The sequence below is a fragment of the Oncorhynchus clarkii genome, chromosome 25 (genome assembly GCF_045791955.1).
Source record: "Oncorhynchus clarkii lewisi isolate Uvic-CL-2024 chromosome 25, UVic_Ocla_1.0, whole genome shotgun sequence".
NCBI lineage: Eukaryota > Metazoa > Chordata > Actinopteri > Salmoniformes > Salmonidae > Oncorhynchus > Oncorhynchus clarkii.
The window spans coordinates 23,903,512-23,962,897 of NC_092171.1; the positions used below are offsets into that span (position 1 = coordinate 23,903,512).

Here is a 59,386-nt window from a genome sequence, read left to right on the forward strand (position 1 = left end):
ATTCTTCTTACCAAACCACATTACCTTTGTTTTGGAGGTGTTCAGAGTATTCAGACCCTTTACTCAGTACTTTGTTGAATCACCTTTGGCAACGATTTCAGCCTTGAGTCTTCTTTGAAGAGCGGCTCTACACCATTAGAGCGAGACCAGCTGCGCTTGGCCCGCGACTGGAAAATGCTAGCTGACATTGGCCGACAACTTGTGTTTCCTCCGGAGATCGCAACCACCACCCTAAGATCTGACATGGTGCTCTGGTCCCGTTCGCTCCAGAAGGTCTTCATCATTGAGCTCACAGTACCCTGGGAGGACTCAGTAGATGAGGCTTATGAGCGAAAACATCTGCTCTATGCCAATCTAGCTGCCGAAGCACGGCATCATGGCTGGAATACAGAAGTCCGACCAGTGGAGGTGGGCTGCAGAGGTTTTGTGGCAACATCTACAACCAGACTGCTTAGAGACCTGGGAATTAAGGTCCAGAGCCAGTGTTCGGCAATCAAAGCTGTATCGGAGGCAGCAGAAGGCAGCAGTCAGTGGCTCTGGATGAAGTTTCTCCCATTCTCCTCTGTAGATGGCTCTGGTTGGGCCACCCAACTCACGTCCTGACCATACTAAAACAAAAGACAAAACAAAGGAACTAAGGTCAGAACTTGACAGCATCATGGCAAAAACTGACAGATTGGCCAATAGCTTCTACCACCAGGCTGCCGAATAGCCACCATTAGGCTCCCCCTCTTGCCCCCCAGTCATTCTACCCCCCAATGGACATTTACCCTTCCCCCACTCCGCAATGGACATGTATCATTGTTACAGTTGTAAATATGTATACATTATTATAATTTGTATTATAGTTTCATTCACTTCTCTTTGACCTGCACTGTTGGAGCTCGGCGCTTAAGAATTTCACTGCACGCTGCAAATACATCTGAGACCCTGTGCATGTGGCTAATGACATCATCTATCTATACTGAACAAAAATATAAACGCATCATGCAACAATTTCAAAGATTTTACTGGGTTACAGTTCATTTAAGGAAAATGATTGCGGCTGGGTACAGCCATCGGTGGGCCTGGGAGGGCATAGGCCCACCCACTTGGCAGCTAGGCCCAGCCAATCAGAATGAGTTTTTCCTCAAAAAAAGGCTTTATTACAGACCAAAATACTCCTTGTGTTGTGTGACAAAATTGCACATTTTAAAGTGGTCTTTTATTGCCCCCAGCACAAGGTGAACCTGTGTAATGATCATGCTGTTTTATCAGCTTCTTGATATGCCACACCTGTCAGGTGGATTGATAATATTGGCAAAGGAGAAATGCTCACTAATAGGGATGTAAACAAATTTGTGCACAAAATTTGAGAGGAATAAGATTTTGCTACGCATTTTGCTACACTCGCATTAACATCTGCTAACCATGTGTGTGTGACCAATAAAATTTGATTTGATTTGAAGTAGAGGAAGATGGGTCAAGGGGGAGGGATCCTGAGAGGAGTGGTGAGTAGTAGATCTTTACCAGTACAGAGGATTGGATTTTTAGCATTTATACCAATGGTTATCAACTGTACTGCAGGGATGGAACATAAGTTGCAGAAAATTAAGGTTGTGGTGACAGCTGCAGAGAGGTATTTGGGTGTACAAGACTTTAAGTCAGAAAAGTTACAGGGTGTGTTGACTGGTGGTGTCCCCTCCTTTCAGGCTGTTGGCCTGAGGTAGGACTAGATATATTTAAATAGTGGAGTAGGGTGGTGTGTTTTTAGTGAGTGTAGGGTTAGATGGTATACATTTGTATTATTTTATTGTGTTTATTGTTTCAAGAAAAGTATAAGCGAGTTATACTCCAGTCTAGTAGGTGGCGGTAATGCAATATTTATTGGATGCCAACCCCCGTTAAACATAATCGAAGAAGTGATTAACACACAGTCTATTTCATTACAGTAACATCGTTAGGCAGGCCTGAAATAAAAAATGTTACTGAATGAACCTCTTGTGGGTAGTGGCGTTCAGCTCGTCTTTTTATACCCTGGAACAGCACTCTTATCTCGTGATTCATGATGCTGCGCAAGTGATGTTATTTTTGAAATATATTCGCGCAAGTATGAGTAGGCCTGCTTTATCTAATGTAAATTCTCAAAACAGGTAATGTGATGTGACCACTACAGATTGTATTTGTGTTTTGTTTTACGACTCACAGCTCTCTGCCCTCAGCACAGCGAACAATGAATACTACAGGGTAAGTTCTTGACACATTTATGCATGTTTTTTATTTTACTTTATAGGCAGCCATGGTAACAAAATATAAAGTTACTAGATTCGTTAGGCTACGTTTCGTTCAAATCAATTTGGCTGCAATAAAGAAAAAAATTGTAAAAAAATACCAACCCCAAACTGAATTAGCTAAAATCTGTGATCTATCGTTGTAAACTACTGTATTTCCGGTAAAAGCATTATGCCCTTGTAGCTAAGCCTAGTTAGCTACATTTGCCATTTTTGTTTTTTGGCCCCCTTGGCTTTATCGCAACAACACACCTGGCCCATGTCATCATGCATGAATGACAAAGTATCTCCTAAATGGGGACATTGTCATTGTGCACACTGTGGTGAAGGATATGACAATTCTACACAGCAGAATACATTGTGTGTTTTCTCCTTCACTGTACACACCAGTTTCAGAAAATCCTGTTCCTGGAAAGCTGTAGGCCAGGGTATGCAGGCTGTTGTAAAACATCTGGTTCTTGATTTGCCAGTTGAATAAGGGGGGTACATTTTTTTTTTTATAAAGTAAAGAAAATGACAGACACATTAGCCTGTCTTTGAAAAGATGTCATTATATCAATAGAAAAGAAATGTGCTTGTATCTTCTAGTCCAGGCTATGTTGTTTTACAGATGTATAAACTATATGTAAACGTATAGTAGTTTATGAACTACTTTATAAGTCTACCTTTCAGCCCAATAATATATAAATGATAGGCCTCTCCCATCACTAGGGCCTAGGCTACACAGTTCACACTATAGAATGAACTAAAGTAGCCTACCAAAAAAAACATTAACTGGGAAATCAAGGAACGCATGAAGGATACTCTATTGTTGAGCTTTAATACAGCACACACTCAGCCGAGGGCATATACTGGCCTGTCTTGCTAGCTGTTTTGGCATCTCACAAGGGCGTGTGGGCGTGTGAGTGAGTAACCTCAGAGTAGTTGTGATATCTGAGTTGAGTGGCGCATAAAGGAAATGCCACGGTAAAAATTATTTTTCACTTTAAAATGTATGTCAAACAAAAACCAATGATTGCAAAGTTAAACAAACCATAAAACTATGCACAAGGACTACGTTTAACAATTTGTATGGTTTGTTTAACTTTGCAATCATTGGTTTTTGTTTTACAGGCATTTTAAAGTGAAAAATCTGAGTCGGTGTCACTGTGTTACCGTGGACTTGCCCGTAAACATAGTTCTTCTTTTCTCTGCAACTACATTCAGTTCCTCTTAGTGACAATTATTTTCGCAAGGATCATGAAGGTTTTGTTTACACATAGCGGAACAACATTCAAATAGAACATTTATATTATTCTGTGTTGATAAGATCTAGCATACAATGCTGTAGTATCTTGATGGTTTCACTTGTGCTTTTTCTGACCTGTGGGTTAGCAGCCTGTCAACCAATGTCTTGTTGGTAGTATAGTATTATTTTAGTCAACAAAGTAAAAGGACTAGAGTCCTTTTGAACTAGAAGTTATTGCCCTTTAAAAACAGGCCTGAGAAAGGGGTTGTGAGTATTGCCTAAAACAATTAGTCATAGCTCTGTCACTTAATCACTGCTTATCTCATGGACTATTGCCTACTATCTGTCCTACTTTCTCACTTTCTCCACAAGGTCACTACTTTTGAAACCTTTCTGATTACTGTTTTGTATTTGTTTCAGAAAAACAGCACTGTAAGCAGCCCTAAGGCAACAGAAGACCAGGTCTGGCCACCCAGGCCCAGGGAGGGTGCAGGGTTCTGGGTGTAGGGTGCCCTGGCCACTGGGCCTATGGAGCAGATCCACTGGGTGAGACGCCGCTGGCAGCAGCTGGTTGCCGCAGATTCAGGTCGAGGCCAGTACTCTGCCCCTGCCGCCCTACCCACCAAGAGTTCCCCAGTGCTCCACAACACACAGCTGCTCACTGGCAAACGGAGGACAGTCATCGCCCGGCACGGACGCCACCAGCAAGAGTACCACAGCATCTCCAAGGGATGCCAGGGCAACAGCATCCGCACCACCAAGTACAGCCTTCTGAGCTTCATTCCCATGAACCTGTTCCAGCAATTCCACAGGTGAGCGGAATACCTAACCTCATGCTGATTTACACAGGGGATGGGCTAGACCATACCTGATTACAATCAGGCAATCATGTTTGTTGATGTTGGGAAATTACTTTAACTCGAGCAGGTGTGCATAGGAGTCACTTGATTGTAATCATGGAATTAGGTTTGTTGTGAATTAACTCAAAACAAGCAGATGCCAAATGGAGACTGCAGAGCGCCCATAAGTGTACAGGTAGCCTTAGGGGCTGGGGGTCGATGTGGGATTTATCAAGCCCCTCCTCCTCAGGGTGGCCAACCTGTACTTCCTGTTCCTGGTGATGCTGAACTGGATCCCAGTGGTGGAGGCCTTTCAGAAGGAGATCACCATGATTCCCCTGGTAGTAGTGCTCATCGTCATCGCCATCAAGGATGCCCTGGAGGACTACCGCCGCTACCGCTTTGACCAGAAGGTCAACAACAACATCGTTACAGTGTACAGTGGGTGAGTGGGCCGGCTGGACAACAATGCTCAGGGTTTATCCTTCATACGGGGAATAGATCAACAACAGTCACCGTGTTGTTACATACTACTTCATACATAGTTATGGAGTTGAGTGTTTTTTGTTATTACACAATACACAAGCGGAGTAAGTTATGGTAATTATTACTATTGTGTAACATTGTTCTAATAAAATATCATTTGTTACCAGATGCATTACGACATAGGTATATTGATTTTATGATGGCTAGTATTCAAACTGAAGGTCTTAAAACATCTTGAACACAAACTTCATATCCCACAGTCCTCTGTGTTAATCAACACCAAAGCACCATGACCTTTTCGCAATTGAATTTGCTCAACTCCTGCGTCCTCCCTCTGTCTCGCCTCCATTTGAAAAAGGTCAAGGGTTATCGAGGAGCGGCAGCGAGAAGAGGAAACGTGAACGAAAATGTGCTTGTATGAAATTAGACTCTCCTTCTCATCTTGTGCGTCATCAGGCAAATGACGTTTACAGGGGTGGATCCCAAAATAAATGTGTAACGTGATCAAAACAAATGAAGACATTTTATAGATAAAACATGTGGGCATGCTTTTCTCCACTGACAAAACAAAATATGATTCAGGGGGGGTGTGACAGATTTTGTAGGACTCCGGTAGGATACACATGACTATCCTCAATGAAAGGTGGTTATCAAGGAGGGGAGGACACTCTTTCGTTTGCCTACTAACAAATTGACATCTCCTCAACCACTTATCGGTTTCTGAGTAACAAAGGAGAAGAGAAGGTGGAGGATGGACTTTTGCCCAAATGAGAAAAGACCCATGAATTGCATACGGGGACTTCCTGTAACAGTAGGATCAAAGGTGAAGTAGAAATTTACATGATACAGTCTACAGTACTGTATTACAATTAGCATACCAAATATGAACATATTTTCTAGAGAGAGCCTGATGCTGAGAACCGGTGATCCTTACACTGGATTAAATGTTGGTTATTGTAGATTCAGTTGTCTGTGTGACTGTATGTGGTATAAAGAGCACCATATATACAGCACAGATAATCTATGGGCTTGCTCATTTACCCATTCCTTTGTGATGTCAAGGGTTTCTCAATCCTATTTCATAGAAAGTCATAAAAGTTCAACTTTGAGTTGTTTGTTTATGACATGGAGGAGTGGCTCTATTGGTCTCTAAGGCAGCGAGGTGTAGTGTTAGTGAAGTGCCGGAGAGATACTCTCCACCATGACAGAAACGAAGCTCTCCCCGGCAAAGTAGCTGTCTTTCTATCTAAACTTCACCCTGGCGACTCAACATCCTGGATCATGATAGACGATGACAGTAAAACAGAGTGGGCATTTGAATCTAGATGCAGAGCTCGGTCGGTCACGAGTGGCTGGAAATACCGGAGAGAGATATAAGGGTTGACCAATAAGTAAACCCTCTGGATTTTAACTGGTGGAGTCTTTCACTGGGCTTAGGAGTCATGTACAGCTTGGAGCGGCCGGTCCAAGGACAAAGTTCCTGTCCGAAGGACCGACTGGGGAGGAAGAGGAGGACGGTGGTATCCTCCCTCACAGAGGATGAAGAGCTGACGGAAATCCTCAAGTCATACAGCAGCAACAAGGTGACCACCACCAAGTACTCCTTCCTCTCATTTATCCCCAAGAACCTGTTCGAACAACTCCACCGCTTTGCCAATATCTATTTCATATTCCTGGCAGCTCTGAACTTTGTTCCAGTGGTCAATGCCTTCCAGCCCGAAATCAGCATTATTCCCATTCTCCTGGTGCTGGCAGTGACGGCAGTAAAGGATCTTTGGGAAGACTACAGGAAACACAAGTCGGACAAGTTCATCAACGGACTGGTCTGTGAGATTTACAGCAGGTAAATACACTCAGCGTAAATTTTAGTAGAACATAGGGTTGTTTGTTATCTCTGAATGGGAGCAAATGGAATTAGTACTGCTTATATGGGGTAAACTGACTGAAAAATGGGGTGAAATGTTCTGGCTTGTGCACGAGATCCGTTTACAGGTTAACATTCTGATAGCTATATAGCATAATGTGACAGCTACTTTTACAGGTAAACAAAATGTACAGACCTGTAGTGCTGCAGCTTCTTCTTTATACTTACAAGGGTTGTATATGGTGCCATCAAACTGACAAACATGCTAACTAGATCAGGTACAGTGCCTTCGGAAAGTATTCAGAACCATTCACTTTATCCACATTTTGTTATGTTGCAGCCTTATTCTAAAATGGATTAAATACATTTTTTTTACTCATCAATTTCAACACAATATCCCATAATGACAAAGCGAAAACAGGTTTTTCTATATTTTTTTGCTAATGTATTCAAAACAGAAATACCTTATTTACATAACAATTAAGACCCTTTGATATGAGACTCGAAGTTGAGCTCAGGTGCATCCTGTTTCCTTTGATCATCCTTGATGTTTCTACAACGATTAGAGTACACCTGGGGTAAATTCATTGATTGATTGGACATGATTTAGAAAGGCACACACCTGTCTATATAAGGTCCGACAGTGCACGTCAGAGCAAAATCCAAGCCATGAGGTCGAAGGAATTGTCCGTAGACCTCCAAGACAAGATTAAGTCACGGCGAGGATCTGGGGAAGGGTACCAAAAAATGTCTGCAGCATTGAACGTTCCTTGCCTCTATCATTCTTAAATAAACAAAGTTTGGAACCACCAAGACTCTTCCTAGAGCTGGCCGCCCGGCCAAACTGATCAATAGGGGGAGAAGGGCCTTGGTCAGGTAGGTGACCAAGAACCCGATGGTCACTCTGAAAGAGCTCCAGAGTTCCTCTGTGGAGATGGTTTTCCATCTGGGAAGGTTCTCCCATCTCTGCAGCACTCCACCAATCTGGCATTTATGGTAGAGTGGTAAGACAGAAGCCACTCCTCTGTAAAAGGCACATGACAGCCCGCTTGGAGTTTGCCAAAAGGCACCTAAAGACTCTCAGACCATGAAAAACAAGATTCTCTGGTCTGAAGAAACCAAGATTGAACTATTTGGCCTGAATACCAAGCGTCACGTCTGGAGGAAACCTGGCACCATCCCTACGGTGAAACAGGTCTCTGAATGTCCTTGAGTGGCCCAGCCAGAGCCCTGATTAAAAATCTTTGGAGTGACCTGAAAGAACTTGAGAGGATCTATAGAGAAGAATGGGAGAAACTCCCCAAATACAGGTGTGCCAAGCTTGTAGTGTCATACCCAAGAAGACTCTGGGCTGTAATCACTGCCAAAGGTGCTTCAGCAAAGTACTGAGTAAAGGGTCTGAATAGTTATGTTAATGTGATATTTCATTTTTTTTTTAAACATTTATAAAAAATAAAAAAAATGTGCAAACATTTCGAAAAACCTATTTTTAGATGGGGTATTGTGTGTAGATTGATGAATACAATTTCATCCATTTTAGAATAAGGCTGTAACGTAACAAAATTTGAAAAGTCAAGGGTTCTCAATACTTCTTAAATGCACTGTATATGCTGAACTGAAAGTAGGACAAGTTGACAATCTCTAATTACAAGGGGCTAAATTATACCATCTGTGGTTGTAAAACATAATTGTTGTGCCATGTGAGAGATGGACACACACACACACACATTTCACTCAATTCCTCTCATGTCTCTCTGCACATAAGGCCTTGACAAGAGAAATTCATTGTTCAATGGCTGTGTCCTCACTTGTTGAGGTATCTTTATCATAATCTATTTTGCTCAGGATGGGGTTGCTAACCCCATATCAAATCTATCCCCTTTTCCGGAGACTAGGAGTGAGTGGTCGAGGTAGCCTATTGGTTCTTCCTCCCAGGTCTACATGTCCCACCATGCAATCGTTCATAGCCTCAGGCTTACTGAGGGCAGGAGTAGATTCTCCCGCGTGACCATTTGTGTTGTATAATCATTTGTACACTGCAAATTGACCACAACTAAGCCCAAAAAGAGGCTGTATTTTGAAAATAATAATTTTGTACCTTGATTACATTGAGACACAATCATGTCTCTTTTTTTATTTGTGGGAATAGATTTTCTAAATTAAACTCATCATTTTTAGCTGAATTCCTGGTGATTTGAGTCTTTTTTTTGACCAAAAAACAAAAACTTTAGGGGGCCAACAAAAATCACTCGCGGGCTGATTTTGGACCACTGTTGCCGACCCCTTTCCTAGGGCCTATCCATACTTTCCTAGGGCCCATCAACTATCTTTAACATATATTTTATATTGGGTGAATAACAAACCACAGTATTACAGTAATTTGTTTCTCAGTAATTTGTTTCTCAGTCTCTTTCCTGCCAGGAAAGGGTGGTAGTGGTGGACAGTAAAATAAATGATTAACCTTGAGGTGTGTTCACACACTGTGGCTCATAGCTGCCTTGGTTGAACATTGTGTGTTCACTCACTACCTCTGATTGACTTGAAGACTTGTTTCTTAACACTCACCCTACCTTACAGTTGGCATGGTTCCATCTTGAGCATATTGCTGTGTACCCAAACACAGGTCACTGACCAAAATGCAGACAAAAAAAGTGCAGGGTGAATGGTCTTTCCTGGAGTTTTTACAATGTAAAATACGTAACCATGTCTGTGTTTAGGAGCGTTTCATGGTTGTTTGCTTGTGTGAATACTGCTCATATGTGTGAAACTGTTATTTTGTTGTCTTTTTGTGGTATTGTTAGTAGAGGTCGACCGATTAATTAGGGCCGATTTCAAGTTTTCCTAACAATCTGTAATCTGCATTTTTGGACACCGATTGTGGACAATTATTATTATTATTATTTATTTATTTTTGTACCTTTTATTTAACTAGGCAAGTCCGTTAAGAACACATTCTTATTTTCAATGACTACCTAGGAACGGTGGGTTAACGGCCTTATTCAGGGGCAGAACAACAGATTTTTACCTTATTAGCTCGGGGATTCGATCTTGCAACCTTCCGGTTACTAGTCCAATGCTCTAACCACCTGCCTTACATTGCACTCCACGAGGAGTCTGCGTGGCAGGCTGACTACCTGTTACGCGAGTGCACCAAGAAGCCAAGGTAAGTTGCTAGCTAGCATTAAACTTATCTTATAAAAAACGATCAACCTTAACATAATCACTAGTTAACTACACATGGTTGATATTACTAGTTTATCTAGTGTGTCCTGCGTTGCATATAATCGATGCGGTGCCTTTTCATTTCTCATTGAATCATAGCCTACTTCTCCAAACGGGTGATGATTTAACAAGCGCATTCGCGAAAAAAGCACTGTCGTTGCACCAATGTGTACCTAACCATAAACATCAGTGCCTTTCTTTAAAAGCAATACAAAGTATATATTTTTAAACCTGCATATTTAGTTAATATTGCCTGCTAACATGAGTTTCTTATAACTAGGGAAATTGTGTCACTTCTCTTGCATTCCGTGCAAGCAGTCAGGGTTATATGCAGCAGTTTGGACCGCCTGGCTCGTTTTTATTTTACCTTTATTTTACTAGGCAAGTCAGTTAAGAACAAATTTCTATTATCAATGATGGCCTAGGAACAGTGGGTTAACTGCCTGTTCAGGGGCAGAACGACAGATTCTGTACCTTGTCAGCTCGGGGATTTGAACTTGCAACCTTTCGGTTACTAGTCCAATGCTCTAACCACTAGGCTACCCTGCCGCCCCGTTGCGAACTGTGTGAAGACCATTTATTCCTAACAAAGACCGTAACATAACATTGAAGGTTGTGCAATGTAATAGCAATATTTAGACTTAGGGATGCCACCCGTTAGATAAAATCCTGAGCGGTTCCGTATTTCACTGAAAGACTTCTACTTTTTTAAATAAATTTATTAAAATAAGTGTTAATTCAGTATTGTTGTAATTGTCATTATTACAAATAAATAAATAAATAACAATTGGTCGATTTTAATCGGTATTGGCTTTTTTTGGTCCTCCAATAATCGGTATCGGCGTTGAAAAATCATAATCGGTCGACCTCTAATTGTTAGCAACCTTTTAACAACAGTGGGGGACTTCAGGCCTTCATCATATTTGATAGTACGCACATTGCCCCACTCTCATTGCCCTCAAGCAGTTAACAGGTTATCTGGTGGTCTTTTTTACCATAGGAAACGGCAGATGTATGTGGACCAGCGTTGGCAGGACGTCCATGTGGGGGACTTTGTCCGTCTGTCCTGTAATGAGATCATCCCTGCAGACATGCTGCTGCTGTACTCCTCTGACCCCCACGGCGTCTGCTACATCGAGACGGCCAACCTGGACGGGGAGACCAACCTCAAACAGAGACAAGTGGTCAGAGATCTGCCACGACAGGTATGTGGCTCTCATTGGTTATTGCTGTTATCATTAAATCATCATGATGGCACTTCAGTGTTTGAAGTACTTGAGGCTTAAGTCTCTTAAAGCAAGCGTGCAAGAGACAGGGCGGCTCGCCCTGCCTAAACAAAACACTGCCGTTTATTGTACAGCTAAAGGTGGATTGGTACAATAATCAATAAAAAGCTTGATAAAACATGACACAATAAGCTGTAATTTACCTGCATTACGCAACTGCACTGTTTATCTGTGTAAAAAGCTGTACGTATCCCGTAAAAGTATGGTGTAAGGAAGAAGAACATCAATAGGGATTAGGTCAAATATTGTCCTTGGGTCTAGTGGGAAAATGACTACAGAAATATTTAGTGTGTATGTCATGTGTTTCAGGGTTCTGAGTTGACTCCAGAGAACTTCCACAGCCGCATTGAATGTGAGAACCCCAACAACGACCTCAGCCGGTTCCGAGGTTTCATGTGAGTCTGGTTTTATTGACTACAGACACTGTATGAAGACAGACGTCATTTTATAAACTTTTGAAAGGAAAGGTAACTTCATTATTTCTTCTTATTTGTTTCCTACAGGGAGTACCCCAGTAAGGCTCGTGTGGGCTTACACAACAACAACCTCCTTCTGCGAAGCTGCACCATCCGCAACACGGAGACCGTCATAGGCATTGTGGTCTATGCAGGTAAGAGGGTGAAACAATCCTCTTTCCGCAGGTCTAGCTCTTGCTAGGGTTTGGAGTATCCCATTATCCAATCCGGGTGTCCACAGCTGGTTTTCATCGTATTTCAAGTTATACCTGGACAACCAGCAGGACTGTGGCAGTTTAGCACCTTTGAAAAGCGTTAAAAGACGGGCAAAGTGCTGTTTTTTAGACCGATTTGCCTCATGATTTGTCAACTCTTGCACAATTTTTGTCCTTCACATCATAGTGCTGCTTCAGGCTCTGTGTGTCTTCACCAATCGGATTCACGGAAATCACTGGTCACGCGGGCCGTGTACAACGCACAAAGTGCGCTCACAACTATCCTCCGGTACTTATTTAGCAAGCGTGATACCCCAGACAGACACAAGCAAAAACTCTTAAACTTTTTTTTTAATTAGCAGCCTATACACCTAAACATTAGCAATCTGACATGCAGTATTGCATGGAAACTAGACAATCTGATCAACTGTAGGCTGCATAATCTGACCTACTATGCACCCTGTCCCTCTGGCCAGGGTAAACAGAGCGGTAATATTGTGTATTTATAGCCCATTTCTTTGTCAGAAAATGTGAATGGGATCAAATGTGGTTTATAATCAAACCTTTGCTGACTAGGCAACCTAGCTAATCCAAAATGATTAACTGGAATTAATCAATAAACACAATAGCTGACGTAGACTGTGAGTTAATTTTAAATTAGGCCTACAGTTGCATAGGGCAGGACTACGTGATGCAAACCTGTATAAAGCATGCTCAGCCCTGTGAGTTTTATTGCTAAATCATGTTGCTTTCTGTGTGTCTGTAGAGGAAAATTCCTAGTCCTTCTTTTAAAATATAATTCATATGATCAAGTACAAGGTTTCTGCAGTTTTACAGGGTTTTCATCCTCCCCAAGGCCATTTGTTTTTTTTAAACCATGTGACGTGATTAGAAAAACTCTGATCCCATGATAGCCCATGTTAAATATTTTTACAACCGATTAATCTAGTCATACCGTATAAGGTCTGGAGTTTTATCTGGTTAGGTTACCAGATCAGGAAAGGGCCCCAGAATTGTTTTTACACCACACCACTCTGGGACCTCTGGTGCCACCTCTGGTAACAGACTATGCTGGTGAGAGATTAATCTGCCTCTCGTGTACTCAATAACACTGAACCTGAATCTTCTGTCATAAAGCCTATATAATACTGGCCTTATGGAAAAATGGCTGTTGAGAGAACTACCACATTGTCCTGCCCCCATAATCAGTTGGCTGCTAGGAATGTAGCCTGCCCCCATTAAACATAGTCAGGCAGGGCTGACTACAACACTGCAGGCTAAACCAGTCTGTCTGCTCAGGCACATAAGGTTTCTGCTCCCATTATTTTACTACAAAATCCATACAGGTATACAGTTACAGTACATCAGCTCTGGTACAATCAATGGCTTTCTGTCTCTCTCTATATGTATATATATATATTTTTTAAAACTTTATTTAACTAGGCAAGTCAGTTAAGAACAAATTCTTATTTTCAATGACAGCCTAGGAACAGTGGGTTTAACTGCCTGTTCAGGGGCAGAACGACAGATTTGTACCTTGTCAGCTCGTGGATTTAAACTTGCAACCTTCCGGTTACTAGTCCAATGCTCTAACCACTAGGCTACCCTGCCGCCGCCGATATGACATTCATCTAGTTTTCTTTCATTTTTCAGCAGCAAAAATTAAGGCTTTTGACGTCTTGTGCGCTGCATTTCAATACTTATGCAATTTTATTGTAAAGAATGTCTCTGTTGTAGAATTGTATGTAGAGTTATGCCGTAAGGGTACTATCCCCTCTGCATGTTTATTCGTCACCCACAAACAAATACGCTATTTTGATCCAGGTCTGCTGAAGTGGTGGAAAAAGTACCCAACTGTCATACTTGAGTAAAAGTATAAATGCCTCAATAGAAAGTTACTCAAGTAAACGTGAAATTCAGCCAGTAAAATACTACTTCAGTAAAAGTCAAAAAATATTTGGTTTTAAGTATCAAAGGTTAACATAATTGCTAAAATATACTTAACTATGAAAAGTAAAAGTATAAATCACTTAAAATTCCTAATATTAAGCAAAGCAGACGGCACCATTTTCTTGTTTTTAAATGAACGGACAGGCAGTAGGGATGACCATGTGTTCTCTTGATAAGTGTGTGAATTTGACTATTTTCCCTTCCTACTAAGTATTCAAAATGTAATGAGTACTTTTGGTTGTCAGGGAAAATGTATGGAGTAAAAAGTACAATATTTTCTTTAGGAATGTTGTGAAGTAAAACTTGTCAAATATAAATAGTAGAGTACAGATAACCCAATATACTACTTAAGTAGTATTTTAAAGTATTTTTACTTCAGTACTTTGCACTACTGGTCTGCTGTAAAAGCACACATACATGTACATTTACATGTATATAGCCATGGTTGTGTTGTGTGATCTTGAACGCAGGTCACGAGACCAAAGCCATGAAGAACAACAATGGACCGAGGTATAAACGCAGTAAATTGGAGCGCAGGCTGAACGTGGACGTGCTGTGGAGCGTTGTCCTGCTGGTCATCATGTGTCTGACTGCAGCTATAGGTCCGTACTGATCAATATAACTGACCACATCTATATGAAAACATGTGTCCGACCACAGCTATACAGTAGGTCTGTATTGCTCTCAATTTAACTGACCACAGCTGTATGTGTTTGCTGGCCAAATCTATATGAACACACTACATATCTTGTCCTACCACACAGTTCTTGGTCTTTGCTGTTTTACCACAGCTACAGTTGAAGTCGGAAGTTTACATACACTTAGGTTGGAGTCAATAAAACTTGTTTTTCCACCACTCCTCAAATTTCTTGATAACAAACTACAGTTTTGGCAAGTCGGTTAGGACATCTACTTTGTGCATGCCACAAGTAATTTTTCCAACAATTGTTTACAGACAGATTAATTCACTTATAATTCACTGTATTACAATTCCAGTGGGTCAGAAGTTCACATACACTAAGTTGACTGTGCCTTTAAACAGCTAGGAAAACTCCAGAAAATGACATCATGGCTTTAGAAGCTTCTGATAGGCTAATTGACATAATATGAGTCAATTGGAGGTGTGCCTGTGGATATATTTCAAGGCCTACCTTCAAACTCAGGGCCTCTTTGCTTGACATCATTGGAAAATCAAAATAAATCAGCCAAGACCTCAGAAATAAATTGTAGACCTCCACAAGTCTGGTTCATCCTTGGGAGCAATTTCTAAATGCCTGAAGGTACCACATTCATCTGTACAAACAATAGTATGCAAGTATAAAAACCATGGGACCAAGCAGCCGTCATACCGCTCAGGAAGGAGGCGCGTTCTGTCTCCTAGAAATGAACGTACTTTTGTGCCGAAAAGTGCAAATCAATCCCAGTACAACAGCAAAGGACCTTGTGAAGATGCTGGAGGAAACAGGTACAAAAGTATCTATATCCACAGTAAACGAGTCCTATATCGACATAACCTGAAAGGCCGTTCAACAAGGAAGAAGCCACTGCTCCAAAACCGCCATAAAAAAGCCAGACTACGGTTTGCAACTGCACATGGGGACAGAGATCATACTTTTTGCAGAAATGTCCTCTGGTCTGATGAAACAAAAATAGAACTATTTGGCCATAATGACCATCGTTATGTTTGGAGGAAAAAGGGGGAGGCTTGCAAGCCGAAGAACACCATCCCAACCGTGAAGCTCGGGGGTAGCAGCATCATGTTGTGGGGGTGCTTTGCTGTAGGAGGTACTGGTGCACTTCACAAAATAGATGGCATCATGAGGTAGAAAAATTATGTGGATATATTGAAGAAACATCTCAAGAAATCAGTCAGGAAGTTAAAGCTTTGTCGCAAATGGGTCTTTCAAATGGACAATGACCCCAACCATACTTCCAAAGTTGTGGCAAAATGGCTTAAGGACAACAAAGTCAAGGTATTGGAGTTGTCATCACACAGCCCTGACCTCAATCCCATAGAACATTTGTGGGCAGAACTGAAAAGGCGTGTGCGAGCAAGGAGGCCTACAAACCTGACCCAGTTACACCAGCCCTGTCAGGAGGAATGGACCAAAATGAATTCAACTGCTTGTGGAAGGCTACCAAATACTAATTTAGTGTATGTAAACTTCTGACCCACTGGGAATGTGATGAAAGAAATAGAAGCTGAAATAAATCATTCTCTACTATTATTCTGACATTTCACATTCTTAAAAAAATGTGGTGATCCTGAATTACCTAAAACAGGGAATTTTTATTAGGATTAAATGACAGGAATTGTGAAACTGAGTTTTTGCCTAAGGTGTATGTAAACTTCCGACTTCAACTGTATAGCGCTGCTGTAAACAAGTCTTTTGACCACATCCGTATCATTCTTTGTGTCCCCCAGGCCATGGTCTCTGGCTCAGGAACCTGAAGGACACTTCCTTTCTGATCCCTGATACCACGTCTCCTGCCCTGTCTGGCTTCTACCTGTTCTGGACCATGATCATAGTTTTACAGGTAGGTAGCAAACTAAATTTCTTAAAACTTTGTGTTAATATGCTAAATTCATGATGCAAAATTATTTTCCATTCTCTCCTCGGCAGGTGCTCATCCCCATCTCCCTGTATGTGTCCATCGAGATCGTCAAACTGTGTCAAATCTTCTTCATCCAGAACGACGTGGACTTCTATAATGATTATATGGACTCCAGGATCCAGTGTCGGGCCCTGAACATCACAGAGGACCTGGGTCAGATTCAGTATGTGTTTTCAGACAAGACTGGCACGCTGACAGAAAACAAGATGGTGTTCAGGCGCTGCACCATTGCTGGGGTGGAGTACCCCCACGAGGAAAATGGTGAGAAGTCAAAGTACATTTTTTTCTACACAACACAACATTTTCCATCAGGGGTACTCATGATTAGGGTTCCAAAGGGAGGGTATATTACTGGAAACGTTCAAAGTTTACCAGTAAAATATCTCAATTTTAGTATCTTTAGGGATTTTAGACATCTAGTGACCCTTTTGGGTACTTCAGATTATCACAGGTGTATGTAATCATCTCTGGCCCTCTAAAATATTGGATTCTTTTTATATACAGTACCAGTCAAGTTTGGACACGCCTACTCATTCAAGGGTATGTCTTTTATTTGGACTATTTTCTACATTGTAGAATAATAGCGAAGACATCACAACTATGAAATAACACATATGGATTCACTTAGTAACCAAAAAAGTGTTAACTTCTTGGTGACAGGGGGGCAGGATGAATAAGGTGCCCAGAGTAAACTGCCTGCTACTCTGTCCCAGAAGCTAATATATGCATAGTATTAGTAGTATTGGATAGAAAACACTCTGAAGTTTCTAAAACTGTTTGAATGATGTCTGTGAGTATAACAGAACTCGTATGGCAGGTGAAAACCTGAGACAAATCCAACCCGGAAGTGGAAAATCTCTGAGGTTTGTAGTTTCATTTAAGTGATTGCCTATCAAATATGCTGTGTCTATGGGGCCAGATTGCACTTCCCAAGGCTTCCAGCAGATGTCAACAGTCTTTAGAAAGTTGTTTGAGGCTTCTATTGTAGAAGGGTGTCGAATAAGAGCTGTTTCAACAAGTGGACTAGACTGAGGCCAATCAGTTGTTTACTATGCGGGCGTGCCGTTCCCTCTTTTTCCTCTGTAATGAATACGCTATTGTCCGGTTGGAATATTATTGAAGATTTATTATAAAAAGACCCTAAGGATTGATTGTAAACATCGTTTGACATGTTTCTACTAACTGTAATGGAACTCTTTTGACTTGTGTGCTTAGTAGTGGTTTCTTTGCAGCAATTCGACCATGAAGGCCTGATTCACGCAGTCTCCTCTGAACAGTTGATGTTGAGATGTGTATATTACATGAACTCTGTGACGCATTTGTTTGGGCTGCAATTTCTGAGGCTGGTAACTCTAACGAACGTATTCTCTGCAGCAGAAGTAACTCTGGGTCTTCCTTTCCGATGGCGGTCCTCATGAGAGACAGTTTCATCATGGAGCTTGATGGTTTTTGCGACTGTACTTGAAGAAACTTTAAAAGTTCTTGACATTTTCTGTATTAACTGACCTTCATGTCTTAAAGTAATGATGGACTGTTGTTTCTCTTTGCTTATTGGAGCTGTTCTTGCCATAATATGGACTCGGTCTTTAACCAAATAGGGCTGTTTTCTGTATACCACCCCTACCTTGTCACAACACAACTGATTGGCTCAAACGCATTAAGGAAAGAAATTCCACAAATGTACTTTTAACAAGGCACACCTGTTAATTTAAATGCATTCCAGGTGACTACCTCATGAAGCTGGTTGAGAGAATGCCAAGAGTGTGCAAAGCTGTTATCTAGGCAATGGGTGGCTACTTTGAAGAATTTCAAATATAAAATATATCTTGATTTGTTTAACACTTTTTTTTGGTTACTACATATTTCCATATGTGTTATTTCATAGTTTTGATGTCTTTGCGATTGTTGTACAATGTAGAAAATAGTAAAAATAAAGAAAATCCCTGGAATGAGTAGGTGTGTCCAAACTTATGACTGGTACTGTATATTTTGAAATAAAATATGAGAAATCTGTAAAACATTATGCTAAATGTAAACCATCAACTTGGTGAATACCATTGGTGTTTAATATGAGGGTTTCAGCATGAAACATCATTTATATTTATTTTACAAACTTCATTGATTAGATCATTATTTCATTAATTAGGCTATTTTCTCTTGAACCATATGGTCTATCTAGTAAACTCTATGGACACAGATATAATAAATGAATGCTCCATATTTTTTAAATAAATTAAAGTGTTATTAAAGTATAAATGACCAAAGTTACAATAAATTGCCATAGATTTTCTGTTAATTACCAAAATTACTGAAGATTCCGGTAACTTCGGTAAATTAACGGTAGCTTTGCAACCCTACTTATCAGTGATATTGAGTGTTTGAAAATAATATTTTTTTGTGGGTGCTTATACACTGCTCAAAAAAATAAAGGGAACACTTAAACAACACAATGTAACTCAGTTTGAAATCAAACTGTCCACTTAGGAAGCAACACTGACAATAAATTGAACATGCTGTTGTGCAAATGGAATAGACAACAGGTGGAAATTATAGGCAATTAGCAAGACACCCCCAATAAAGGAGTGGTTCTGCAGGTGGTGACTACAGAACACTTCTCAGTTCCTATGCTTCCTGGCTGATGTTTTGGTCACTTTTGAATGCTGGCGGTGCTTTCACTCTAGTGGTAGCATGAGACGGAGTCTACAACCCACACAAGTGGCTCAGGTAGTGCAGCTCATCCAGGATGGCACATCAATGCGAGCTGTGGCAAGAAGGTTTGCTGTGTCTGTCAGCGTAGTGTCCAGAGCATGGAGGCGCTACCAGGAGACAGGCCAGTACATCAGGAGACGTGGAGGAGGCCATAGGAGGGCAACAACCCAGCAGCAGGACCGCTACCTCCGCCTTTGTGCAAGTAGGAGCAGGAGGAGCACTGCCAGAGCCCTGCAAAATGACCTCCAGCAGGCCACAAATGTGCATGTGTCTGCTCAAACGGTCAGAAACAGACTCCATGAGGGTGGTATGAGGGCCCAACGTCCACAGTTGGGGGTTGTGCTTACAGCCCAACACCGTGCAGGACGTTTGGCATTTGCCAGAGAACACCAAGATTGGCAAATTCGTCACTGGCGCCCTGTGCTCTTCACAGATGAAAGCAGGTTCACACTGAGCACATGTGACAGACGTGACAGTCTGGAGACGCCGTGGAGAACGTTCTGCTGCCTGCAACATCCTCCAGCATGACCGGTTTGGCGGTGGGTCAGTCATGGTGTCGGGTGGCATTTCTTTGGGGGGCCGCGCAGCCCTCCATGTGCTCGCCAGAGGTAGCCTGCCATTAGGTACCGAGATGAGCTCCTCAGACCCCTTGTGAGACCATATGCTGGTGCGGTTGGCCCTGGGTTCCTCCTAATGCAAGACAATGCTAGACCTCATGTGGCTGGAGTGTGTCAGCAGTTCCTGCAAGAGGAAGGCATTGATGCTATGGACTGGCCTGCCCGTTCCCCAGACCTGAATCCAATTGAGCACATCTGGGACATCATGTCTCGCTCCATCCACCAATGCCACGTTGCACCACAGACTGTCCAGGAGTTGCCGGATGCTTTAGTCCAGGTCTGGGAGGAGATCCCTCAGGAGACCATCCGCCACCTCATCAGGAGCATGCCCAGGCGTTGTAGGGAGGTCATACAGGCACGTGGAGGCCACACACACTACTGAGCCTCATTTTGACCTGTTTTAAGGACATTACATTAAAGTTGGATCAGCCTGTAGTGTGGTTTTCCACTTTAATTTTGAGTGTGACTTCAAATCCAGACCTCCATGGGTTGATACATTTGATTTCCATTGATAATTTTTGTGTGATTTGTTGTCAGCATATTCAACTATGTAAAGAAAAAAGTATTTAATAAGAATATTTCATTCATTCAGATCTAGGATGTGTTATTTTAGTGTTCCCTTTATTTTTTTGAGCAGTGTATTTGTCCTGAAACACCCTCGGGAGTGGCTCTAACCGCTAGGCTACCTGCCTCCCATGATACCATGACACTAAGGGTTTTGTACAATGTATTTAATCATTTCTTTCGTCCCTCCCTATCTGTCTTTCTGGCAGCGAGGAGGCTTGAAGTGTACGAGGAGGATGAGGCGATGGGTTGCTCCCATACGCTCAAGTCACGTGCCAGCGCCAAGTCCCTGAGCTGCAAGTCACTCAGCTGCAACCGCAGCTCTGTGTCCCTGCACACACTGACAGGCCACTCTGAGGGGGAGGAGTCACCCAGCCCCACCCTGCCCCGACACAGCGCCTTCAGTAGCCCCATGGTGAAACTCATACACCCAGTGTTTCTTAATCCATTCGCAATAAGACCCCTCAGGAGATGCACGTTTTTGTTCTAGCCAAGCACTAAGACACCTGATTCTTCTAATCAAGACTTGTTGATTCATTGAATCACACACAACTGACGGCAAGATATGAAATGTCTAATTCCTATTTTCCTGTCTTCCCTCAAGGAGAAGGACATAGTCCCAGACCCTTTCCTGGTTCAGAAGCTGAACTGTCTGTCCTCTCCACTCTTCCTTCTGAGGGACGCCAGTATGGAGCTCACCTACATCGTTGACTTCTTCATGGCTCTGGCCATCTGCAACACGGTAGTGGTGTCTTCTCCCAACCAGCCCCGCCATGTGGTACGTAACACAGCCTCAACTTAATAAAAGAAGGAGGTAGATGTTTGCAGGGTTCGCACATGGTGCTTGAGGTGCTTAATTAAAGTACTTGAATTTGGCATTCTGAAATTCAAGCAATTCAAGTACTGCAATACTGCAAATCAGACATGTTCTCAGTTGGTACTTGAATTCAAATGAAAGAAGAAAAAATTATAAAATATGTTAATATGAAAAATAGTTGAAAAATGTATTGGTCTTGCGAATTAATTTCCAGGCAGACTGCCGAGTTTTATTCCCTCCCGTGTTTCGCACTCTGGTTTCCAGGTGAGATCGCTCATTCCACCCACACTGCCACTCAGCCAGGCAGGTACAGAGCTGACTGATTAGGCGCTGCCAAACATCACATAGATAGTTAAAATGCCGGGCAAATGTAGATTCAATGTGTGTATGGAAAATGCGTTTTTATATGTTTGTTCAGTATAGTTTACCCTTTTTTTTACCACTACATCAATGGACCCAACCAATCCACAACGTGTAATGTGCAAAAAATGTGTCAGACTTTGACATTGCGAGCATGGGTGAATCGGCCCTGAAGGGGGAAAAACACAATGCTGCATCCTGCTCTGGCGCCAGTTCTACATTGACTTTTTCTCTCCAGAGCTTTTTAGCCTCGTTCAAGGAGCACTCACGATATTACGCTTCATCAAGTGGCAGCTGTACTTTTGTCGTTCTGGTGGCTGTTCACATGGCGCTTTCCTCTCGCGACCGGCGACATTAAAGCTGCCTGTCAGAAGCAAGACGCTTTTTTGTAATTATGTCATGCTTGCTCTCCCTCTCTGCCGTCCATCATTACACACACCTGTCACCATCGTTACGCGCACCAGCACTTCATGGGATTCACCTGGACTCTACCTAATTTATTGCCTCCCCTATATCTGTCACTTCCTCAGTTTCTTCCCCGGGTCAGCATTCATGTCTTCTTGTTTCCCTTGTCCAGACATTGTCCTTGTTTTGTTTCATGTCTGTTATTAATTAAATCTTCACTCCCTGTACTTGCTTCTCGTCTTCCAGTGTCTGTCCTCACAGAATGCAGGCACGAACATTGGAAGCATCAGGTTGTTTTTTTGTTTTTTGGGGGGGGGGGGTTTGTGACGTCTGGTCCGGGTGCCGCTGCCGAAGGAACCTGGGGTCCCTCAGCTGGCTCGTCGGGCTTCCATGCCTTAGCTGGCTTGAGAGGTATTCTTGCCTCGGTTGGCTCGGCAGGCTCCCATCCCACATCATGCCTCAGCCTGGTCTCGTCGGGCTCCCACGCCTCAGCCGGATCTCGGGCTCCCACGCCTCAGCCGGGTCATCAGGCTCACATCTCACGTCATGCCTCAGCCGGCTCGTCTGGCTCCCACGCCTCAGCCGGCTCAACAGGCTCCCATCCCTCGTCATGCCTCAGCTGGCTCATCCGGCTCCCACACCTCGGCCGGCCCGTCAGGCTTGCCTAGGTGGGACGCCGGGTGGCGCCCCTAGAGGGGGGGGGTATTGTCACGCCTGCTCCCGCTGGCGCTCGAGGGTGCCAGGTGGCCCATCATTACGCACACCTGTCACCATTGTTACGGGCATCAGGACTTCATGGGACTCACCTGGACACTATTACCTTATTGATTGCCTCCCCTATATCTGTCACTTCCTCAGTTTCTTCTCTGTGTCTGCATTAATGTTTTGTCCAGACTCTGTCCTTGTTTTGTTTCATGTCCAATATTGAATATTCACTCCCTGTACTTACTTCTCGTCTGCCAGTGTCTGTCAAACTATTAAGTAGTAGATTCTCGAATGCCCAATAAAAATACAATAGTCATTAAGCTGCAATAGGAAATGTGTGTTCACCAGTAGGCATGTACCAAAGCTCTGCTCATCACTATTCGAATTACAAGTAAGTAGTAAAACAAGTAATAAAACACTTATTATTGAGTAGAACTTGTAAGGTAGTGATGAATATACTAAGTTTGTTTTTTGTTGTTGAGGTTGTGGCGATATCTAGTGGTGACTAGAAAACAATTAGTGGTGACTAGAAACAATTGCATAATAGGAATAGGATATGACATGGGTCCTCAGATCCTCAAAGTTCTACAGCTGCACCATCGAGAGCATCCTGACTGGTTGCATCACTGCCTGGTATGGCAACTGCTCAACCTCCGACCGCAAGGCACTACAGAGGGTAGTGCGAACGGCCCAGTACGTCACTGGGGCCAAGCTTCCTGCCATCCAGGACCTCTATACCAGGCGGTGTCAGAGGAAGGCCCTAAAAATTGTCAGACTCCAGCCACCCTAGTCATAGACTGTTCTCTCTGCTACCGCACGGCAAGCAGTACCGGAACGCCAAGTCTAGGTCCAGGAGGCTTCTAAACAGCTTCTGCCCCCAAGCCATAAGACTCCTGAACATCTAATCAAATGGCTACCCAGACTATTTGCATTGCCCCCCCCCCTCCTCCTCTTTTACACCACTGCTACTCTCTGTTATCATCTATGCATAGTCACTTTAATAACTCTACCTACATGTACATACTACCTCAACTAACCAGTGCCCCCGCACATTGACTCTGTATCGGTACCCCCTGTATGTAGTCTATTGTTATTTTACTGCAGCTCTTTAATTACTTGTTACTTTTATTTCTTATTCTTATCTGTATTTTTTTTAACTGCATTGTTGCTTAGAGGGTCGTAAAGTAAGCATTTCACTGTAAGGTCTATCTATACCTGTTGTATTCGGCGCATGTGACTAATAACATTTTATTTGAACTATTGCAAATTGATGGTTCTTGAAAATAAATATTAGTGCTTGAAAAAGTACTTGAAAGTTGTCATGCTGGTATAAAGGATTTTGGAGACAGGCGCAGGAATACACAATAGGGGTTTTTAATACACCCATAACAAACGCGTATACAAACACTGGGCTGTAGCCCAAAAAAAAGAGCGAGGGTAAACCTTGACTGACACGGGACAATACCCGTAATACACAATATAAATATATATATATATATATATATATATATATATATATATATATATATATATATATATATATATAAAGCACGCAGCATAACAGCTGCAACAACGTATAGGTAATCACATCACCAACGTTCATCGGAACAATAACCGACAAAGACAGAGGGAACAGAGAGCACATACTAATCAGGGGAAATGGGAACCAGGTGTGTGTAATCAGAAAAGACAGTCCGGGGTTGATGATAATGAATCCCGTTCAGTGAAGCCTAGAAAGCCGGTGACGTAGACCTCTGGAACTGGTGAACAGAATGAGCATCAGTACCGGGGGATCCGTGACAAAAGTCCTTGAATTTGACTTGCCACTTTCTGTACAAACCCTGTGTTTGTGATGTTTTAATACCAAACAATGTCCGTGTGTAGTCCTCAAAGGGGGAAAGCACATGCTGAATGTAACAAAAATGTATATGTTTGACCAGGGTTAGTGCCATTTCCATTTCAACTGATGTTGTCAATTACATTCCCAGGTCGAGGTGCCTGAGGTCTCCCGTACCCCCCTTAAATCCCTGGAGGACATCAAGATGCTGTTCCAGCGTTTTGGCCTCCCCCGCTTCTCCACACTCTCTCCTCCCCACACTACAGAGAGCCCTCGCAGCTTCACACGCAGGCTCTTTTCCAGGGGCAAAGCAGCCTCCTTCACCCCCAGCCCCTCCCCTACCCCCACCAAGCTGGGTACAGAGCCAGACGGGGAGCCTAACCTTGAGGCCTCCATCCTAAGTATCAAACCAGGGCTGGATGGGGTCCCTGGAGAGGATGGGGACCAAGGGTATGAGGAGGAGGGAGAGCGTGGCTCTTGGAAAGGTGAAGAGGACAAGATGTTACACCTCAACCAGGGGGCCTGGAGCGGGCTGGAGAACTCAAACGGAGGCGAAGGCCCTCCCAGTGAACCTGGGGCAGATGAACTGATCTACGAGGCGGAGAGCCCTGACGAGGCGGCTCTGGTCCACGCGGCCAGGGCCTACCGCTGCACCCTGCAGGGACGCTCACTCGAGCGCCTTCTGGTGGAGCTGCCAGGGATGGGCAGCCTGGCTGTGCGCCTGCTCCATATCCTGCCCTTCGACTCCACTCGCAAGAGGATGTCTGTGGTGGTCCGCCACCCGCTCACCAACCAGGTGGTGGTCTACACCAAGGGAGCCGACTCGGTCATCATGGACCTGGCAGAGTCACCTAAAGGTGCTGAGCAGTCAGACGGGAGACAGGGTCACATCAGAGAACAAACCCAGAAACACCTAGACAACTACGCCAGGGAAGGCCTTCGCACCCTCTGCATCGCTAAGAAGGTACAGACATCTACAGTGGTTAAGCTTTTTTGCTTTGACCTTAAATACCACATTAATTCACATTTGTGTCTATGGAAAAAAGACTTGATAACTTGGAATAGTTGATTGTAATAAATTATTTTTCACAGACTGGTGACTTACTGGTGCATTGTGCTAACAGGTGTTGGAGGAGGAGGAGTATGAAATGTGGTTGAAGCGTCATGCATTTGCAGAGACCAGTATAGAGAACAGAGAGGAGCTTCTACTGGAGTCTGCACAGAGACTGGAAACCAACCTCACGCTACTGGGTAAAACTCCACTGACATGTTTTCTTACACCATTAGGAGAATAATTAATAATACATGTTTTGCTAAAGTATTAGTCATAGGGTACAAATCAATTACAGGCACAGCCTGTAACTTTCATAGTCAAAAGTATTGCTCCTACACTTGTTTATAAACTGTGGTGGTGAATTCAAGGAGCAACTTGGTTAGGGCTGTCCCCAACAACAAAAAATAATCTTGGCCAACCAAGAAGAGTCTGTTCTTTTGAATTTCAAATATTTTTCCATATATTGACACATCCTATGTCAGAGTAATTTTATGGCTCCCATAATTTAAAAAAATATATTATAAAAAAATCTCGGACCCGACATGCAAAAAGTCCCAAGAAGGAAGTTACTCTATTTAAATAATGCAAAAGTTACATTTTAACTTCATTCATTAGGAGAGAGAATGCTGAAGGCAGTCAACTAATAAAGCAGGCAGTGAACCATTTTGTGGTGCTGAAACGTGAAGTTGCAATCGCCGCGCAATCAATAGGTGAACAGCACCTGGCGCTGAAAATATAGCTAACTTGTTATGCAAGTGGCGCACAGCAACATATGCAGAAAAACTACACCAGTTGAATAATTCATTTCAACAATAACCTTCATTTTAATTTGACTTTACACTTAACAAGAGGGCTTAATTGGAGTCTATTTCTTCCGAAAATACTGTCAGCTTGAGACCTACATAGCCCTGGATAAGCACTCACAATAATGTTAGTATTTACTAAATACAGTCATATAGGCCACTGAGTTACTTACTCAATGGGAAAAGTTGCATTTCCACTCGGACATGATGTCGGATGAGATGAATGTGATTTTGATGTGCAGGCAGTCCTCCATTGACTTATATGAAAGCCGGTTCCTGTCGTGAGTCTATATTGCGTTCATAGATGAAAGGGAGAACCCGCATGTATAAGTCGATCCAAACATTGCTAGCACATAAAATGCCAGTTTCTTTATTGTGTTGTATTCCTCTGTGCATGCCACCCACAAGCCACCCCTGAGCGCATCCCTGATTTGGCTCGATATCTGGAATTCAATCAGCTCAGTTTGAATTGTGGCCTCATCCAGAGAGGGTATTGTTTTCTTAGCAAGGGAGGAGAATTCTCCACCTGGGCGGACTGTGAGAGGATCACGTACGAACACAATGATATCCTTGGGCAGACATGCTGTAGTCTTCAAATCTGGTGGAGAAGTTGTCCCTCAGCTGCTTGATAATCTTCCATCACCTCTGTGACAAATCTGCTGTCTGGTCCCTCTGCCCTCCTTCAGTGTTTTATTTTTTATTTCACCTTTATTTAACCAGGTAGGCTAGTTGAGAACAAGTTCTCATTTGCAACTGCGACCTGGCCAAGATAAAGCAAAGCAGTGTGACACAGACAACAACACAGTTACACATGGAGTAATCAATAAACAAGCCAATAACACAATAAACATGTCAATGACACAGTAGAAATAAGAAAGTCTATATACAGTGTGTGCAAAAGGCATGAGGAGGTAGGCAATAAATAGGCCATAGGAGCGAATAATTACAATTTAGCAGATTAACACTGGAGTGATAAATGAGCAGATGATGATGTGCAAGTAGAGATACTGGTGTGCAAAAGAGCAGAGAAGTAAATAAAATAAAACCGTATGGGGATGAGGTAGGTAGATAGGGTGGGCTATTTACAGATGGACTATGTACAGCTGCAGCGATCAGTTAGCTGCTCAGATAGTTGGTGAGGGAAATAAAAGTCTCCAACTTCAGCGATTTTTGCAATTCGTTCCAGTCACTGGCAGCAAAGAACTGGAAGGAAAGGCGGCCAAATTAGATGTTGGCTTTGGGGATGATAAGTGAAATATACCTGCTGGAACGTGTGGGTGTTGTTCTCGTGACCAGTGAACTGAGATAAGGCGGAGCTTTACCTAGCATAGACTTATAGATGACCTGGATCCAGTGGGTCTGGCGACGAACATGTAGCGAGGGCCAGCCGACTAGAGCATACAGGTCGCAGTGGTGGGTGGTGTAAGGTGATTTGGTAACAAAACGGATGGCACTGTGATAGACTGCATCCAGTTTGCTGAGTAGAGTGTTGGAAGCTATTTTGTAGATGACATCGCCAAAGTCGAGGATCGGTAGGATAGTCAGTTTTACGAGGGTAAGTTTGGCGGCTTGAGGCTTTGTTGCGAAATAGAAAGCCGATTCTAGATTTGATTTTGGATTGGAGATGTTTAAGGAGTTTAATATGAGTCTGGAAGGAGAGTTTACAGTCTAGCCAGACACCTAGATATTTATAGATGTCCACATGGAACCGTCCAGGGTGGTGATGCTAGTCGGGCTGGCGGGTGCGGGCATCGAGCGGTTGAAAAGCATGCATTTGGTTTTACTAGCGTTTAAGAGCAGTTGGAGGCCACGGAAGGAGTGTTGTATGGCATTGAAGCTCGTTTGGAGGTTAGTTAGCACAGTGTCCAAGGAAGGGCCAGAAGTATACAGAATGGTGTTGTCTGCGTAGAGGTGGATCAGGGAATCGCCCGCAGCAAAAGCGACATCATTGATATATACAGAGAAAAGAGTCGGCCCGAGAATTTAATCCTGTGGTACCCCCATAGAGACTGCCAGAGGTCCGGACAACATGCCCTCCGATTTGACACACTGAACTCTGTCTGCAAAGTAGTTGGCGAACCAGGCGAGGCAGTCATTAGAAAAACCGAGGCTGCCGATAAAAATACGGTGATTGACAGAGTCGAAAGCCTTGGCCAGGTCGATGAAGACGGCTGCACAGTACTGTCTTTTATCGATGGCGGTTATGATATCGTTTAGTACCTTGAGCGTGGCTGAGGTGCACCCGTGACCGGCTCAGAAGCCGGATTGCACAGCGGAGAAGGTACAGTGGGATTCGAAATGGTCAGTGATCTGTTTATTAACTTGGCTTTCGAAGACTTTAGATTGACAGGGTAGGATGGATATAGGTCTGTAACAGTTTGGGTCTAGGGTGTCACCCCCTTTGAAGAGGGGGATGACCGCGGCAGCTTTCCAATCTTTAGGGATCTCGGACGATACGAAAGAGAGGTTGAACAGGCTGGTAATAGGGGTTGCAACAATGGCAGTGGATAGTTTTAGAAAGAGAGGGTCCAAATTGTCTAGCCCAGCTGATTTGTACGGGTCCAGGTTTTGCAGCTCTTTCAGAACATCTGCTGTTTGGATTTGGATTTGTGTGAAGGAGAAGCTGGGGAGGCTTGGGTGAGTAGCTGCGGGGGAGGCGGAGGTTTTGGCCGGTGTTGGAGTAGCCAGGAGGAAGGCATGGCCAGCCGTTGAGAAATGCTTATTGAAATGTTCAATTATCATGGATTTATCAGTGGTGACCGTGTTACCTAGCCTCAGTGCAGTTGGCAGCTGGGAGGAGGTGCTCTTGTTCTCCATGGACTTTACAGTGTCCCAAAACTTTTTGGAGTTAGAGCTACAAGATGCGAATTCCTGCTTGAAAAAAAGAGCCTTTGCTTTCCTGACTGACTGCGTGTATTGGTTCCTGACTTCCCTGAACAGTTGCATATCGTGGGGACTATTCGATGCTATTGCAGTCCTCCACAGGATGTTTTTGTGCTGGTCAAGGGCAGTCAGGTCTGGAGTGAACCAAGGGCTATATCTGTTCTTAGTTCTGCATTTTTTGAACGGGGTATGCTTATCTAAAATGGTGAGGAAATTACTTTTAAAGAATGACCAGGCATCCTCGACTGACGGGATGAGGTCAATATCCTTCCAGGATACCCGGGCCAGGTCGATTAGAAAGGCCTGCTCGCAGAAGTGTTTTAGGGAGCATTTGACAGAGATGAGGGGTGGACGTTTGACCGCGGACCCATAGCGGATACAGGCAATGAGGCAGTGATCGCTGAGATCCTGATTGAAAACAGTGGAGATGTATTTGGAGGGCAAGTTGGTCAGGATAATGTCTGAGGTTGCCCATGTTTATGGATTTAGGGTTGTACCTGGTGGGTTCCTTGATGATTTGTGTGAGATTGAGGGCATCTAGCTTAGATTGTAGGACTGCCGGGGTGTTAAGTATCTCCCAGTTTATGTCACCTAACAGAACGAACTCTGAAGCTAGATGGGGGGCGATCAATTCACAAATGGTGTCCAGGGCACAGCTGGGAGCGGAGGGGGGTCGATAGCAGGCAGCAACAGTGAGAGACTTATTTCTGGAGAGGTTAATTCTTAAAATTAGAAGTTGAATTAGAAACTGTTTGGGTATAGACCTGGAAAGTTTGACAGAACTTTGCAGGCGATCTCTGCAGTAGATTGCAACTTCTCCCCCTTTGGCAGTTCTATCTTGATTGAAAATGTTGTAGCTGGGTATGGAAATCTCAAAATTGTTGGTGGCCTTCTTAAACCAGGATTCAGACACAGCAAGGACATCAGGGTTGGCGGAGTGTGCTAAAGCAGTGAGTAAAACAATCTTAGGGAGGATGCTTCTGATGTTGACATGCATGAAACCAAGGTTTTTTTGATCACAGAAGTCAACAAATGAGGGTGCCTAGGGACACGCAGGGCTTGGGTTTACCTCCACATCACCCGAGGAACTTCTTGGCTGGGGCCGACAGATAAACAAACAAAAATGATAATAAATGTAAAAAAATAAACAAAACAAAAATAAACAGAATGGAGTACCGTGATTAATGGACAGTCCAGCAGGCATCAGCTATGTAGCCAAGTGATCATAGGGTCCAGGGGGCAGCAATAGATGGAACAGGGGAGCCGCGGAGTAGTCGCTAGCACGCGGACGGCACGGCGTTTAAAGTTAGTAGCCCGGGGCTAGTAGACGCGTCTGCTCCGACGTCCGACGGAGGCCAGTTGAAGGCACAGCGGATGGAGTATTCGTTGGTAGACCTGTTGTGGTGGTGCGGCGGGGCGCCGTGTCGACTAAGAATCCAAGCCAGATGGCGAAGTGTGCTGAAGTGAAGTAGCCTTCCAGATGACAAGTCCAAATCGAACAACTCAAGCTTTCTAGTAAAGGCCTCAAGTTTTTCCACCATGTCCACCACTGTTTTCCCTCTTCCTTGTAACTGCATATTTAACCCGTTTAAGTGACAAGAATATGTCAGACAAAAAAGCTGTGTGTAGCTTGCAGTTAATGCTTCAATTTTTCTGTGTCAGGCCTCTGTCTAGGGCGGGAATGCCACTTTGAAAGTTCCATGCTTAAATTCATAATGAAGTCTGAGATTGAGTTATTTGCAAACAGCAACATTTTCATTGCAAATAAGACACACTAGCTTTGCATTGGGAAAAATATTGGAAGATGAACACATCTACATTCTGTCCATTCTTTCACCTTTCTTTTGATACTTTTTGAGAGCGACATATTCTCTTGCTATCAAGCTAATTGTTCTGAACTAATGTTGACGTTAAAAAAGTAGTGCAGCTCACAGTAGGCTATGTACAGTGCCTTGCGAAAGTATTCGGCCCCCTTGAACTTTGCGACCTTTTGCCACATTTCAGGCTTCAAACATAAAGATATAAAACTGTATTTTTTTGTGAAGAATCAACAACAAGTGGGACACAATCATGAAGTGGAACGACATTTATTGGATATTTCAAACTTTTTTAACAAATCAAAAACTGAAAAATTGGGCGTGCAAAATTATTCAGCCCCTTTACTTTCAGTGCAGCAAACTCTCTCCAGAAGTACAGTGAGGATCTCTGAATGATCCAATGTTGACCTAAATGACTAATGATGATAAATACAATCCACCTGTGTGTAATCAAGTCTCCGTATAAATGCACCTGCACTGTGATAGTCTCAGAGGTCCGTTAAAAGCGCAGAGAGCATCATGAAGAACAAGGAACACACCAGGCAGGTCCGAGATACTGTTGTGAAGAAGTTTAAAGCCGGATTTGGATACAAAAAGATTTCCCAAGCTTTAAACATCCCAAGGAGCACTGTGCAAGCGATAATATTGAAATGGAAGGAGTATCAGACCACTGCAAATCTACCAAGACCTGAGAAGACTGATCAGAGATGCAGCCAAGAGGCCCATGATCACTCTGGATGAACTGCAGAGATCTACAGCTGAGGTGGGAGACTCTGTCCATAGGACAACAATCAGTCGTATATTGCACAAATCTGGCCTTTATGGAAGAGTGGCAAGAAGAAAGCCATTTCTTAAATATATCCATAAAAAGTGTTGTTTAAAGTTTGCCACAAGCCACCTGGGAGACACACCAAACATGTGGAAGAAGGTGCTCTGGTCAGATGAAACCAAAATTGAACTTTTTGGCAACAATGCAAAACGTTATGTTTGGCGTAAAAGCAACACAGCTCATCACCCTGAACACACCATACCCACTGTCAAACATGGTGGTGGCAGCATCATGGTTTGGGCCTGCTTTTCTTCAGCAGGGACAGAGAAAATTGTTAAAATTGATGGGAAGATGGATGGAGCCAAGTACAGGACCATTCTGGAAGAAAACCTGATGGAGTCTGCAAAAGACCTGAGACTGGGACGGAGATTTGTCTTCCAACAAGACAATGATCCAAAACATAAAGCAAAATCTACAATGGAATGGTTCAAAAATAAACATATCCAGGTGTTAGAATGGCCAAGTCAAAGTCCAGACCTGAATCCAATCGAGAATCTGTGAAAAGAACTGAAAACTGCTGTTCACAAATGCTCTCCATCCAACCTCACTGAGCTCGAGCTGTTTTGCAAGGAGGAATGGGAAAAAATGTCAGTCTCTCGATGTGTAAAACTGATAGAGACATACCCCAAGCGACTTACAGCTGTAATCGCAGCAAAAGGTGGCGCTACAAAGTATTAACTTAAGGGGGCTGAATAATTTTGCACGCCCAATTTTTCAGTTTTTGATTTGTTAAAAAAGTTTGAAATATCCAATAAATGTCGTTCCACTTCATGATTGTGTCCCACTTGTTGTTGATTCTTCACAAAAAAATACAGTTTTATATCTTTATGTTTGAAGCCTGAAATGTGGCAAAAGGTCGCAAAGTTCAAGGGGGCCGAATACTTTCGCAAGGCACTGTAGATCTGTTTTTCCCAACCAATCAATGCACAGAGAAATAGACAAAAATAATAATTGAATAGAGACATTGGTGATTTTATGAGCGTAATCAGATCTAAATTATTTTATTGTCACTGAATTTATTATGTACCAATCAGATGTGTTAAAAAAAGGCCTACTAATTGTGGATTGACCATTTGACTATTATCTCAAAGAATTTGGCCCAAGGCCAAACCTAGTTGACGAGTCCTGTCCTATGTGTTTTCATCAAATATGGGACTGAGCTTGTCTGATGCTTTAAGCACAGTTTGATTAAGTTATAAAGAAAAGACAGCGAGTGACTGTGTGACTAGCACCCGTTTGTCTTTCTCTCTTCCCTGCTGCAGCGACCACCACAGAACATCAACGTGTTTATCGCGCTGTCCGTGTTGCTAAAGCTGCAACATAATTACAGCCATTTCTGACTGAAAAGTTCTCTTACCGAAATTCCTCATTTGTTTAGAAAAAACATTCCCTAAACCCTTGCTCTCTTTTCTGACTGAGTACAGTGCATTCAGAAAGTATTCAGACCCCTTGACTTTTTCCATATTTTGTTACGTTACAGCCTTATTATAACATTGATTAAATATATTTTTCCCTAAAAACAGTCACATTAATGCAATTTCCTAAATGGAACAGTTTATTTATTGTTTAAGCTAATTGTTCAAGGCTTCTTTAATTTATTTTAAAACTAAAATGCTTGATTCCCTTGATTGACTGGTATGCTGTATGATGACATAAACTAACGCATGAATGATTGATTGATGCAGTAGCCTATATAAGTATTGAAATATAGGCCTAAGTAAATGATGGTGTTAATGCTAAATGGGATGCGCTCTTAGGCCTACAGCTCAATATTGGTTATACAAGGCTGCTATACTAATAAGCCTTCTAATGATAATGACATTACTTATGATCATAATAGTAATAATTACAATAAGAAGGAGATCAAGAAAAAGGAGTGTTATTGTTGTTTTACAAATATTTTTTTTGACAATTTGGAACAGCGTAAAACAGCACTAAATCAATTAAGAATAATACCAGAGAGGCTGTTCTAACGAAAAACAGTTTAAAGCCTTTATTACAGCAAAGCGAAGATTTAAAAACAGCCGAATGTGAAATTGTTACTTGACATGTTGTTGCATGAGGCTTGGCGCACATGGAATCAGTAGACTATTAAACAAACACTCAAACAGGCAACAGAAGCAGGACCTGTCTTATTTCTGTAGATACAGTACCAGTCAAAAGTTTGGACACACCTATTCATTCAAGGATTTGTCTTTATTTTGACTATTTTCTAAATTGTAGAATAATAGTGAAGACATAAACTATGGAATCATGTAGTAACCGAAAAAGTGTTAAACAAATCAAAATATATTTTATATTTGAGATTCTTCAAAGTAGCCACCCTTTGCCTTGATGACAGATTTGCAAACTCTTGGCATTCTCTCAAGCAGCTTCATGAGGTATTCACCTGGAATGCATTTCAATTAACAGGTGTGCCTTGTTAAAAGTTAATGTGTGGAATTTCTTTCCTTAATGTGTTTGAGCCAATCAGTTGTGTTGTGACAAGGTAGGGGTGGTATACAGAAGACAGCCCTATTTGGTTAAAGACCAAGTTCATATTATGGCAAGAACAACTCAAATAAGCAAAGAGAAACAACAGTCCATCATTACCTTAAGACATGAAGGTCAGTCAATCCGGAAAATGTCAAGAACTTTTAAAGTTTCTTCAAGTCTAGTCGCAAAAACCATCAAGCGCTATGATGAAACTGGCTCTCATGAGGACCGCCATCGGAAAGGAAGACCCAGAGTTACCTCTGCTGCAGAGGATAAGTTCATTAGAGTTACCAGCCTCAGAAATTGCAGCCCAAATAAATGCTTCATAGAGTTCAAGTAACAGAGACATCTCAACATCAACTGTTAAGAAGAGACTGCGTGAATCAGGCCTTCATGGTTGAATTGCTGCAAAGAAACCACTACTAAGGACACAATAAGAAAGAGACTTGCTTGGGCCAAGAAACATGAGCAATGGACATTAGACTGGTGGAATTCTGTCCTTTGGTCTGATGAATACAAATTTGAGATTTTTGGTTCCAACCGCCGTGTCTGTGAGATGCAGAGTAGGTGAGCGGATGATCTCTGCATGTGTGGTTCCCACCGTGAAGCATGGAGGAGGAGGTGTGATGGTGTGGGGGTGCCTTGCTGGTGACACTGTCAGTGATTTATTTAGAATTCAAGGCACACTTAACCAGCATGGCTGCCACAGCATTCTGGTGTGATATGCCATCCCATCTGGTTTGCACTTAGTGGGACTATCATTTGTTTTTCAACAGGACAATAACCCAAAACACACCACCAGGATGTGTAAGGGCTATATGACCAAGAAGGGGAGTGATGGAATGTTTCGATGTCTTCACTATTATTCTACAATGTAGAAAATAGTACAAATTAAGAAAAACCCTGGAATGAGTAGGTGTGTCCAGACTTTTAACTGGTACTGGATATATAATTTTTTGCTACTGCTCGACTAAAGACATTTCGGCCAACTAAAAGCCTATCGACCAAACAATCGACCAGTCGACTAAATGGGGTCACCCCTAAACTTGGTTAGGGGCTAGCAACAACCAATTGCAATGGCTGACTGTAGTGTTACTGTTTCTGTCACCAGGGGCAACAGGGATTGTGGATAGACTGCAGGAAGAGGTGCCAGAGACCATTGAGGCACTACAGAGAGCAGGGGTCAAAGTATGGGTCCTCACAGGGGACAAACAAGAGACTGCCATAAATATCGCCTGTGCCTGCAAACTGCTTAGGACCACAGACCAACTGCTGACTGCTAACTGTGATAGCAAGGTGAATGTTATCCTGTTATTCTAAATTATTTGTCCTTCAAAATGCGTTCCTGTCATCCTGCTATCAATCTTCCTCATCCTGTCTTGTGTCTCTTCAGGAGGCCTGCAAGGCCTTGTTGCTGGAGCTGCGGGCGGAGGTGGAGCGTGGCGAGGCAGCTGAGGGCACGTCAGGCTTCACCCTGGTGGTGGACGGGCGCACACTGGACTTCGCCCTGCAGGAGGACCTGAAAGGGGACTTCCTGGAGCTGAGCCGGCGCTGCAGGGCCGTGGTCTGCTGCCGCTCCACTCCACTTCAGAAGAGCCATGTGGTACAACTGGTACGGGACCAGCTCCGAGTCATGACCCTCGCCATAGGTCAGTGGAAGTCGGTAACACTTAAATAAATGATAAGTCCAGGATATAAACATTTATGCACATTTATAAGGCAGTAGGAATAGGCCTGTCTTAGTGCTTCCAATCTAGAATTCTTAAGTCTGGGGCGTCCTTTTTGTCCAGGTGATGGCGCCAATGATGTCAGTATGATCCAGGTGGCAGATGTTGGCATTGGGATATCTGGCCAGGAGGGCATGCAGGCTGTGATGTCCAGTGACTTTGCCATCTCCAGGTTTAAACACCTCCGCAAGCTACTGTTGGTCCATGGCCACTGGTGCTACACACGCCTGGCCAACATGATTCTCTACTTCTTCTACAAGAATGTGGTAAGAACATCTCTCACTCACCCCAGGCACACTACTCACAATCTCTGTCTTTATTTTCTCTTCCTCCCTCCCTTTGTCTCTCTTTCTTCCTGTGTGTGTAGATGTATGTGAATCTTCTGTTCTGGTACCAGTTCTTCTGTGGTTTCTCGGGGAGCGTCATGACCAACTCCTGGGTGCTCATCTTCTTCAACCTCCTCTTCACCTCCGCCCCTCCCCTTCTCTACGGGATCCTGGACAAAGACGTGTCTGCAGATACCCTCATTAAGTTACCGGAGCTCTACAAATCCGGACAGAATTCCAAGGTGTGTTAAGGCAGAATCTGGTTGTATTAGGACAATGATTTCCAAAGCTGGTCCTTGGGTATATTTTTGTTGTAGCCCAGCACTAACACAAACACTCATTGATATGTTTTATTTATGTATCTGTCCAGGCCTACCTCCCTTCTACCTTCTGGCTGACGATGCTGGACGCTCTTTACCAAAGCCTTGTCTGTTTCTTCATTCCTTACTTTGTGAGTAGATTTCCACAAATAGTGTTATTGCCATTGATCTATTGTGTTTTGATACATATACCCTGAGAAGGGGTCAGTGATGTGGTGTTGTTCTCTCTAGTCTGGGAGTAGTTTAAGTTGAATAGGGCATCATGTCATACCCTGCCTTTGAACGAATGACAGGACTTCCTTATTTTTGGTCAGGCATATGCAGGGTCAGATGCAGACATGCTCTCCTTTGGGTCTCCCATCAACGCCTCGGCCCTCCTCATCATCCTACTACACCAGGTCATCGAGAGCCGCACACTGGTGAGAATCACACCTTACCTGACACACCCATAGGTTGATAATGACAATGCATTTACAGTGCATTCAGAAAGTATTCAGACCCCTTGATTTTTTGCCACTTTGAAAGTTCCATGCTTAAATTCATAATGAAGTCTGAGATTGAATTATTTGTAAACAGTGACATTTTCATTGCAATTTAAAATGACCTTATTTACATAAGTATTCAGACCCTTTGCTATAACACTCGAACTTGAGCTCAGGTGCATCTTGTTCCCCATTGATCATCCTTGGGATGTTTCTACAACATGATTGGAGTCCACCTGTGGTGAATTCAATTGATTGGACACGATTTGGAAAGGCACACACCTGTCTATATAAGGTCCCATAGTCGACAGTGCATGTCAGAGCAAAAACCAAGCCATGAGGGCGAAGGAATTGTCTGTAGAGACAGGATTGTGTCGTGGCACAGATCTGAGGAAGGGTACCAAAACAGTTCTGCAGCATTGAAGGTCCCCAAGAACACCGTGGACTCTTCCTTGAGCTGGCTGCCATGCCAAACTGAGCAATATTTCGCAACAAAGCATCCTTCACTCTTGCTGTCAAACTTACCCTCGTAAAACTGACCATCCTACCGATCCTCGACTTCGGCGATGTCATTTACAAAATATCCTCCAACACTCTACTCAACAAATTGGATGCAGTCTATCACAGTGCCATTTGTTTTGTCAACAAAGCCCCATATACTACCCACCACTGTGACCTGTATGATCTCGTTGGCTGGCCCTCGCTTCATACTCATCGCCAAACCCACTGGCTACAGGTCATCTACAAGTCTCTGCTAGGTAAAGCCCCGCCATATTTCAGCTTACTGGTCACCATAGCAGCACCCACCCGTAGCACGCGCCCCAGCAGGTATATTTCACTGGTCACCCCCAAAGCCAATTCTTCCTTTGGCCGCCTCTCCTTCCAGTTCTCTGCTGCCAATGACTGGTACGAACTGCAAAAATCTCTGAAGCTGGACTCTTACGTCCCTCACTAGCTTTAAGCACCAGCTGTCAGAGCAGCTCACAGATCACTGCACCTGTACATAGACCATCTGTAAATAGCCCATCCAATTTCTCATCCCCATACTGTTATTTATGTATCTTGCTACTTGGCACCCCAGTATCTCAACTTGCACATTCATCTTCTGCACATCCTACCATTCCAGTGTTTAATTGCTATATTGTAATTACTTTGCCACCATGGCCTATTTATTGCCTTACCTCTCTTATCCTACCTCATTTGCACATGCTGTATACAGATTTTTCAACTGTATTATTGATTGTATGTTTGTTTATTCCATGTGTAACTCTGTGTTGTATGTGTCGAACTGCTTTGCTTTATCTTGGCCAGGTCGCAGTTACAAATGTGAACTTGTTCTCAACTAGTCTACCTGGTTAAATAAAAGTGAAATACATAAAACAAAACTGTAAAAATTGGGGGAAAAGGGCCATGGTCAGGGAGGTGACCAAGAACCTGAAGGTCACTCTGACAGAGCTTTAGAATTCCTCTGTGGAGATGGTAGAACCTTCCAGACGGACTACAATCTCTGCAGCACTCCACCAATCAGGCCTTTATGGTAGAGTGGCCAGACGGAAGCCACTCCTCAGAAAAAGGCACATGACAGCCTGCTTGGAGTATCAGATCATGAGAAACAAGATTCTCTGGTCTGATGAAACCAAGGTTGAACTCTTTGGCCTGAATGCCAAGAGACACATCTGGAGGAAACATGGTACCATCCATACCGGGAAGCATGGTGGTGGAAGCATAATGTGGGGATGTTTTTCAGCGACAGGGACTTGGCGCCTAGTCAGGATCGGGTGAAAGATGAACGAAGGAAAGTACAGAGAGATCCTTGATGAAAATCTATTCCAGAGCGCTCAGGACCTCATCTTCTAACAGGACAATGACCATAAACACACAGCCAAGACAATGCAGGAGTGGCTTCGGGACAAGTCTCTGAATGTCCTTGAGTGGCCCAGCCAGAGCCCGGACTTGAACCCAATCGAACATCTCTGGAGAGACCTGAAAATAGCTGTGCAGCGACGCTCCCCATCCAACCGGACAGAGCTTGAGAGGATCTGCAGAGAAGAATAGGAGAAACTCCCCGAATACAGGTGTGCCAAGCTTGTAGCGTCATACACAACAAGACTCGAGGCTGTAATTGTTTGTTTTTATACATTCGCAAACATTTCCTAAAACCTGTTTTCACTTTGTCATTATGGGGTAATGCGTGTAGATTGATGAGGGGGAAAAAACAATTTAATCCTTTTTAGAATAAGGCTGTAACGTAACGTGGAAAAATTCAAGGGTTCTGAATACATTTTCCAAATGCACTGTATTTAGCACTTTTGACTAGGTCTCAATGCATTCACATTTTGAAGGGGGCAACTCATGGGTTCAAGTTGTGAATAAGTGCACCTGGGATCGTGTCTGAATACTCCTGTTCCATGTTATGTACTCTATTTATATTCCTATGTTGATCTGTGCTATGTTTCTGTGTTACAGACATGGCTACATGTGTTAGTGCTGGTGGGTAGTGCTCTCTTCTACTTCTCTTTCACCCTGGTCTTCAGTGTGGTGTGTGTGACGTGTAGTCCCCCCACCAATCCCCTTGGTGTGGACAAGCTACAGATGTCCCAACCACTCTTCTATGGAGTATGTGCCCTCACCACCGTGCTGGCACTGCTACCAAGGTATACACACCAACAGTAGTGCCAATCCTTTTCAGACAGAATCACTGCTCGATTTGAGACCCATGTCATAAAAAACATATTTTTTGTAAATCATTTTTTAAACCTTTTCTACCTTCCCTCACTGTTACTCTTTCAGATTCCTGTTCCATGCATTGCGCAACAGCATCTCCCCCTCTGACACACTGAAAGCTGCTCTGATGGACCAGCTCAACCCAGACAACTACTGTAGGAGGATGCAGCACTGGAACCAGACCCAGAGTAAAGCCAGGGGTCTCATCATCAACGTGGAAGACTTGGACATCAAGATCCCTGACTTTATACTCCCTAAAGAGCTGAAGGAATGCAGAGCTGCCACTGGCTCTGTGCTCTCCTGACCTCAGAGGCTACAGGAGGTGGCTACAATAGAAAGAAAAGAATAGTCCCCATTCAAGTCATTGATGGCATAATTGGTAGCCATTGTGAGTGTACTCTTAGGAGCAAAGAAGGAAGTAAAAGCTGGAAGTTTACCCTTCAATTTGTGCTGTGATTTGTTGAATTAACTCAACTGACATTACAAAAAATACATTCCATTGCATGAGCCACATCAGTTAGCATAATTTACCAGTCAAATTGCAAGGGTTAGAGGTTCCAAGCCTGTGCTATTCATTATTTACATGGTGGCTACAGGGTTCAACCCTAACACCCTTCAAAGCTAGCTGGCTTGGGGCCTCCCGGGTGGCGCAGTGGTTAAGGGCGCTGTACTGCAGCGCCAGCTGTGCCATCAGAGTCCCTGGGTTCGCGCCCAGGCTCTGTCGTAACCGGCCGCGACCGGGAGGTCCGTGGGGCGACGCACAATTGGCCTAGCGTCGCCCGGGTTAGGGAGGGCTTGGTCGGTAGGGGTGTCCTTGTCTCATCGCGCACCAGCGACTCCTGTGGCGGGCTGGGCGCAGTGTACGCTAACCAAGGTGGCCAGGTGCACGGTGTTTCCTCCGGCGCATTGGTGCGGCTGGCTTCCGGGTTGGATGTGCGCTGTGTTAAGAAGCAGTGCGGCTTGGTTGGGTTGTGTATCGGAGGACGCATGACTTTCAACCTTCGTCTCTCCCGAGCCCGTACGGGAGTTGTAGCGATGAGACAAGCTACTACAACAATTGGATACCACGAAATTGGGGAGAAAAAGGGGTAAAATTCAAAAAAAAAAAAAGCTAGCTGGCTTGCTGCCTTGCATGCATTGCTCACTGGTGTTGGTTAAGATCACCATGCTGTCTATCCAGGGCAAAGAGATGGATGTTTCTCACATGAGAGTTGCATTAACATGGAGTCATGGTCCCTTGAGAAAAGATTGGTGATGTGGACACATTCATAAATGTGTATGTGCTGTGTGGTAGGACTTTGACACAATCCAGTGTCCATGGTGAAGAGGCCCCTTCATAGTGCACCTTACCCGAACACTGCTAGGTGTGGTCCACTCTTCAATGTGCATTGAGCATGTAGAGAACAGAAGGCTATTCGTTGAGAAGGGTGGAATTATATGCAGGAGTGTGTAATGTTTGGAATGTTTTTACAATCCTTGAGCTGCGTACACTTATTTTTAAAGTTAGCATCAAGCTACCTTTTGTGTTTAGGCACAACTCTTCGATGTAAACAAACACTCCAAAATAACATTGTAAATTATGCATATGAACCTTGGACACAGAGGTCCCATTGAAGGGCTAGACCAAATCAAAATGCTGTAAAGTGGCCTTTTCCTCCTGAATCACACTTGAATTCATTTTGACTGGAGTTGAAATGGATTTGGCATGGACCTGACCTTTCTCACCACTGTTTTCCTCTGACCTTTAGTTGAGTAAAGCAGTCCACTAAAACATGGGATATATTTATTTAACATGTATTTCCTTGTTGAGATACAATCTCTTTTTGAGAAAGTCCTGACCAAAGTGGCAGCACATGTTTAGTTACAAGACAAGAACCAAAATGCTATGTACAGTTACACACTGACAAAATGAAAATTAAATGTGGGAATTGACTGAGGGCCTGGGGCTTCTAAAGCAAGACAACCAAAAGTGCAACTTAGTAGGCCTAAGTGCAGGAGGAGGATTCAGGTATGGCCCTCTATGTGAAGTAGGCAGTGGTGTAAAGTACTTCAGTAAAAAATACTTTAAAGTACTACTTCAGTTGTTTTTTGGGGATATCTTTACTATTTATATTTTTGACAACTTTTACTTTAATACATTCCTAAAGAAAACAATGTACTTTTTACTCCATACCTTTTCCCTGACACCCAAAATAATCATTACATTTTGAATGCTTAGCAGAACATGAAAATTGTCCAATTCACACACTTATCAAGAGAACATCCCTGGTTATCTCTACTGCCTCTGATCTGGCACTCACTAAACACAAATGCTTTGTTTGTGAATTATGTGTTTGAGTGTGCCCCTGGCTATCTGTAAATTAGAAAACACATTGTGGTTTGCTTAATATAAGGAATTTGAAATTATTTATAATATAAGTATATTTTAGCAATTACATTTACCTTTAATACTTAAGTATATTTAAAACCAAATACTTTTAGACTTTTACTCAAGTAGCATTTTACTGGGTGAATTTCACTTTTACTTGAGTCATTTTCTATCAAGGTATCATTAAGTGTGACAATTGGGTACTTTTTCCACCACTGAAAATAGGCTTTACAAATGTTCTCTTGAGTTTGCCTGGATAAGGCATTGGCATTCATATCTACTTCTGAGAAGTGACGTTTTTCTCTACCACATGCAATTCTGACCTGGTTTGGTCTTTTTCAGACTGATCATCCTCAGTATTTTATGTGGTAACATTAGACTGATGTAATTTTTACAGTACAATCCTGCATATCAAATCCTGTACAACATGGCAAAGGCAGCTGATTTGAATATAGTCCAATTAGAAAAGTTTCAGAGCAATGATTAGAAGTCATTATTTTATATCAACTTAATTCCAAATGTGTTTCAGAGCAATGTATAAGATATTGGTATAAATACATTAGCAACTCATGTGTTCTGTATCATGTTAATTATTTGAGTTTAGTGTTATTAAACGTCTGATGTTAATTTGTGTACGATAATTAGTGTTATTATTATACAAACTACTTCATTAGCCTAATATTCTAAACAAGGGTAAATGGGGCCTGAGTCAACCCTGCTAGCTCCCTCCCCTCCTCTACCTCCCTCCATCTTTCTTTTAAAATGTGGATAAAGAACAGTTTAATCCTACAAACTGTGGACCCGTTGAGATCACAGTAGGCAGATGACTATGTAGGACTACTGTAGTAATGTCTGTGCCAGTTTTACATTTTTGTTGTGGCGTGTCTGCTTGGAACTTCCTCATCATTTCCGTTTGGTCAGCGTGTGTGTAGGATTTCAGTTGGTGCTTTTAGAATGTTGAGTCGACGCTGTAGCCTGACAGGTGGAGAATCGCACAGGTGATTAATTGCCATCGTTTGCACATCGCCCACCACTCCCGAGTTAACTACTCGCCAACGTCCAGTCTCTTGACAAGGTAGACGAAATCAGAGCAAGGGTTGCCTTCCAGAGAGACATCAGAGATTGTTCTTTGTTTCACTGAAACGTGGCTCACTCAAGACACGCTATCGGAGTCGGTACAACCACCTGGTTTCTTCACACATCGCGGCGACAGAAACAAACATCTCTCTGGTAAGAAGAAGGGCGGGGGGTATGCGTTATGATTAACGAGACGTGGTGTGATCATAACATACAGGAACTCAAGTCCTTTTGCTCACCTGACCAAGAATTCCTTCCAATCAAATGTCGACCGCATTATCTACCAAGAGAATTCTCTTCGATTATAATCACAGTCGTATATATCCCCCCCAAGCAGACACATCGATGGCCCTGAATGAACTTCATTGGACTCTATGTAAACTGGAAACCACATATCCTGAGGCTGCATTCATTGTAGCTGGGGATTTTAACAATGCTAAACTGAAAACAAGACTCCCAAAATTTTATCAGCATATCGAATGCGCTACCCGGGCGGAAAAAATCCTGGACCATTGTTACTCTAACTTCTGCGTCTCATACAAAGCCCTGCCCCGCCCTCCTTTCGGAAAATCTGACCACGACTCCATTTTGTTGCTCCGAGCCTATAGACAGAAACTAAAACAGGAAATGCCCGTGCTCATGTCTGTTCAGCGCTGGTCCGACCAATCTGATTCCACGCTTCAAGATTGCTTCAATCACGTGGACTGGGATATGTTCCGCATAGCGTCGGACAATAACATTGATGAATACGCTGATTCGGTGAGCGAGTTTATTAGCAAGTGCATCGGTGATGTTGTACCCACAGCAACTATTAAAACCTTCCCCAACCAGAAACCATGGATTGATGGCAGTATTCGTGCAAAACTGAAAGCGCGAACCACTGCTTTTAATCAGGGCAAGGCAACCGGAAACATGACCAAATACAAACAGTGTAGCTATTCCCTCCGCAAGGCAATCAAACAAGCTAAGCGTCAGTATAGAGACAAAGTAGAGTCGCAAATCAATGGCTCAGACACGAGAGGTATGGGGCAGGGTCTACAGTCAAACACGGACTACAAAAAGAAAACCAGCCCCGTCATGGACCACGATGTCCTGCTCCCAGACAAACTAAACAACTTCTTTGCTCGCTTTGAGGGCAAAACAGTGCCAACGACATGGCCCGCTACCAAACCCTGCGGGCTCTCCTTCACCGCAGCCAACGTAAGTAAAGCATTTAAATGTGTTAACCCTCGCAAGGCTGCCGGCCCAGACGGCATCCCTAGCCGCGTCCTCAGAGCATGCGCAGACCAGCTGGCTGGTGTGTTTACGGACATATTCAATCTATCCTTATCCCAGTCTGCTGTTCCCACATGCTTCAAGAGGGCCACCATTGTTCCAGTTCCCAAGAAAGCTAAGGTAACTGAGCTAAATGACTATCGCCCCGTAGCACTCACCTCCGTCATCATGAAGTGCTTTGAGAGACTAGTCAAACATCATATCACCTCCACCCTACCTGACACCCTAGTCCCACTCCAATTTGCTTACCGCCCCAATAGGTCCACAGACGATGCAATCACACTGCACACTGCCCTAACCCATCTGGACAAGAGGAATGCCTATGTTAGAATGCTGTTCATCGACTACAGCTCAGCATTTAACACCATAGTACCCTCCAAACTAGTCATTAAGGTCGACACCCTGGGTCTCGGCCCCGCCCTGTGCAACTGGGTCCTGGACTTCCTGACGGGCCGCCCCCAGGTGGTGAGGGTAGGAAACAACATCTCCACCCCGCTGATCCTCAACACTGGGGCCCCACAAGGGTGCGTTCTCAGCCCTCTCCTGTACTCCTGTTCACCCATGACTGCGTGGCCATGCACGCCTCCAACTCAATCAAGTTTGCAGACAACACTACAGTGGTAGGCTTGATTACAAACAACGACGAGACGGCCTACAGGAAGGAGGTGAGGGCCCTCGGAGTGTGGTGTCAGGAAAATAACCTCACACTCAACAAAACAAAGAAGATGATCGTGGACTTCAGGAATCAGCAGAGGGAGCACCCCCCCCCCCATCCACATCGACAGGACAGTAGTGGAGAAGGTGGAAAGTTTTAAGTTCCTCGGCATACACATCACGGACAAACTGAAATGGTCCACCCACACAGACAGCGTGGTGAAGAAGGAGCAACAGCGCTTCTTCAACCTCAGGAGGCTGAAGAAATTCGACTTGTCACCAAAATCACACAAACTTTTACAGATGCACAATTGAGAGCATCCTGTCGGGCTGTATCACCGCCTGGTACGGCAACTGCTCCGCCCACAACCGTAAGCCTCTCCAAAGGGTAGTGAGGTCTGCACAACGCATCACCGGGGGCAAACTACCTGCTCTCCAGGACACCTAAACCACCCAATGTCACAGGAAGGCCAAAAAGATCATTAATGACAACAACCACCCGAGCCACTGCCTGTTCACCCCACTATCATCCAGAAGACGAGATCAATACAGGTGCATCAAAGCTGGGACCGCGAGACTGAAAAACAGCTTTTATCTCAAGGCCATCAGACTGTTAACATTGAGTGGCTGCTGCCAACATACTGACTCAATCTCTAGCCACTTTAATAATAAAAAATTGGATGTAATTAATGTATCACTAGTCACTTTAAACTATGCCACTTTATACAGTATAATGCTTACATACCCTACACTACTCATCTCATATGTAAATACTGTACTCTATACCATCTACTGCATCTTGCCTATGCCGTTCGCCCATCGCTCATTCATATATTTGTATGTACATATTCTTATTCATTCCTTTACACTTGTGTGTATAAGGTAGTTGTTGTGAAATTGTTAGATTACTTGTTAGATATTACTGCATGGTCAGAACAAAAGCACAAGCATTTTGCTACAATTGCATTAACATCTGCTAACCATGTATGTGACAAATAAAATTTGATTTGATGAAATTGCTGTACAATATGATCTTGTTGTCATCTGATGCACATTCAGATGTCATAAATCAGCACTGCAAAGCTCTCCCTGTACTATGCCGTGCCTTGATTGTATTACTGTTGATGATATCTGGAAATGTGCATGTACACCCTGTCCCATCTACTGCTGCTAGCCCCAATTCTGACTTGTGCTCTGATATCTGCTTCAAAGATTTCTGCTCCCGTAAAAGCCTGGGTTTTCTTCACATTAACACTAGAAGCTTCTTACCTAAAATGGATCAATTGAAAGTGTGTGTTCAGAGCTCCAATCCAGATGTGTGGTCACTACTGAGACGTGGTTAAGGAAGAGCGTTTTGAACACTGATGTTAACCTTTCTGGTTATAACCTTTTTCAGCAAGAATGATCTTCCAAAGGTGGGGGAGTGGCAATCTTCACCAAGGATCACCTTCTGTGCTTGGTTGTCTCCACCAAGTCTGTCCCCAAACAATTTGATTTGCTGGTTTTAAGTATCAAACATTCAAATAGCTCTTTGTTGACTGTTGCTGGGTGCTATCGTCCTCCATCAGCACCGGCCTGTATCCTACCTGCCCTAAGCTCTCTCCTGGCCCCTTACACCAAGTCTGAATTTGTCCTGCTTGGTGACCTATGCAGATAGCCCGGTTAGCCAATGTGCGGGAGCACTGGTTGGTCGGCCCAATAATCTTCCTCAGATTATTACCAATCCCACAAGGTATGACTCCAAAGTCCAAACACCCAGAAAAGGCTACTCTTCTTGATGTTATTCTCACAAATAATCCTGATAGGTATCAGTCTGGTGTTTTCTGTAATTACCTTAGTGATCACTGGTTTACAGCCTGTGTTCATCATGGCTGCTCAGTGAAACAACCTGTCCTGATTTGTTATAGACGCTTGCTAAAAAACTTTAATGAGCAAGCCTTCCTTCATGAACTGGCCTCTGTAAAATGGTATAGAATCAGCTTGAGCCCCTCTGTCGAAGACGCTTGGACCTTTTTTTTATATTTTCAGTGGTACTTTTAACAAACACGCCCCCATAAAGAAAATGCAAATTATAAACGGTTCAGCCCCTGGTTCGACCGTGATTTTGCAGCGTTACTCCACCTTAAGAATTGCATTTGGCGAAAGGCTCGGCACACACATACTCAGGCTGACTGGCTCTCGTTCAAGCAAATAAGAAATAAGTGCACTCAGGCTATCCAGACGACCAAAGTTCGTTACTTTAAGGGGCAGTTCTCTATCTGTGGGTCTAACCCCATGAAGTTCTGAAAAACGGTTAAAGACCTGGAGAATAAACCCTCCTCCTCCTCAGAGCTGCCCATGTCCCTTAAAGTTGATGATGTGGCTGTTACTGACAAGAAGCATATGGCTGAGTTCTTTAATCACCACTTCATTAAGTCAGGATTCCTATTTGACTCAGCCATGCCTCCTTGCACTTCCAACATTTCCTCATCTCCCACCCCCTCTAATGTGACTATCCCCAATCCTTCTCCCTCTTTTTCCCCCTGCCCCGCTACAAAGTTTCTCCATGTAAGCAGTCACCAAGTCTGAGGTGCTAGAGGAGCTCCTGAAACTTGACCCAAAAAAAACATCTGCGTCAGATGATGGTTTAAACCCTTTCTTCTTTAAGGTTGCTGCCCCTATCATCGCCAAGCCTGTCTCGCCTTTCTGGGGAGGTTCCTATTGCTTGGAAGGCAGCCACGGTTTATCCTTTATTTAAAGGGGGAGATCAAGCTGATCCTAATTGTTATAGGCCTATTTCTATTTTGCTCTGTTTATCAAAAGCGTTGGAAGAATGTCAATAATCAACTGACTAGCTTTCTTGATGTCTATAGTATTCTCTCTGCTATGCAATCTAGTTTCCATTTAGGTTATGGATGTGTCACTGCAACCTTAAAGGTCCTCAATGATGTCACCATTGCCCTTGATTCTAAGCAATGTTGTGGTGCTATTTTTATTGACTTGGCCAAAGCTTTTGATACGGTAGACCATTCCATTCTTGTGGGCCGGCTAAGGAATATTAGTGTCTCCGAGGGGTCTTTTGCCTGATTTGCTAACTACCTCTCTCAAAGAGTGCAGTGTATAAGTCTCAGCCACTGCCTGTCACCAAGGGAGTACCCCAAGGCTCAATCCTAGGCCCCACGCTCTTCTCAATTTACATCAACAACATAGCTCAGGCAGTAGGAAGCCCTCTCATCCATTTATATGCAGATGATACAGTCTTATACTCAGCTGCCCCCTCCCCAGATTTTGTGTTAAATGCTCTACAGCAAAGCTTTCTTAGTGTCCAACAAGCTTTCTCTACCCTTAACCTTGTTCTGAACACCTCCAAAATAAAGGTAATGTGGTTTGGTAAGAAGAATACTACCTCTGAGGGTTTAGAGCTTGAGGTAGTCACCTCATACAAGTTCTTGGGAGTATGGCTAGACAGTACACTGTCCTTCTCTCAGCACATATCAAATCTGCAGGCTAAAGTTAAATCTAGACTTGGTTTCCTCCATCCTAATCGCTCCTCTTTTACCCCAGCTGCCAAACTAACCCTGATTCAGATGACCATCCTACCTATTCTAGATTACAGAGACATAATTTATAGATCAGCAGGCGAGGATGCTTTCGAGCGGCTAGATGTTCTTTACCATTCGGCCATCAGATTTGCCACCAATGCTCCTTATAGGACACATCACTGCACTCTATACTCCTCTGTAAACTGGTCATCTCTGTATACATGTCGCAAGACCCACTGGTAATGCTTATTTATAAAACCCTCTTAGGCCTCACTCCCCCCTATCTGAGATATCTACTGCAGCCCTCATCCTCCACATATAACACCCGTTCTGCCAGTCACATTCTGTTAAAGGTCCCCAAAGCACACACATCCCTGGGTCGCTTCTCTTTTCAGTTCGCTGCAGCTAGTGACTGGAACGAGCTGCAACAAGCACTCAAACTGGACAGTTTTATCTCAATCTCTTCATTCAAAGACTCAATCATGGACACTCTTACTGACAGTTGTGGCTGTTTTGTGTGGTGTATTATTGTCTCTACCTTCTTGCCCTTTGTGCTGTTCTCTGTGCCCAATAATGTTTGTACCATGTTTTGTGCTGCTACCATGTTGTGTTGCTACCATGCTGTGTTGTCATGTGTTGCTGCCTTGCTAAATTGTTGTCTTCGGTCTCTCTTTTATGTAGTGTTGTCTCTTGTCATGATGTGTGTTTTGTCCTATATTTATGTTTTTAATTTATTTTTTAATCCCAGCCTCTGTCCCCGCAGGAGGTCTTTTGCCTTTTGGTAGGCCGTCATTGTAAATAAGAATTTGTTCTTAACTGACTTGCCTAGTTAAATAAAGGTTAAATAAAAAATAAAGAATCCTTCAAATAGAAATAATACACTTACTGTAGCAGGTTAGCACAGATCCACACAGCTTTTGGTAACACCATCTGTGAAACTACTTTCGCTACACTTCCAGGTTACGCTTACACACTAGATAGCAAATTAGCACAGGTGGACGGACGCCTGTCTTCCGTCTGTTTTCAGTAAAAAAGCACTAACCCTATAAAGGTGTGTATTAATTTAACCTTTTGTTTTTTGAAAATGATCTCTATTTGTGACTCCTCTCTTTAGCTGGGAAAATGTCTGTTTTTATTGTAGTTTGGTGGTGACCTAACAATCGTTTATGGTGCTTTCGCCATAAAGCCTATTTGAAATCGGACACTGTGGTGGGATTAACAACAAGATTACCTTTAAACTGTATAGGATACATGTATGTTTGAGGAATTTTAATTATGAGATTTCTGTTGTTTTGAATTAGGTGCCCTACACTTTCACTGGCTTTTGTCATATCATCCCGTTAACAGGATTGCAGCCCAAAGAGGTTAACAAAACTCCCCCATCCAGAAGAAACCTTCATTCATAGACGCTAAAGGTAGTTAGCTAGCCCCATCCCTCCGGTGTTTACAAAAAAAAAAAAGTTGTGGAGTGGCTTATTTATTGTTGTTTGAATCCCAGATTGCCCCTTTGAATAAATGTAAAAAATAAATATTCAATTTCTCACTAAATTCAATTTTGTTGTACCTATTATGGTAGAGGCGTTGTTTATTAAAGTGTGAAATTAGTAACCCACTGGGCACACACTGGTTGAATCAATGTTGTTGCAATTTGTCAGCAACGTGGAATCAATGTGGAAAATACATGAGATTTGAAAAAAGTAATCAACCAGCGTTGTGAACATTGAAATTAGGATAAAACTTCAAATTAAATTGACTTAAACTGACTGAGCAGGTTGTTACATCAAGCTAATTTCAACAGTCATCAGAACTATGTATACATTGAAATGTATACTGTATTTACTGAATATAAATGCAAAATGCAACAATTTCAATGATTTTACTGAGTTAATGATCATATAAGGAAATCCATGGATTTCACGACTAGGCAGATAATCGTCATTTTCCAACACTTTGAAACACCACCCACCTGGGAGCCATGCCCTGCCAATTAGAATACGGTTTTCCCCACAAAACGGTTTTAATTTCAGAAATAAATACTCCGCAATTTCATCAGTCTGGTCTGACGATCCCGCATGTGAAGAAGCTGGACGTCGTCTGCGGTTATGAGGGCGGTTGAACATACTGCAAAATTCTCTAAAACAAAGTTAGAGGTGGTGTATGATAGAGAGATGAACATTCAATTCTCTGGCGAGAGCTCTGGTGGACATTCCTGCAATCAGCATGCCAATTGCACGCTCCCTCAATACTTGAGATATCTATGGCATTGTGTTGTGTGACAAAACTGCACATTTTAGAGTGGCCTTTTCTTGTCCACAGCACAAGGTGCACCTGATCATGCTGTTTTATCATGCTGCTTCTTAATATGACACACGATGGATGGATGGATGGATGGATGGATGATCTTGGAAAAGGAGAAATGCTCACTAACACGGATGTAAACAAATTTGTGCCAAAAATGTAGAGAAATAAGCTTTTTGTGCGTATGGAACATTTCTAGGATCCTTTATTTCAGCTCAAGAAACATGGGACCAACACTTTACATGTTGTGTTTGTATAAACACAACATGCATTCAAAGACTTACAGTTCATATAAGAAAATCAGTCAATTGAAATAAATTAATTAGGCCCTAATCTATGGATTTCACATGACTGGGAACACAGATATGCATCTGTTGGTCACATATCTTTAAAAAAAAGATAGGGGTGTGGATCAGAAAACCAGTCAGTATCTAGCGCGATACATCTCCTTCGCATAGAGTTGATCAGGCTGTTGATTGTGGCCTGTGGAATGTTGTTCCACTCCTCTTCAATGGTTGTGAGAAGTTGCGGGAACTGGAACACAATGTCATACACGTCAATCCAGAGCATCCCAAACATGCTCAATGGAAGAATGGAAGAAATTTAACATTTTCAGCTTCCAAGAATTGTGTACAGATCCTTGCGAGATGGGGCTGTGCATTATCATGAGATGTGATGGCAGCGGATGAATGGCACGACAATGGGCCTCAGGATCTCGCCACAGTATCTCTGTGCATTCAAATTGCCATCGATAAAATGCAATTGTGTTCATTGTCCGTAGCTTATGCCTGCCCATACCCCCACTGCCTCCATGGGACACTGTTCACAATGTTGACATCAGCAAACCGCTCACCCACGACGCCATTCACGCTGTCTGCCATCTGCCCGCTACAGTTGAAACCAGGATTAATCCATGAAGATCACACTTCTCCAGCTTTTCAGTTGCCATCAAAGGTGAGCATTTACCCACTGAAGTCGGTAATAACGCCGAATTGCAGTCAGGTCAAGACCCTGGTGAGGACGACGAGCATGGAGATGAGCTTCCATGAGACAGTTTGACAGTTTTTGTTGAAATACTTCAGTTGTGCAAACCCACAGTTTAATCAGCTGTCCGGGTGGCTGGTCTCAGACAATCCCGCAGGTGAAGAAGCCAGATGTGGAGGTTCTGGGCTGGTGTGGTTACATAAGTTCTGCGGTTGAGGCCAGTTGGACGTACAGCCAAATTATCGAAAATGGTAGAGAAATGAACATTAAATTCTCTGGCAACAGCTCTGGTGGACATTCCTGCAGTCAGCATGCCAACTGCACACTCCCTTAAAACTTGAGACATCTGTGGCATTGTCACATTTTTGTTGTCCCCAGCACAAGGTACTGTAATGTGTAATGATCATACTGTTTAATCAGCTTCTTGATATGCCACCCGTCAGGTGGATGGATTATCTAGGCAAAGGAGAAATCCTCACTAAATGGGATGTAAACAAATTTGCACACAAATTAAGCTTCTTTTTGTATGGAAAGATGGCAGCCACTTTCTCTTCTTGCTGGGTCTCTTTTTGTAGCTGTTGTATTATTTAAGTTTAATGATTTGAAAATGTGCAATAATCATCATTCTGTCTGTGTGGTGTTTCCCAAGAGGACATTTGATGCATTTTATTTTGTGTACCAAGAGTGGTGTGGAGGTGGACAAATGGATCACGATAACAAGATGGAAATTGGTGAGCCCATATTCCACCATTAGAATGTATTCAACAGAAACAAAGCTTGAACTGGCTACCTCTTAGTCCAAATGCTTAACTAATGGGGGTAGAATCAGAGCAAAATAGCCTAACAAATGAATGTTTATCGTTTTCAGTCACAGATAAAAGGAAGATGACAACATGAAGCGGATGAGAGAAGAGAAGTAGCTGTGACAGATGTGAACAACCAAAATAGGCATATTTCCACAATGAACTAAAAGTTCTTAACCTCAAGACTGGTAGCTTGTCACTCCTGTTAGCCACAGAGATCCTCTCTGCTCCACATAGGTTACCAGCCAGTCATCTAATCTAAGAAAAAATACAAGTGGGCTCTGAACATCTAAACAATATCCATTTTTACCATGCAATTTCCAGAACATGCACAATGACAATGTTGTAAATCAGGCCTGGGCAATTATTTTCCATGGAGGGACACATTAGAATATATTTTTTCCAACGCAGGCCAGAATCATGTTACAGATATCTACTATAAATCACATGCAGATATGCTACATATTTTACTTTTTTAATATGCACAGAAATAAACCACATACATGTTCTCCTTTTGGTAGGTATTTTCATGATTAAAAATGCTATGAACTACACGGAGGGAAAAGTACACTGTGCATTCAGCACCACGGACAGAACTCATGCACAAAAGGTATGCAGGTATGCACAAAAATGAGAGCTCAACATTACATTTAAACTACTCAATCGGTGTGAGGGCTCTGATGTGCATTCACTAGAGCAGTGGTCAGGTATAGTTTGACGTCGCTATGCGCAGGATTGCTGAGAGGTGAGAGTCAGTAAGAGATGATCTGTGCCTTGACTTGTTATATTTCACAACAGAAAATGTTCACACACACATAGGTTGACCCAAACAGTACAAACATCTGAGCATGTCTCCCAATCTTTGGAAAGTTTTGTTCATCGAGAGATTCATAGAACCTCGTCAGTGACATTCTTTTGAATAGTTCTCCAATCACTGCATCAGACTGAAGATCGATAAGCTCAAGTTGCAGGTCAGTGAGAGCGTTATCCACATTGAAGGTGAAAGGAGAGGAAACCAACAGCATGTCATTTTCCAACACTTTGAAATCCTCAAAATGACGAGAAAACTCACCGTTCAAAGCACGCAGCAGCGATGTATACTTCTCCCATTGGTCATCCGATAGGGAACAGACTAGTGTCGGAAGATGGGTGAGATTGTTGGCTTCTACTTGGTGGTCAGGAGGTGTAATTTTCCCTTGGTGGCTTTGACAAGGCTGTAAATCTGATGTGAAAAAAAGGCCCTTTCCTTGCAGTTTGGAATTCAGTTCATTCATGAGGGCAATGATGTCCACAGTGAAGGCAAAAATCAGACAACCATTTTTTTTATCATCTTGCAGTTGAGGGAAATCCACATAGTTTCCATTTGCAAAATCTCAGCAATCTCCGACTTCAGGTCCCACACTCTTAAGCAGCTTCCCCGAGCTCAGCCATCTGAAGTTTGTGTGGTAGGGGAGATCTGCATGACCCGACTGTCTCTTCCAACAGTGAGACAAACTGCCTGTAGTTTAAACATTTTGCTCTTATGAAGTTTACCCATTCAGTGACCATCCACAACATGACTCATTTTCAGTACACATTTATAGAGCACCTCCTGATGAATAATGCAATTCAGGAAAATAATGTTCTGATCTGGGTTCTGCTCAGCTACTTGATCTTGTATCCTTTTCAAAAGACCAACGTTTTTTTCTGTCAAGTTTGGGCACACAATGGCCACACTGGATACCTTTTCCAAACTCCGTCCCAGCTTTGCCACACTTATTAACCTCCTCCAATAAATATTTCCCTGTGGTTGTGCTCTTCATTGACTGCACTGAAGCAAGCTCCTCCGTACTGTCAAAGTCTGGGTTTATGCCTCGTAAGAATATCAACATCTGCGCCGCGTCATGTGCATCACTGCTCTCATCCAGGGACAAGGAGAAATAATTTACCTCGTCTGTCAGTTGTTCCATATTCTCTGCGATGTCCTCAACACGCTGTGTTCTAGTTCGTCTTGACGGGTAAACATTTTCAAACAGCTCTTTCTTGTCGAGGCAAAGTATTGCTGCAGAGTCAATTAAACATTATTTAAAGAATTCGCCCTCAGCTAAAGCAAGCCATTCGCTATTTTGTTGGACAATTCCGTCGTTTGCTGACTGCAATTTTGTGAAAAGTCCTTACTGCTTTTGCAACTGAGAAAGCAACTCCTTCGATGCACTTGCACTCCGCTCAGAAAACATTCCTATATTTCTCTGCATGCTTTGTCTGGAAGTGTCCGGTAAGTTGTAGTCCTTCGAGACAGCGACGCACACAGCTTTCCCGGATACCTCAAATCAATATTTCGATGTCCACACTTGCTGGAAACCCCTTCATTGTCGACTTTACCTTTCATTGAACATTTCATTTTTGCGCAATTTCTAGCTTGCTACGACTTGTAACTGACGCGTCAGCCACTGCCTGTTGTTGTTATAATTGCCTTCAAAATAAATATCCCACAAGCGGTGGGAGTTAAATCCTTACAATGGAGAGTATTCATTGGGCTTTTAATTTTTCAAAACTTTACTATTGCAAATTCTGACCTGCGCATGATTCCGTATTGAATCAAGTCGCGGTCCGCATACGGCCCCCGGCCTTTGCCCTGGCCTGTTGTAGATATATTTATTTTGTGATACTTCAGTTCCTCCAGGAATTCCTTTTTCTAAATTGACCGATAGCTTTCACCGGTTGACATTCACTTGATCTTAATTTTACGCAAGATAACACAGTATGAGGGTGACTTCTGTTAATATTTATTTTAAGAAAATGTCTACATGAGTCAGATTAATTACAAAAAACACAAGCAAGGAAGGGGTAACATTAAAGTATTAGAACATGAAGGACAAAGAATACAGCATCAAGACACTATCAAACATGTATCAGTCTCTCTGCAACAGAGCCATCCTTGTGTGAGGGTGCATGTACATGAGTGATCATGAAAAAGGAAACTTCTGATTCTGTCATAGAACAGTCCTTTTGTCGTCAAGGTAACACTCCTAAGCAACCTCCACTACCTGCCGTAGCTCTTCAATTAGCGGTACGAGCTCCTTCTCCAGATTGATGATCAAACCTATAAACAACATCAGTTAAGCTTGAATAACCCTTCAGAATTCTATACTTTTAATCCTCATTCATGCAGAGGAGATAAGGGGAGATCTTTATCTTACCTGTGTTAGCAGTGCTGCTTGCGATGAAACTGATCACCAACGGCAGCCGGTTAAACTGTACAATCTGGCAAAAGGAGAGGCAATCAAACAAGGCACAACCTCACATTTGGAAAATATTCCAACTTTCCACATTTTGTTACACTACAGCCTTATTCTAAAATTGATTAAATATACCCCATAATGACAGTGAAAACCGGTTTAGAAATGTATTAAATATTTTAAAAAACAGAAATACTTGATTTACATAAGTATTCAGACCCTTTGAGATTCAAAATTGAGCTCAGGTGTATCCTGTTTCCATTGATCAGCCTTAAGCTGTTTCTACAACTTGATTGGAGCCCACCTGTGGTAAATTCAATTGATTGGACATGATTTGGGAAAGGCACACCTGGCTATAGAAGGTCCCACAGTTGACAGTACATGTCAGAGCAAAAACCAAGCATTGAAGGTCCCCAAGAACAGTAGCCCCCATCATTTTTAAGTGGAAGTAGTTGAGCCATCCAGACTCTTCCTAGACCTCCCCCAATCGCTCAGTTTGGCCAGAAGGGCCTTGACAGAGGGGTGGCAAAGAACCTGATGGTCACTGCCAGAGCTCCTCTGTGGAGATGGGAGAACCTTCCAGAAGGACAACGATCTCTGCAGCACTCTACCAATCAGGCCTTTATAGTAGAGTGGCCAGACAGAAGCCCCTCAGTAAAAAGCATACGACAGTCCGCTTGGAGTTTGCCAAAAGGCACCTAAAGGACTCAGACCATGAGAAACAAGATTCTCTGGTCTGATGAAACCAAGATTGAACTCTTTGGCCTAAATGCAGAGCGTCACATCTGGAGGAAATCTGGCACCATCCCTACAGTGAAGCATGGTGGTGGCAGCATCAAGCTGTGGGGATGTTTTTCAGTGGCAGGGACTGGGAGACGAGTCAGGATCGAGGAAAAGATGAATGGAGCGAAGTACAGAGATCCTTGATGGGATGCTCGACATCCAACCTGACAGAGCTTGAGAATCTGCAGAGAAGAATGGGGGGGAAAAACCACCAAATACAGGTGTGCCAAGCTTGCAGCATCATACCCAAGAAGACGTGAGGATGTAAACGCTGCCAAAGGTGCTTCAACAAAGTACTGAGTAAAGGGTCTGAATGCTTATGTAAATGTGATATCCGCTATTATTTTTAATACATTTACAAAAATGTCAACCTGTTTTTGCTTTGTCATTAGATGTGTGTAGATTGAGGGGAAAACACAATTTAATCCATTAGAGTAAGGCTGTAACGTAAAATGTGGAAAAAGTCAAGGGGTCTGAATACTTTCCGAATGCACTGTAGGTCAGTGTTTCTCAAGCCATTCCCGGGGAGCCCCAGGGAATGCACACTCATTCTAGCCCAGCACTAACACCTGACTCAACTAATCACCAAGTCGCCCCAGGCAACAATGTCAATTGCTAGTTCTAGATTTAACTTACCTGGTATGTGTTATAGTAGCAGATGATGCTCTTGTTTTTGGAGAGCCCTAGCTTACTGCCCTGGTCAGTGGCCAATGCAAAGGTGGAGAGGAAGCCTGGCCGTAGCGCATATTCTGGTGCGTTATCATTTGCCACTGAAGGATAAAATATCAGGTACATTGAGCACAACACATTGGAACATGGATGAGAAGAGGTCAACTAAATTACCTAGTTTTTAGAACAGAACAGTTGTGAGGAAGACCTACCTTTGATAACTGGGACACCATCCCTGTCTGTCACTACAATTGCATGAAGACCCTCAACACTGGTGGATAAGGAGAAAAAGAGCAGCATTTGACATAGCCGACTTAACCCCAGTCCATGGTGAGGGACATTTCTGAACTCCAACGGAGTGGAGCAGAGACTAGGCTTTATAGAATTCAGCTCAGACTACATTGAGTCACCCAAGCACAATACTTAAAATGTAAATTATGAAACACTTACCTTGTACCCATGTTTGTCCTCCATACTTAAAAAATACAACCACCAACTGTTTTCTTGTTGGCACATGTGCATTTGCAAAGTCGGTGGCTGTATTTGATCAACATTTCTTGAAAAATATGGATTTCAAAGAAAGAGGCAACAGAGGACAAACAAAAATACAAGGTAAACATTTCATTATTTAAGTATTGGCCTTGGGCAAATCAATGTAGTTGGAGCTGAATTGCACAAAGCCTAGTCTGCTCCACTGGGTTGGTGGAGTTGAGAAACATCCTTCACTGTGGAGTTTACTCTGCTACACGTGACATAATTCGTCAAGTCAAATTAACTCATTAGGTTTCAGCAACAGAAGCATCACAGTGAACACACCATAATCATACAACCAACATACCTTGGTAGCTGTTTGTACAAGTATCTCTTCAAGTCCTGCAACAAATGTGTCAATGTGTTAGACCAAAGCCATTTGCTACACGAGTGTAGCTAGCTATAGTTTCATCTGGCTAGATGGATATAGCTAATTAGTGATTGTGCTCAAAGAATTGATACTTACATCAGCCATGGTGGAAATTTCTTTTATACCGTCAATTACTAAAATAGAGAACTGAATTATGGCAAGGGTGTCTGTAAAGCTAAAGAATATCAGGTATTTTTGTGCTCTCCCAAGCTTCCCCTGACTTGTTGACAGCTAACGTTAGCTAGCTACAGTACGCTATAACCAGCTGATAACGTTACTGGGTTTAGGAAGGTTACGTAATGTTAGCTAACTGAACTTGGTTGTTTTCAATATGCATCTACTTACCAAATGTAATTTTCACTAGCTACAAGGTATGACAATATTTATCGAATACTTTTAAAATGCACTGTATTAGTTACCTTATTGTATTTTTTTTTACTTGAAACAAAATCTTCGATGCTTTTCTGACTCCGCTTGAGCACAAGGAAATCACATGACTGACTTGTTCAGCTAGGAAGAGGCGAAGCGAGATGATTTACTCAGCCCAAATTCTTACTGTGTGCGATAAGCTCTTTTTGTATGGTCTATGAGAGAGTGCCGAATTACGTAAGGCTTATTTGATCGAATATACGTTTTGTAATATATAGGCTCTTACTAATACAAGTGGATGCAAATTTAATTCCGGCACATATATATATATATTTTTTAAACTTAGTTGTGCATGTGGTTAACACGGGTATCTGCCCTCTAATTGGTTAGAATGGTCCCACCTGATCTCGCCGCCTGCCTTCCATCTTGGTCAAGTCTGTGCCATCTGCGACCCTTGGGACGTCCCTACTCTAAACCTAACCTTAACCTCTACCCAAACCTTAACCATAACCCTGACCTTAACTATTTTAAATGTAAACTTCAATGGGGTAGGGACGTCCCAAGGATTCCGGATAGCACTG

General features: G+C 43.0%; 2 protein-coding genes and 1 pseudogene across 5 annotated transcripts; 2 read left to right on the forward strand and 1 right to left on the reverse strand.

The window, feature by feature from the left end:
- Positions 1 to 1,891: 1,891 nt before the first annotated feature.
- On the forward strand, positions 1,892 to 40,228 carry LOC139383306 (phospholipid-transporting ATPase VD-like). 3 transcript variants are annotated; one of them, XM_071127784.1, is made up of 22 exons: positions 1,908 to 2,089; positions 2,188 to 2,226; positions 3,919 to 4,310; positions 4,588 to 4,782; positions 10,910 to 11,114; positions 11,505 to 11,590; positions 11,699 to 11,805; positions 14,286 to 14,417; positions 16,241 to 16,353; positions 16,440 to 16,692; positions 20,531 to 20,736; positions 20,926 to 21,099; positions 24,597 to 25,409; positions 25,570 to 25,696; positions 35,418 to 35,602; positions 35,700 to 35,955; positions 36,097 to 36,299; positions 36,401 to 36,601; positions 36,730 to 36,810; positions 36,994 to 37,098; positions 39,628 to 39,815; positions 39,952 to 40,228. In XM_071127784.1, exons 3-22 carry the CDS (start codon positions 4,027 to 4,029, stop codon positions 40,187 to 40,189), a joined length of 4,152 nt encoding a protein of 1,383 aa, XP_070983885.1. In that variant the 5' UTR covers positions 1,908 to 2,089; positions 2,188 to 2,226; positions 3,919 to 4,026; the 3' UTR covers positions 40,190 to 40,228. The 3 variants fall into 3 exon arrangements, with proteins under 3 accessions (XP_070983886.1, XP_070983885.1, XP_070983884.1); XM_071127785.1 differs by lacking the exon at positions 4,588 to 4,782 and having other exon boundaries at positions 1,892 to 2,089; XM_071127783.1 differs by having other exon boundaries at positions 2,004 to 2,226.
- LOC139383307 (phospholipid-transporting ATPase VA pseudogene) lies at positions 6,173 to 6,723 on the forward strand (annotated as a pseudogene).
- A 15,380-nt stretch (positions 40,229 to 55,608) lies between the features above and the next one.
- On the reverse strand, positions 55,609 to 58,998 carry LOC139383853 (ragulator complex protein LAMTOR3). Of its 2 annotated transcripts, XM_071128434.1 has the most exons (7): positions 58,856 to 58,998; positions 58,533 to 58,570; positions 58,374 to 58,408; positions 57,748 to 57,806; positions 57,503 to 57,636; positions 56,045 to 56,108; positions 55,609 to 55,947 (listed from the first exon to the last, which is right to left on the reverse strand). In XM_071128434.1, exons 2-7 carry the CDS (start codon positions 58,539 to 58,541, stop codon positions 55,874 to 55,876), a joined length of 375 nt encoding a protein of 124 aa, XP_070984535.1. In that variant the 5' UTR covers positions 58,542 to 58,570; positions 58,856 to 58,998; the 3' UTR covers positions 55,609 to 55,873. The 2 variants fall into 2 exon arrangements, with proteins under 2 accessions (XP_070984535.1, XP_070984534.1); XM_071128433.1 differs by lacking the exon at positions 58,856 to 58,998 and having other exon boundaries at positions 58,533 to 58,767.
- Between the last annotated feature and the right edge of the window lie 388 nt (positions 58,999 to 59,386).

Coding starts and splice junctions, on each gene's coding strand:
- LOC139383306 (XM_071127784.1), top strand. CDS start 4,027: ATGGAGCAGATCCACTGGGTGAGACGCCGCTGGCAGCAGCTGGTTGCC. Junction 25,697..35,417: donor AACCAACCTCACGCTACTGG/GTAAAACTCCAC, acceptor TTCTGTCACCAG/GGGCAACAGGGATTGTGGAT. Junction 39,816..39,951: donor GTGCTGGCACTGCTACCAAG/GTATACACACCA, acceptor TTACTCTTTCAG/ATTCCTGTTCCATGCATTGC.
- LOC139383853 (XM_071128434.1), bottom strand. Junction 57,637..57,747: donor TGGTGTCCCAGTTATCAAAG/GTAGGTCTTCCT, acceptor TTTATCCTTCAG/TGGCAAATGATAACGCACCA. Junction 56,109..57,502: donor GCTACTATAACACATACCAG/GTAAGTTAAATC, acceptor TCCTTTTGCCAG/ATTGTACAGTTTAACCGGCT.